The sequence below is a fragment of the Urocampus carinirostris genome, chromosome 10 (assembly GCF_059441175.1).
Source record: "Urocampus carinirostris isolate Australia breed hairy pipefish chromosome 10, RoL_Ucar_1.0, whole genome shotgun sequence".
Taxonomy (NCBI): Eukaryota; Metazoa; Chordata; class Actinopteri; order Syngnathiformes; family Syngnathidae; genus Urocampus; species Urocampus carinirostris.
Window position 1 is genome coordinate 38,549,854 of NC_142358.1, and position 66,269 is coordinate 38,616,122.

Consider the following 66,269-nt stretch of genomic DNA (forward strand, 5'->3'; position numbering starts at 1 on the left):
CATAAACGGGGAGACCTTTCAGTGAGCGGTGAAGGAGTATTCAAATTCAACTCTGCGTTGCAATTAGAGGGCGTTTTTTATGGACAAACATCGGACTTTTTTTAATTTATTTTTTATTTCGTGCCCCAAAAATAATGCATGTCCTTTAATTATTTATCAATGACGTAACTATGTCAATCATTTTTTTAATTATATTTTTTTTCAATTCAAATTATAGTAAAATATTATCAGATTCAAAAGGGACAGCTTTTTAAATTTGCGTTAGAGATAAAGTAAGTAAGTATCAGAAAATGAAGATAAAGTTTTGTTTTGAAAATTTGGATTTACCACAAAGAGCCTTTAAAATAATCATTATTTTCCCTCTGGCCCATTTTTTTCAAATTTTAAGATACAATTTTGTCATTTTTGTGTAATTAAAATATCTCATCTCATCTCATTAACTGCACCGCTTATCCTCAGTAGGGTTGCGGGGGTGCTGGAGCCCATCCCAGCAATCATCGGGCAGTGGGCAGGGGACACCCTGAACTGGTTGCCAGCCAATCGGAGGGCACACGGGGACAGACAACTCACTCGCTCCTTCGCACCTAGGGACAATTTGGACCGGCCAATTCACCTGAAATGCATGTTTTTGGAACGTGGGAGGAAACCCACACAAGCACGGGGAGAACATACAAACTCCGCACAGGAAGTCTGGAGCTGGATTTGAACCCACGCAGGAGGTTCCCATGACTTGAACTGTGCCGCACATGCGCTAACCACTGCGCCGCCGTGCTGCCCTAATTAAAATATATTTTCTAAAAAAAAAAAAGAAAACTGCAACCAGATCCTATGAGGAAGTTGATATATATTTTTGTTAATTTGAAAGTTTTGTTTGACATTTTTTTATTAGAAATAATTCTTAAAATGCATCCAAAAATAAAAGAGAACATTTGAAATGACAAAAATCATATTCTGTCAGGACCAAAATGGAAACAGGACCCAATTGCGTGACGTTTCTCACAAGTTTATTGAGATAGAGAGAGGAAGGGCTGCGCCCACGATCCGGTGTTCACCGTAGGCGGGGAGCAAGTCGCTCTCGTACTCGGATTGTAAGTGGATCTTCCATAGCGAGCGATGGCGGTGTCAGGGACGGATAAAGCGGTAGCCCCGACAAGAGAGCAAAAACGTGGTCGAGGGTCGGAAGCGAATCGTAAGCCGGGACGGAAGAGCAGACGTGGTCGGGATCAAAAACGGGTCGTAAGTCGGGACGGGAGAGCAGACCTGGTCGGGATCAAAACGGGTCGTAGCCGGAGACAGACGGGAGCTAAAAACGGGACCGGTGGGAGTCAGGGTCGAAAAAGGCTTGCCTAGTTTACACTGAGGCTTCGCAGACAGACTGACAAAAGGGGTTCGAATCGTGACAGGGAGCCAATCGGAACCCGTGGCGTTTGGCGCCAAATGAGCGGGCACAGGTGCTTCACATCACTAATCATGACAATTTTCCCAATTTTGAGTATACAAATTCTTATTTTTTCCATGTGCAACTTGTGTTTCCAGTAAAATAAAACAAATATATGAAAATCATAAAATAGATTGATGTAAAAGATCAGATGTTGCAATTGGAGGATAATCTTTTAATTTCAACGGGTTATTTTGTTCCTATTATGGCAAGAAATAATTTTAAAAATAAATAAATAAAATCATATTGAAATTGACAAAAACTATCGAAATAATCCCCTCTAAAATATCCGTTTTCTAATAGTTTTTCTTTATTTTCTAAATAGACATTTTGCAGTCTGAGAGCTTCAAAAATGTATAATTATTGTTGAGAAGCAAAAAGGCCTTAAATTTGGACAATTTAACATAAAAAATGCATCAAAATTGAAAATAGTTCGAGATTAATCATTGCACCTCCACATTTGAAAGCACTGTTTTTTGTAAATTTGATGATTTTATTATATACGTTAAACGAAATATGACTCACCAGAGCCAAACATTTAGATTTTGTGATTGTTACGTAAAAAGTGACTATGGGGTGGACAAAATAATCCTACACTAAATCACGTTTATCTACCCCCCACCAATGTTCCCTCTAAACTGCGCGCGTGCTTCATCGTGCATTTCCCACACATTCTCAGCGCACAAGAAAATCTATCCAGCGCAATGTTCCCTCTAAACTGCGTGTGTGCGCATTTGCGCACTACCCAGAGCTTTTCCGCGCACAAGAAAATCTAGCCAGCTCACAAAAATCAGGGCTCGAAATTGCTCATTAAGAAGCAAATTAAGTCAAAGTTACAGGGCATGAAGGTAAAAATACACGGGTTCCCCTGACGTTGTGTCCTAAATGCGGTATTTGAAAATCAAGGACGAAGTAGAACGAAGTTGAGTAAAGTCAGTAAAGTTTTTCGAGAACCGGCTTCTTTGGCTCGGCTCACTAAAAGGAACCGGCTCTTTCAGGTTGTTTTTGCTTCTTTCATCCCTATATGACCAAATATTATGTAAAATTATGCACAAAATGACTTAAAGGGAGGGGTAATAGAACAAAAAAGAACAAAATAACAAAATGAAAAAGTAGTGAAAAGCTGAGAAAATAAAGAAACAAAAGGAAGAGAAAAAAGAAGGAACGATTCAGAAAAAAGCCAGAAAAAAAGAAAAGAAAGAAACAAAGGAAAAAAAAGTTAATAGAGAAAAAAAGAAAAAAAGTAACAGTTTGGAAAAAAATAAACACAATGAGATTTTTTTTTAAAGGAATTTAAAAAATAGAAAAAAAAACGGGAAAAAGAAGAAAAAGTTTGTGTTGCATTCAAATAATTTCCAATTATACCAAGTCAATCTTGTTGCCAACATTGTACTTCCACTAAAAATGTAATTAAATACAGTTGTGTATCGTACTACTAATGACCAGGGTTGGGTAGGGTTACTTTAACTGGATTACTTTCAATTACTTTTGGATTACTCCAATACCAAATATGCTAATAAAAGACAAAAGAAACGAAATATGAATAAAATGACTCAATTTTGTGCAGGCTTGGGGAGTAACGGAACACATGGAACGGCAAAAATGATGTTGGCAAGCCGTTTGAATTTATTTTCATTTTGTTTCTGTCGCATTTGATGTTAGTTTTGCCGGAGATCAAAGCCAGGAGAGAAAGCTTGCCATGTGTTGTGAGTCATTAATTTATTCATATTTAGTTTCTTTTGTCTTTTATTAGCATATTTGGTATTGGAGTAATCCAAAAGTAATTAAAAGTAATCCAGTTAAAGTAACCCTACCCAACCCTACTACTGACTTAGTTGCCACACTTGGGATTGCTGTTGCTCACTGTTGTTTCAAGCGTTGCTTACCGACTTTGTGTGAACGCTCAGACCCGTGGAAAATTACAGGGAACATTGCCCCCCACTCTAATGATTGTTCAGTACTTTTACTTATTCACCAATAGAGGGCGACACATCTGTCAAGGGTGTTGAAATTCGGAAAGGGGTGAGCGAAAGGACAGGAATGATGAAAAGGAAGAGCAAGAAAGAGGGTGGAGGGAGGAAAAGGGGATGGAAGAGAGGAGGAGGAGGGTTTTATAATATGGTGGAGGAATCAGGGGAGTTCCCATGCCCTGTGTGCAGGAAGTGGCTTTAAAAGCATGCATGTGTTTGAGAGGGCAATGAGATGAGCAGATCTCTCTCTGGCACACTGCAGCATTTCCTTGCCAACGACCTTCCTCACAAATTTTTTCCTCCCCGTCCATTCTCATTACGAATGGGTTAAGAGCAGGGGTGTCAAACTCATTTTAACTCGGGGGCCACACGATACAACAAACATTTTTTCGGGGCCGGACGAGTAGATTAGAGAGAAAGAAAAAAAGAGAGAAAGAAATAAGAGAAAGAGAGGGAGAGAAAATTAGAAAGGGTGGGTAAAAAGAGAGAAAGGTAGAAAGAGAGAGAATATAGAGAAAGAGAGAGAGTGTGGGGAACAAGAGATAAAAAGAGAAATAGTGAGAAAAAGGGAAAGAAAGAGAGAGAAAGATCGAAACGAGGCACAGGAGGAAGAGAGAGAGAGAGAGAGAGAGAAAAGAAAGAGCGAGAGAGAGCAAAAAGCGAGAGCAAGACTGAAAAGCGAGAGAGAGAAAGAGAGAGAGAAAGAGAGAAGGAAAAGCGAGAGAGAGCGAAAAGCGAGAGAGAGCGAAAAGCGAGAGCGAGAGTAAAGCGAGAGCGGAAAAGAGAGAGAAAAGCAAGAACGAGAGCGAGAGATGAAGCAAGAGCAAAAGAGAGAGAGAAAGCGAAAAGCAAGCGAGAGAGAGAGAGATAAAGCGAGAGAAAGAGAGAGAGAGAAAGCGAAATGCAAGCGAGAGAGAAAGAGAAAGCAATAAAAAAGAAGCAAGGGAAAAGAGAGGCAGAAAAGCAAGCAAGAGAGAGAGAGAGAGAGACAGATGGGGTCGATACCGGACAGGTCTGTCTCTCTCACTTTTTGATCTCTCTCTACCTCTCTCGCTTTTTGCTCTCTCTTGCTCTCTCCTCTTGTTTTCCCTTCTCTCTCTCCGTCTCTCTCTCTCTTTCTGTGGCTGTCTGCTCTCTCTCTATCTCTCTCACTTTTTACTCTCTTTTGCTTTCCCTTCTCTCTTTCTCTCTCTCTCTGTTTTTCTCTCTATTTCTCTCTCTCTGTTTCTCTCTCTATCTCTCTCGCTTTTTACTCTCTCTCACTTTCTCCTCTTGCTTACCTCTATCTCACTTTCTCTCTCTCTCTCTCTCTCTCTCTCTCTCTTTCTCTCTCTCTCTTGCTTTTCTCTCTCTCTCTTCTCTCTCTCTCTCGCTTTTCGCTGTCTATGTCACTATTTTCGCTCTCTCTTGCTTTTTGTTCTCTCTCTCTCTTGCTTTTTTCTCTCCCTCTATCTCTCACTTTTCGCTCTCTCTTGCTTTCTTCTCGTTTTTCCCTCTGTCTCTCTCTCTCTCTCTCTCTCTCCCTGTCCCTTGCTGTCCCCTTCTCTCTTTCTTTCTCTCTCTCTCTCTCTCTCTCTCTCTCGCTTTTCGCTGTCTATGTCACTATTTTCGCTCTCTCTTGCTTTTTGTTCTCTCTCTTTCTTGCTTTTTTCTCTCCCTCTATCTCTCACTTTTCGCTCTCTCTTGCTTTCTTCTCGTTTTTCCCTCTGTCTCTCTCTCTCTCTCTCTCTCTCCCTGTCCCTTGCTGTCCCCTTCTCTCTTTCTCTCTCTCTCTCTCTCTCTCTCTCTCTCTCTCTCTCTCTCTCTCTCTCTCTCTCTATCTATCTCGCTTTCCCCTTCTCTCCATCTCTCTAATCTTTCAGTCCGGCCCCCGAGAGAATGTTTGTTCTATCGTGTGGCCCCCAAGTTAAAATGAGTTTGACACCCCTGGTTTAAAATAACACTCTAATCCCGCAAAGTAATTCTTACTTCAAACCGATACACCTGTCATTCGGTTACTGTCACGGCACGCAATTTCTTGTTCACGGTCTGATAACTACGCAACGCCGTTCCATGTATTCTGTTTCTCCCCGAGCCTGCGAGCGACACACACGAAGCCGCAAGCCTGCTGGTTTTAAGTGGCTGTTTGCGGAGCCCGAGCGCTCGTCCGGGCCGACCCGAAGCCGATCGGAGCGGGTGTCGCACCGCTAATAGCAGGGGCGGACCCGGTCGGCCCCCATTTGACTCGGCCCCGCGCTGAGCGATTTTGACAAGTAAAGTGCATTCTCATTTGTAGGGAAGGCTTGATGTATATCTGTGGCTTGGACCACGGGAATTTTGTGAGGAAAGTCATGGAGAATAGAAATATGAAGCAGAGGCTTCATTTTTCTCAGAGTGTGCAGAAAAACAACCTGGAACTGTCTAGAACCGGAACTGGATCAGGACCCAAATGCGTGATGTTCTCAAACATGTTTTGTTTTACGGGAAATGGGGAGTCATGCGCAGCACGGCGGGGCGGTGGTAAGCACTTGTGCGGCACAGTTCTGAGGTCATGGGTTGAAATCCAGCTACCAACCTTCCTGTGCGGAGTTTGCATGTTCTCCCCGTGCTTGCGTGTGTTTAGCTAATTAACACATAGCTTGTGCAAATAAATTATCCAGCTTATGACCAACACGCATTAATGACACACGGCACGGAAGTTCAAGGTTCAAGTCCTCTGCCTTCCCGTGTGGAGTTTGCATGTTCTCCCCATGCTTGCGTGTGTTTCCTCCGGGCACTCCGGTTTCCTTCCACATTCCAAAAACATGCATGTCAGGTTAATTGGCCGGTCCAAATTGTCCCTAGGTGTGAATGAGCGAGCGAATTGTCCGTCCCTGTGTGCCCTGCGACTGGCTGGCAAGCAGTTCAGGGTGTCCCCTGCTCACTGCCCGAAGATGGCTGGAATGGGCTCCAGCACCCCAGCGAGCCTACTGAGGATAAGCAGTGCAGATAATGGATGGATGGGGAGTCATGCACGTTAGGCAGCGGTCTACGGTAGAAAGACAGGAAGCCAGAGACCGACGAGATCTACACCAATTGCCTGAGCAGATATCGGACGGATGGGGTCGATACCGGACAGGACGGGACAGGCAGGATTGATATAGAAACAGGATACCGAAATTAAACGGGAAAAACTAGACGGGGAAAACTATAGATAATAATGAACAGGGCAAAAATAAACGGGAAAAAAACTGGAAACCAATATTAAACTGGACAAAATAAACGGGAACAATACCGGACAGGAAATACCAACAGGAAACAGGACCGAGTCAGAACCCACGTCTTGTTTCGTTGACGGACTGACCAAGGTTAAGTGAAAGCACTGAGCTTAAATAGACGGGAAGCCAATCTGTCAATGATCCGCAGCAGGCACCAATTGGGCGCCATGGCAACCGTGACAGGAACAGAAGCAGCTGGTGTCTGTACTGCTCTCCTTGTGCATATGTGTTGGACAGGAAAGGCACCCAATTTTGCTGTACACAGAATTTAGAACGATGAAATCAATGAAAATAAAAACAAACTACAGTTCAAATGAAGGGTGGTGGTGCATTTAAAGCAGTTTATGAAATATATATATACTGTCACGGTTGCCATGGCGCCCAATTGGCCCCGCCCGTGTGGCGCCAGCTGCGGCTGGTAGACGGATTGGCTTCCCTGCTATTTAAACCCATTCCTGTCACTCTCCTTTCGTCAGCCGGTCTACAAACTTCTGCCCCGCGAGACGTGGGTTTCGATTCGGTCCTTTTCCTGTTAGTATTTCCTGTCCGGTATTGTTCCAGTTTATTTTGTCCTGTTTAATTTCGTTTTTTTGTTTCTGTCTATTTTGTCCTGTTTATTATTTTCTCCAGTTTTCATTCCCGTCTAGTTTGTCCTGTTTATTTTCGATATCCTGATTCATTATCTATCCTGTCTGTCCCGTCCTGTCCGGTATCGACCCCATCCGTTCGATATCAACTCGGGCAATCGGAATCGATCTGGTCGGTCTCTGGCTTCCTGTCTTTCCACACCAGACCGCTGCCTAACGTGCATGACTCCCCATTTCCCGTAAAATAAAAGGCTTGTATGAGAACGTCACGCGTTTGGGTCCTGATCCTGCTCTGGTTCTTGACGTATACAAGTCTAAAAAGGTGGGTTTTGAATTTGGATCGGACGATAGACGTTGTTTATATTCTGGCCAAATTTTAAACCCGAAAAATGTAAACTCAAAAAGCTAGCCCTGTTTTCCAGGGATTTTTTTTATGATATAGGGTAAAATTACTATGTCATTTTTGCAAAAATATTCAACAAAACCATAAGTTCTTTCCTATTACTCACAACTTTGAAAGCATCTTTCGGCATTGAAGAAAACAAATTAAGCTGTGTTGTTAATGTTGAGCTCGTTAATGTTTTATAACATAGTGGAGAAAAAAAAACTTCCTTTGAGCTCACAAAAAAAAAATGTACATTCCAGATTTTCTGCTGGTGTGTCACAGTGACTGTGGGCAGCTGCAAGGGAGCACTTTTCAGTATGAATGACTTCCTGCTCTGAGGGTCTGGATTTTGGCACCAGCAGAAAAAAAAAAAAAGCTTCCTTGCAGAGTTGCAGTCCCCTGAAGTCAAAACTGGATTTTCTTTAAAGTTTTATCATGCATTTTCTAAATAAAGCATGCCAAGCAGGGTTGGGTAGGGTTACTTTAACTTGATTACTTTCAATGACTTTTGGACTACTCCAATACCAAATATGCTAATAAAAGACAAAAGAAACTCTCATTAGCTGCACCGCTTATCCTCAGTAGGGTCGCGGGGGTGCTGGAGCCCATCCCAGCAATCATCGGGCAGTGGGCAGGGGACACCCTGAACTGGTTGTCAGCCAATCACAGGGCACACAGGGACAGACTACTCGCTCGCTTATTCACACCTAGGGACAATTTGGACCGGCCAATCCACCTGAAATGCATGTCTTTGGAATGTGGGAGGAAACTGGAATGCCCTGAGGAAACCCACGCAATCACGGGGAGAACATACAAACTCCGCACAGGAAGTCCGGTAGCTGGATTTGAACCCAAGACCTTAGAACTGTGCCGCACACGCGCTAACCACTGCCCCGCCGTGCTGCCCTACACAAGAGGTGAGACAAAAGAAACTAAATATGAATAAAATTAGAAAATTTTGTGCAGGCTTGGGGAGTAACGGAATACATGGAACGGCAAAAATGATGTTGGCAAGCTGTTTGGATTTATTTTAATTTTGTTTCTGTCGCATTTGATGTTAATTTTGCCGGAGATCAAAGAGATCAAAGCCAGGAGAGAAACCTTACCACGTGTTGTGAGTCATCATTTTCTTCATATTTAGTTTATTTTGTCTTTTATTAGCATATTTGGTATTGGAGTAATCCAAAAGTCATTGAAAGTAATCCAGTTAAAGTAACCCTACCCAACCCTGATGCCAAGTGCCCGCCCACTTTCATTTCTCCATCCTTGCGTACTCCCTTGGCACTGCCACGCACACAATAGTTTCCAGTAACCCCCCATAACCTGAAAATAAAACAAAATTCAACAAATATTGCCTTCTTTGCAGGGTTTGACTCAGGTTGCATCCCCCACGGTAGCAATCACCGCCAAGGAATGAAAAAACTAACGTTGCGCGTTGGCAGGCCGGCGGAAAGCGGAGAGGAGATCTGCTGGAAATGTCATCAGCGGCTTGGATGGCAACGAGTGTGCTTTGAGCCCCCCCCTGCTGCGTTTGTCTTTCTGACACATTTTTAATAGTTTCTCAGAGCAAATGTTGCAGGGAGAAAATGAAGTTTATTTGCGTGTTAACGGAAGTGATCACGTTCTTGGCAACGCGTTTAAATGGCGATGAAAACATTGTGTCACATCTGGGAATGTAACATTTCGATCTAACTAAATTAACACAAGTTCTTTGACACACACAAAAAAAACATATTTTTAATTGTACGTTAAATGTGTGATTCCGTGCACCCGCAGTACGAATACAATTTAAAAATGTAATTATTTTATTGTGAAAAGAAACAAAAGTTGGCGTTCTACCTACTTCCTGTTTGGAGTATCGGCAACGTCAAGCGAAATTTGACAGCGGCATTGTGTCTTAAATAAAGCACAACATACACTATTTCTGCGTTAAACGAAGGTAAATATGAATTTGTGATATTGTTATTTTTAATATTGTACAAGGAATGTGTAAACTTATGTTTTTGTTTGCATTTAGCTCTTGGTTAGCATGTTAGCTAACGACGCAATTAAAGCTTTAGCATGCTAACGAAGCGAATCCTGTTAAAGGTACAGACTTCGTTTTAATTAATGTCACATTCGTTTTTACAACATATTTTTTCATCAAGCAAAAGTGACGACATGTTTTTTTGACAATGTTATTTGTGTTAATTGAATCAGATGGTCATTTGAAATGTTTACCTATCATAGCCTCTAGCTAGCATTTAGTGCATACGCTATTAGCACGTTATGCTAGCTTAGCGATAATTGTTTGACAGCAATTGTGTTCCTAGTTATGTATCACAAATTATTTTGTGAATCAATTGCAACATTACTCATTAGAGCTTAAAAAACAAAAGTATAAAATTGTAAACAACAGGGATGTGATTTTTCCGCTAATTCGCGGAATTCCGCTTTTTTTATCTCCAAAAATAAAATTTTAAAATTTCCGGTGTTTTAATTGGTAAAAAAAAACGATTTCGTCTCGACAGCATGCCATTTGAGTGTTTCCGTAACTGAAATGAAACGTACTTGCGATTGGTTGAAGTCTCGTGTTGACCAATAAACGCGCTTGTTATAGGAGTGTGCCATTGTTCATTTCTCACACGTTTTTGCCGGGTGTTTAAAGAAAGATGTCCGTGATCGAACGCAAAGATGCTCCGCGAGCTAAAGAAATTGATAAGATTGTAAAAAACAAGTTTCGATGGGACTGGTTGGAGAAGGAATTATCTACGAATGTTGGAAAGAAGACTGTGACGAATTTGTTCAATGACTTTATTCGTAAGATCGATCGTGCCGGGAAAGCACTTTGCATTTGGTGTCATGATACCATCGACTATGGTGGGAGAGGTTTCAAAGCTCTTGAAAGTCACGCAAAGAGCAAAAAACACGTGAAAGAACTCCAGTCAAGAACGACAAATTATTCCATCGCTGGAAGTTTCGGTGCCCAAACGAAAACTCCAAAACTTTACGGCCTCCATCCCTTATTGACATCACAATCGGAAGCGGTAATAAAGAGACGTGATCCACCCCAACAACCTGTACCAGTTGCTGATAGAGTCGTGAATTTTGAGGTAGGTGGTAAACTTTTCAAATTTATTTGACAGTTTTCCCATTTTTTTCGAAAATATTATAACGTAATAAAAATGGCCATAAATATTTAACAATTACAATAATAGATTTTCATGTGTACATTACACCAACACTTTACTGTAGGGCCTATACTTATTGTACTTTTTACTGCCCTGGTCCTACCTGGTCTCCCCCCCCCCCCCCCCCAGCTAGCAATCACCCCCCCCCCCCGCTAATTTTCAGATAATTTCACTTTGGTCAAATCACATCCCTGAAACAATTTTTCTACAATAGCATGTTGTGTAAGGGTTGAAAAGCTCTTGATTTCTGGGTGAAGTGCTTGTAAATGCTTGAAATTGTTGCCGTAGGTAACAACAAGTCTGCTTGATATTGACGCCAACATTGCTTTTTTTTTTCCTTTGTGATTAATGGACTTGACTTAACTTGACTTAATGGCAGCTGGCATTATTTTGTATGGCATTGTCCTATCTGGCATGTCCCAAGGGGACATGTGCCTGCTACTCCTAAACAGGGCTGGTGGTAATACGAGGGAGAAGGACGATTTGAGACCGGTCAGCAGACCAACATCTGGACTATTGTTACCTATTGTTTTCTTTTAGTGATGTTCACCATGTTTTGTGTACTGTTAGCCAATGCTAAATCTATTGCACCCTGGCCATCCTAGAAGGGGGATTACCACTTTTGAGGCCCCTTCCCGAGGTTTTTTATTTTCCTCGTGCTTGAGGTTTTTCTTTGCCGGCATGTTGGTTTAAGATCAGGGGATGTTGTCATTGTAACCTGTGCAGTCCTTCGAGACATCTAGTGATTAAGGGCAATACAAATAAATGTGACTTAACCCGACACTATGAAATGTGTTTTAGTATAAGGATTGCATATCAATTATGGACATCTATTGTGGGCAGGGTTGGGTAGGGTTACTTTAACTTGATTACTTTCAATTACTTTTGGATTACTCCAATGCCAAATATGCTAATAAAATACCAAATATGCTAATCAAAGACAAAATTAACTAAATATGAATAAAATGATGACTCACAACACGTGGTAAGCTTTCTCTCCTGGCTTTGATCTCTTTGAGCTCCGTCAAAAGTAACATAAAATGCGACAGAAACAAAATGAAAATAAATCCAAACAGCTTGCCAACATCATTTTTGCCGTTCCATGTATTCCGTTACTCCCCAAGCCTGCACAAAATGTAGTCATTTTATTCATATTTAGTTTCTTTTGTCTTTTATTAGCATATTTGGTATTGGAGTAATCCAAAAGTAATTGAAAGTAATCAAGTTAAAGTAACCCTACCCATCCATGATTACAAGTATATATTCTTCATCCTGTGTGAAGAAAACCTTGAATTAATTTTATCATTAACTTGTTTAACTCGTGATCAGAGTCTCATTGTGAATAGAATAAAATATACCTTTATTATCATTGTTACAAAATGGGTGGAACATATTGTGACAACGAAATTGGATGTGGCACCCCAGTTTCACATTCAACTGTAAGGATAAAAAAACAATTAAAAAAAAAAGACAAAAAAAAAGATAATTTATGCAATATTTACACAAGAAAGTGGGGGCATGTAGAGGCAGAAGATATTTACATTGGGTGTTTTTTTACAGGGGATCGTATAAGTGCAGTATTTCTGTGTATTATTTTTATTCTTGGAATGTTGGTATTTCACTGCAATCATTGTATCAAATAAAACATTAGAATGTGACATTTTACCAATTATCTGACATGATTTTATAAATGTGTTTGGTTTTGTTAACAATAAGTTCTTCGCCCATTTTAAATGTTGATGGGGACTGGTAATCTAAAACTTTTTCAAATACTTATTTACAGTTGCACTGACCTAGAAACAACATTGTGATATCAGATAACGGAGATTTTCGAAAAATGTGTCAAGACCATCGACAAGAGTGTTACAAAGCCACTATCAAAGTTTCACAATCAGCCTGTGTGAAAACGAGTTGTCTTCACCACTGCCACAATTTTGTCACCCAACTAAAAGACAACTTGTACTCTCTTTATTACAGAGAGGAATCGTCGAAGGGTTGAGATGCCGAACTTTAAAGCCCACAATTACGAAAACGGGACACTTCCGTCCTCGTGGGACTGCTAAAGTGTTTTTGACCGCACTGAGAGGAGAAAACAAGAAAAACGGCGTCAGGGGAGGCAGTCGAGAAACGTCTGTGGGTAGGAACACACACACGTGCATGTGTGCACATACACGACGACAGTCAGTCGGTAAGCAACCCGCAGGTTTCACTTCTGCCTGGTGTGGCAGCGCTCTCGAAATACCGCAGGCACACTGGGGTTAAGGTTCATGTGCAGGTCAGGGCTAGTGCTGCAATTAACGACTATTTTAATAGTCAACTAATAACTGGTTATTGAAACTATTAGTCCAATAAGCGAAGAATTGTAAAACAAATCGTAAATTTAGCTTGAAGCTGATTTAATTATGTGGAAAATGATAATTAAGCACAATAAATTATACACCTTTTATTGAACATTCTCTGGCTACGTACTAAAATTTAATAAAAAATGCACTCAAACCAATTACTGTACTTTCCAGACTATAATTCGCTCTGGAGTATAAGCGGCACCAGCCAAAAATTTCATAATTAGAAAGGAAAAAACAAGGGAGTCTGATTTTGGGGGGGAAATTTATTTGAAAAAATCCAACACTAAAAACACGTGTCATCTTGAAAGGCAATTTGTATAAAAACACTAAACAGGCTGTATGAGTGTACGGCATACAAAGGTTCCATGATTGACATGTGCCTGTGAATTTAATTTACGAACATAATGAATTATTCAGATAATTCTAGCATATCATCTTCACTCCAAATCACTACATCCAATGAAATCTTTGTGCTCTGTGTCCCTTTTAACGGTAAACAATTACCCCAACTAGGAAGGAAGACGAAAGGCCGCTTCCTCTTTGTTTCTATATCTCTGTTCAAATTATCAACACAGGCCCAGAGTGGCCTCTTGCGGTGTATTTTAAAGATAACATATGAACTGATATGCCGGTAATACAAATTTTGAACTTAATTATATAATAATGGGCGACATGGTGGCTGCGTGGGTTTCCTTCGGGAACTCCGGTTTCCACATTCCAAAATCCCGCATGTCATGTCAATTGGCCGATCCAAATTGTCCCTAGGTGTGAATGAGCGAGGGAGTGGTCTGTGTGCCCTGCGTCTGGCTGGCAACCAGTTCAGGGTGTCCTCTGCCCACTGCCAGAAGTTGGCTGGGATGGGCTCCAGCTCCCATGTGACCCTGTGGTATATAAAATTGATGGATATAATAATCTGTAAATTCACATATAAGTCTAAGTGGAGTATAAGTTGTACCACTGGCCAAACTGTGAAAAAACTGCGACTTATAGTCCAGAAAAAGTAGGCACTGAGCTTGGTCGTTAGAGCAGTGTTTTTCAACCTTTTTTGAGCCAGGGCATGATTTTTACATTGGAAATTTTTTGCGCCACACCACTAACCAAAAGTATTATAAAATTACACTGAACAGTATGTTTAATTACAATCTAATTCATAATACCGCCAGTTTTTACAGCACAGACACTTGACAATGACATATCATTTGCAGAAAATGATTCATAAATGTTTTATAAAATTTTAAATTTTAAAATGTGAAATTGGATAATTTCTCATGGCACACTAGTGTGTCGCGGCACAGTGGTTAAAAATCACTGCGTTAGAGAAACAAATTCATAAACTTCTGTCCATTTTTTTAGAGAAAGAAAAACTAATAATAAATTAAGATCAAGTAAACATTATTGTAGGTACCAAAGTGTGTAGAGTGCACCAAAAGTACTTTGAAATTCTCAACAGTTTAAAATCAAACAGTTTTAACAACTGACGCTTGTTGTTTGGACTGCATGCATTTAATTTCAAATATGCTTTTCAGGCATAGTATGTCTTAACTCTCAAGATCTCTTTTTGGCAAAATATATGTAAAATGTCAAATGCATGTCATCAAAACTGTATTTGCTTGAACGTTTATAGAATCTTACAAAACGAGTCAGAATCCATTTTGTTCAACTGTCTGATGTGCTTTTTAAATGCTTGTGCATCTCCGATCTACCGCCATCATACGCTTTGCAAACTTTGCATGGAGTCTTTTTATTGTTTGTGTCCAGACTAAAATGCTTCAAAACTTAATAAGTTTTGGTGTTGACGCCGCCATTTCCTATTTTTTAGGTCATCGCTCAAAAGTTCAGACTATAGGCTGTTGCACATGTGTGACTCTCAGCAGATATTATATTCATGTAGTGATGTTTCCCTCTGTTTGAAAAATGTGTACGGCGACTATAGTCGACAATGAATTCCATTGTCTACTACTTTTATTATCAAATTATGTCAACAACAGCAACTCATCGTTGCAGTGCTATAAGCAAGACGAGGGTTTCACTTCTGCCTGGTGTGGCAGCGCTCTCGAAACACCTCCGGCACACTGGGGTTAAGGTTCATGTGCAGGTCAGGGCACACGCTAACACAATTTCACACACTCTCACATACACACTCTCTCCATTGGTGGTAAGATGTTCCCGAAAAAGAAAGCCAGAGGGCCACGAAAAGCGTGGTAGGAATGTGCTAGCCTGGTGCCAGCGTGTTTAAGTCGCCTGCGGGAGGCTGAGCTGGTGAGGAGAGCTCAATCTTGCCTGTAAAAACACTCGTGCTTCTGGGGGGTATGCATGTGTGTCATTTTCAAAAACACACCGCAAGTGCAATGAGGAACTTGACCCTGGGAACTAAGTGAGCTAGTTGCGATCACACCAGTGAACATGCACGTGCAAAACGGAAGACCTGCAGCAGGAGAATGTGAATCTCTTGTTTTAATTAATTTGTCTGACTGAGCCCGCGGCCAAGTTGGTTGGATCCAGCAAAAGACCACATCTTCAATGCCATGCAGTTATCTTGGTCCAGAACAGGCCTGCCCCTCTACCACTGAGGACATCAGAACCGCACGCCCACCATTATGTCATCAACCAAGACCAAAGTTAATCTCATGGTGTCAGGTATAAATTGGTGTGACTTTAGTAAGAATTTTATTAATTTACAATCGTGCCTAGTTGCTTTAATCTTCAAAAACAGGTCAACGTTTTTTTTCTATCCAATTGGTGCCAAGCAAGATCCCAACTTCTATCTTTCTTTATTTTATTTTTTCATCCTTGTTTTGTGTTCTCGTCAAGTTTCTTGTGTAGATTATTAGTAAAGAAAATTCCATAAATCCAAGAGTGTGTGTCTTGATTATGGTATGTGGAACTATCAAACATGGTAAAAATAATTCACTTTTCATCTGTTTTCTTGATAGAATGATCTAAAACCATGTGGTGAGACAAGTTTTCAAAGAATAAACTTAGCTCCTTAATTTAATTGATCAATCGATTATTTGTTAAAACGATTTATTGGCCTCCCAAATTTTGCTACATATGTCTCCACTATATAACGATCACGGATGCTAAACTCTGTCAAGCTCTGGGGCCGAATACGGACTTTCTGTTCTCAAGCAGACCCGATCAGTCAACGTATATTTTTTAGCTTAATGTACTTTTTCATTATTATGCTTAATTTTTTAACCTACTTAAGTAGCCTACCCTACATATCATAATCATGGATGACAAGGAATCTTTTCTAAGCATAATGTAATAATACATAACAACCTAATACAATAAAACACACAACATAATTTATTCACAGATAATCGGAAAAAAATATTTACATGTTTGGCATTGAATGCTTTAACTGGCTTATTCCAGTGGATGCAGTTTGATACCTGAACCAACTCATCACACTAAGCTAAGTAGTAGTAAAAAAATACATAATATTTGCCATAATTTTCATACTGTTTGAAATGAATGAAAAGAAATACAAAATAAAAATTTGAGCAGTGCATGGACAATAAGATTGGACTGCATATAAAACTACTAGGCTGGGCCTACTATAGCTGAGAGTATATCCTTAACTGCCCTCTAGTGGCCTGAGGGTAGCATTTTGATTATTTTAAAAATCTTTTTGATATAAATTACCTGAGACTTTAAAAAAAATACTGTACAAAATAACAATTATAGTTTAAAGAATAGTAACACACAACAAATGATTGGAGTTAAATGAATTGTTATATTGTCATTATACAATGGTAAAAACAATAGGAGGGCAATCTTTCAGTGTAAGAAAGCAATTTAGAGCGCGACCGGCTAGCTGCGCCTTATTGTCTTATCTCCCGGGTTTATCAAATATGACTGCCCCAAAGGTAGCGATTTTCCAAAAATTATAGCACTAGGTCATCCGTTTTATGGCTAATGGACCTGGCGTTGGCAAAATGGCTTAGGAGAGTTGTTAGCATAGCAGTACCAGTAGGCCAAAACTGCAATCTCGCTATTGCTTTTTCTCCCAACGTCGCTGTTGGTGATCAGTACTACTTTGCGTTCTTCTGATTTGTTTCGGAGTTCGATTTAATTGATGAATTTCTATTCAATGTAAAAGCTAACTGAAGCAGTACGCCGAGTTGTTTTGATTCGGACACGTAGACTGAGCTTGTCCACCCGGCTGTTTGATTGACGGCACACACGAGCCTATCAGACAATCCATCAGCCTATCATGGCCCCATACACAGTCACACCCACCCAAAACGCTCCGAGGACGCGCTCTAAAATGGACGATATAATAAAATTAATGACAGCACAGACTAAATCTAAATCTAATAAAGTCTGGAAGAGTGAACCAGCAATAATCAAAGCGCCAAGTAGCGAGGGGTCTCTGTATTGTAAATATTCAGTTTCCAATCTGACTGTAGCCTGCTTGTAAAAGGTACCCATTTACTTTTTTAATTATATCTCCGGATAGTATCTTGCCTTTTAGTTCTTTGCCCGCACACAGTAATTATCCAAATTCATTCATAGATTACACTTAAGTCCATGTGCAATCTTAGGCGTGCACACACATCCTGCACTCACTCTGTAAGCATTTAGTTGTTACAAATACACACACGGTTGTGGACGTTCGTGCATGAAGTACGATAGTTAATAGCGTGTCTCAGCAAATCAACACGATGGAGTGTAATTTACACACTCAGAGGGTGTTAACGTGTCATTGGGCCATGCAGTTGACGAGCTCAGCTTGTCAAAGGGAGAGCCTGTCCCCTAGTGTCCAATGCTTGGAACTGCGTGCATTATGTGGTGCAGGCACATTCTGTATTGTGTGTTTTAAAAGTCTCAGTGTGTTTCCCACTTGCAAGATTTATTTAGGCACAGTAGCCTATGAACCCAGGAAGGGAGTGTGTTTTTATTTTATTTTATTTATTTTATTTCTTTAATAAATATTTTACTCAGTTCTTTTAGAGATCAACAATACAGATCCAAGTTCATTAAGTAGAATATAGAATAGAATTATATATATATAATATCCCTTTAAGTAGTGTATTATAAGACTATTTTTGTGTTTAATTGGGCTATTAGTTAAAAAATATAGCAAAATAATACTTCTTCCGGTTTGCCTGTTCAATACATATCGTTGAAAGATTATCAGGGAAATGCCGTAAATTATTAAAAGGGTCGATGTTAAAGCAACTATATTCCATATTAGTTCGGAGAGATGTAAAGTTTATGCACTTTTATTTCACGTTCATTTTGCAACATGCACTCAATGCACTGTATTGTATTGTTGCTGTTTTGACAATCCCGATAAGGAAATAAAGCCTCTGTGGTCACGGTCCTTTGATGGTTTAACTTGGTGTCGTATCGATAACACTACAGTCTGTATTAACAATTTTTTAATGGTATTCCCCCCTTTTTAAAATTGTTTATATTTAATTATCCCTTAATAACATCTTATTCTGCTATTTTTAAGAAAAGAAACATAAATTCTTTCATTTCAGTGAAGGAAATTATAATTTCCATCTAAAATGACTCCAATGCATATTAGCTTGCGTGATACAAAACAAAACAAACTAAAACATCTGGCTAGCAGAGGATTTCATTTACCAGCCCCATTCTGATGCTTGTGTGTTAAAAGTGACACTTCAGAAACAGTTCTGTTATGATATTTCAGCTTGTATTGCTAATTGCATGCGAACTGTCGTGCAAGATGGCTGCATGACACTAGAGTTTAGCAAACAATGGCTGAACATTAAAGGAGCTGTACGGGATTTTTAACTTTGTTACTCTATGCTTCCCTCTTCTGTCTTAAAGTCATTATTGCAGCCTTACTTGTCCATGAAGCGAGTGCTTTTCCTAGACACGCTCAAATAAACTCTTCTTTTTTCCATCTTTCTTGGGGTTCGGTGGGCATTTGGATTTCACTAGAAGCACGCCTTTTCTTACTTTCATCATTTTCATGCGACACTGACAAAAAGAAATAAAAAAGTGGTAGGCACGAGCATATAGAACTTTTAAGCACAACCTCCAGCCCTCATTCATTGTGTTCCGCCACAAACAGCTCTGCTAAAAGTGGAAAAAAAAACAGATAGGCGCGGTGGAAAATAAAGGGCTCTTTGAACTTGGTGGGTATTGTTAACGCTTACCTAATCGAGAAAATATTTAACTTTCAAACAATACACCTCACTTTAAAAGTCAAACTAAGCTGTTTGAATGCTTATATGGATTTGTTTGTGTCTAACAGTCAAGAAGATAACAAAATTTAACTTCATTGTATTAAACTGTTAGGTGAAAAAACAGTATCATTGTTTTTGGATCGGTTTTAGTATTTAAATGATTTCCTAAAGCGAGTTGTTAACTGTTATTTACACACTGATGCGGCAATTAAAAAGGAGAATAGCCGTAAATCAAGCGCTTCAACACATCAACAACTGCGGAGAGAATTAAAAGTTTATACGGTAGCCGATAGTCGCACAAATCACCTGTAGTGTCAACACAGTTGAGAGTGTTTCTGTAGATTATATACACTCACTAGAAGGTGTGTATACAGTGGACAGGCTTTGCCACTTTGGCCGGCGCTCGGCTCATTTATCTAAACGAGATAAAACCAGTGGAGAACCTTCCGTTCAAATAAAGACCGTATAGGGGGGTCGGGAGGCATGCTCCCCAAAAGAAAATGTACATTTTAAATTCAAACACATCGATCTGGTGCATTTTCAGAACAGAATCAAGAAGATAGATCAATAATGAATGTGTGTCTTTTTAAACTATTTAAGAAAGGCAATGACACAGAGAACAAATCACACACATAAAAGATGGTAAATGAGACAGGAGTTTTATGCAAACTAAATCAGCTCGTCGTCTAAACTTTCGTATCGGCAGGTAAACCGACCAAATTACCGATATGAGTTTTAAATTGAATGAAATCTAATACTCATATTTAGTCAATTACAGTATTACATATCAGTACCATTGTTTTGAGATTGTTGCTATGACAGGAGCCTGGTTCTTCTTTGGTGGTTTCCACGAGGTTATTGTAAAGTGCAATGTTAGGGGCGGCAGTGGCTCAGGAGGTAGAGCGCTCATCTTGGGATAAAGAGATCGCAGTTCGAATCCCGGCTCCTCCGTGTTACATGTCGAAGTGTCCTTGGGTAAGACACTGAACCCCTATTACCCCCAATAAGCAGGTTAGCGCCTTACATGGCTGCACGGCCGCTATTGGGAAATGTGAAGCACAATGTAAAGTCATTGACTTGAAAAGCGCTATATAAATGCAGATCATTTCATTTCATAACTTATGAGCTAAAGTTTGTGCCCTCGTCCCCGAAAGCAGTTTTTACACTGCATTTAAAACAGCAGTGCAACAAGGCGCTGGGACAGTTCTCTGCATGGAACCTTTTTTTTCCTGGTCACAGAGAGTTGAAAAATGGTTAACCCGACATCCTATTGTCAAAAGCACATTTCACCCAGCCATCTAATCACAGTGTAGGCGGGGCGGGACAAAAACAGCAACAATCCAATGTCATATTTGCATCTTTTGTCAGAGATACTTAGCAGAAATACTCACCATTGTGTTTGCGATCTTTTATATAAAGAGAAAGTATAACGTTATTTTAATTAAATTGCATTTATAGATATGTACATATATAAATGTTATTATCATTTTTAATAAAATAAGTTTATGAGTGTCTGCTGTCATGCGGACCCTGTACCGGTCTGTCGTGGTGAAGAGGGCTAAGACAAAAAAGCAAAGCCTTGATTTCCCGGTTGATCTACGTTTCTACACTCACCTATGGTCACGAATTGTGGGTCGTTACTGAAAGAACACTATCTCATAATTTTCCTCCGCAGGGTGGCTGGGCTCTACCTGAGAGATAAGGCGAGTAGCTCAATTAACCAGGAGGGACTCTGTGTAGAGCCACTGCTCCTCCGTGTTGAGAGGAGTCAGTTGAGGTGGCTCGGGCATCTGATAAGGATGCCTCCTGGATGCCTCAATCGGGAGGTGTTTCGGGAATGTCCCAACTGCGGGAGGCCCCGGGGACGACCCAGGACACACTAGAGAGACTACGTCTCTGGGCTGGCCTGGGAACATCTCGGGATCCCGCCGCATGAGCTGGATGAAGTGGCTGTGGGGGATAGGGAGGTCTGGGCTTCCCTGCTGAGGTTGCTGCCCCTGTGACCAGAACCCGGATAAGCGGAAGATAATGAATTAATGGACAAGTTTATGAGACGGGACCAATCAAACCCTGGCGGGTCAGGGAAACACTGTTATATTTCTTTATACTCTTAGTAACAATCAGTGATATTAGAAATGAAATGTCACTATGCTAACAGTGTAACTCCACCCAGACAAAAATGTAGATTAATTAGAACTAGTAAGAGAGATCATTATTTAGGTCAGACATTTATCAGTCTGATGTGACACCTCAATCACTTTGGCAATCGGGGATGTTTCTTCCTCTTAGCGCCATGAGGTTCAAATTTGCGGCTTCAGTACAGATGATCGTAGAATCGATGGGTGACGTTTGGTAAACGTCCAACGAGGACATTTTATGACTTATGTCACAGCTGAACTTTTTACTCCGGTGCTTCGTCAAACTTGGAATTGAACTTTAAACTTGAACGAGAGGATAGTTTACAGTGCATTGGGCTAAAAGAAAACTTAATTTGTAATGTTTAGCTAGCATATTATTAAATAATTTGTGTTAGTGGTCAGTGAAACAGAGTTAACTGTAAATATAACCAAACGTTATATGTTAGAATAAGAAACTGTCAAGACCAGAACGGAGACAGGACCCACCTGCGTTGTGTTTCTCAAAAGTTTTATTAGAAGAAAGAGAAAGGGTTGCGCCCACGATACGATGATTGCTGGACGGCGGAAGCAGGTTGCTCTAAACGTGCAAGGGGATCTTCCATGGCGAGCGATGGCGGTGTCGGGAACGGAAAAACGGGTCAGTAGCTGGGACAGGAGAGCAAAACGTGGTTGGGGTTGGAAGTGAGTTGTAAACCAGGAAAGGAGAGTAGACGTGGTCAGGGACAAAAAGGGGTCGAAAGCCGGGACGGGAGAGTAGACGTGGTCAGGATCAAAAGAGGGACGAAGCCAGGGGGACAGACAGGAGCAAAAAACGGGACGAGGCCGGAGTCGGGGTTGAAAAATGCTTGCCTAGTGTTAACTGAGGTTCGCAGACGGACTGACAAAAGTGGACAGACTGGAGTGGGTACAAGTACTGATCGGGAGCCAATCAGAATCCGAGGCAGTTGGCGCCAAAGGAGTGGGCACAGGTTAATCACATCGGTAATTATGACAGAAACAAAATTTGCAATCCATTTTTTAAACTACCCTTGGTTACTAGCTCATATATAACGCACATTTTTTTCTTTTTTCCTAAAAAGAACTTCAAGTTTTGTTTGCAAGGTTTTACACAATGATTGATCTGCCGAAAAATATGGCTGACCACAAGTACAATGTATTGGATGCAACAGTAATTGAAACCAAGTCGCAGGGTATTAACCACTATACCACCAGTGACTTCTAATGCTTACTTTCAGCTGAGAAAAAGTAAAACTGAATTTTATATTGATTTTTAATCTAAAATTAGGAGTACGGTTATACACAAGTGCACGTATTGCACAAATAAATTCGGTATTTTTAAATGCATGCATACTTTATTCGTTAGCTTTTAGCCTTTTCCTTTTTTTAACACTCAGGACACTACATATGCATTTACCATACAACTTTAGATAAGTCTTTTTATATACTTCAAAGCTACATGTCAACCTGACTACTATTATGACACAATGATTATTTGTTTAAACATCCCTCGTAGGCATTTTAGCATGCTAATTCGCAATTTGTTTATGGCATGGATAAAAAATATGAATAACTGGTCATTTATTACAGTTAGTTGTAAATATGTCCTTTGAGGACTTGGTCATGTATTATGTTATTGTATTCTATCGCTGTTTTTTGGACAAATAATTTCATGTTTCCTCTTGTAATGAGTGGTTGATTTTTTTTTTTAGTGCTCTGCCTACATATGAAGTTACGAAGCGTTAGTAATATGCAATATGTAGTTCAGAATTACGTTTTTATCAAGCTATGCTAATTCACACTGTCTTCAAGTCCAATTAAACTATTTTTCTCTAGCACTTGAATAGAAAAAAAGAAAAAAAACCTCTTCCAACCAAATTATTACTAGGCAAATCTTTTTGAACCTATAAGAATTCAGAAAGTATTTAGGACAGGGGTTGACAACCCACAATTTTGAAAAAGCCATATTGGACTGAAAAACAAACAAACATACCCTTGGAGCCACAAACAATAAAAGCTTCAGGTAAGCATTTAAAGGAAATATATGTAAACATATGTCGCAGTGGTTAGCGCGTGTGTGGTACAGTCATGAAATCGAAACTTCCCGTGTGGAGTTTGCATGTTCTCCCCCGTGGCAGACGGACGGACAACTAGATAGAAAGAGAAAGAAAGAGAGTAGTTAGTGCGTCCACAGCATAGAGGTTATAGGTTCAAACCCAGCTACCAACATGCAAACTTCCTGAGTTTGCATGTTCTCCCCGTGCTTGCGTGGGTTTCCTCTGAGCACTCCGGTTTCCTCCCACATTCCAAAAAACATGCATGTCAGGTTAATTGAGCGGTCCACATTTTCCCCAAGTCTGAATGAGCGAGTAAGTTTTCTGTCTCTGTGTACTCTACAACTGGCTGGCAACCAGTGTCCCCTGCCCACTGCCCAGGGTTAGCTGGGATAGGCTCTAGCACCCCCGCGACCCTATTGAGGATAAGCGGAGTAAACAATGAATGAATGGATGGATGTATATATATATATATATATATATATATATATATTTACTATATTGAAAAACGCTAAGAAATTTTGTACCATATTTGTCCTACCACAGAAACCATATCATTTTCCATCAGCAATTTTCTTTTTAAATGCGCCAGGGAGCCACAAGGGGGCCTCAACAGCCACTTGTTGGTGATCCCCGATTTCAATTTTTGAAACACAATTTGGGTTCTAGTTACCTATCGTTTGAAAAAACTGTGAATATATTATCTATTTATTGGGTAAACAAGTGGGTTATTCACTAAATTCTCTCTATTGTCCTTCTACATAAATCAGAACAGTCTGAAATTAAATTCTCATAAGAAATAAAGGCAAACAAGAATTCACAGGGGGGGAAATTACACAAGGCCCTTTAAAACATTCGTAATGCACAAAGAGCAGAGTGACGCACAATTGAAGACGCTACAAGAAGTGCGCGTTGACGTTAATAAGAAGAGTTCTCTAGTGTACTTAGACGTGACCTTGTTTGCGTAAGAAAACTTTGCCGGCGTAGTGATGGAGAGTGCGGTAACCATAGCAACAGCAATTCTCAACCCACCGGTAACCCGTGCAGGTTACGGCGCTACTGTAGTGAGTCATGATAAAGAAAAGTGATTACCCATAGTCCCCCGAGAGGAAGCAGCGTGAATTTAAAAAAGGTAAACAGCATTGCTCAATGTTTTTTTTTTTTTTTTCATCTTTAGTGTAACGCTCCATAAATGTTGAGGAGGGGGTGCCAGGATGCTACCTAGCTACATACATACATATTCTGTTTTACGCACCCAGGTGGTGTATATTTGTATAGCCTTCACAATCATAAAAATTGTCTCAAAGGGCTGCACAAACCATTTTTACAATGTTTGACAGCACGGAATTTGTTACCGGCAAGTTTAAGGGTTGAACCCGTTCAGTATATAAGGTGCACTGGACTTTTAAAGCACATAGACTTAAAACTACTGTCAGTTTAATGGATTGTGATAAAATACATCCATCCATCCATTATCTGCACCGCTTATCCTCAGTAGGGTCACGGGGGTGCTGGAGCCCATCCCAGCCATCTCCGGGCAGTGGACCGGGGACACCCTGAACTGGTTGCCAGCCAATCGCTGGGCCCACAGGGACAGACAATTTGCTCGCTCTTTTACACCTAGGGACAATTTGGACCGGCCAATTAACCTGATATGCATGTTTTTGGAATGTGGGAGGAAACCGGAGTGCCCGGAGAAAACCCACGCAAGCACAGGGAGAACATGCAAACTCTGCACAGGAAGGTTGGTAGCTGGATTTGAACCCATGACCTCAGAACTGTGCCGCACACGCGCTAACCACCGCACCGCTGTGCTGCCCACATAAATAAAATAATTGAATTTTTTCTTTCACTGAACAATATGACATTAGGTTTCAGCACTTAATTTAAATTTAGCAACAATTGACATGATTGCCACAGAAAGACAACTCTAGATGTTTCTTAAATAGTTAGCATATACAGTATAATTTATCAACAATTTGTCACGGTTGCCATGGCGCCCAAGTGGCCCCGCCCGTGTGGCGCCAGCTGCGGCTCATTGACAGATTGGCTTTCCGTCTATTTAAGCTCAGTGCTCTCATTCTTTCTTTGTCAGTCCGTCGACGAACCTCTGCCCCGCAAGACGTGGGTTCTGACTCGGTCCTGTTTTCCTGTTGGTATTTGTTGTCCGTTATCGTTCCCGTTTATTTTTGTCCTGTTTATTAGTCTCTCCAGTTTTCGTTCCCGTCTAGTTTGTCCTGTTTAATTTCGATATCCTGTTTCATTATCAATCCTGTCTGTCCCGTCCTGTCCAGTATTGACCCCATCTATCCGATATCTGCTCGGGGAATTGGTATCGATCTCGTCGGCCTCTGGCTTCCTGTCATTCCATGCCAGACTGCTGCCGAACATGCATGACTCCCCATTTCCCGTAAAATAGAAGGCTTGTGTGAGATACGTCATGCGATTGGGTCCTGATTCTCTTCTGGTTCATGACACAATTTGAACAAACCTTGAGACCGTATTTATGCATGAAGTGGGGGCCTTTATCGTCACTATACAATTATAACGTAATCGGAGGGCTTCTCCTTTCAATGCAAGTAAAACAAATTAAAAAGTGTGCTAAAGGATAAAAAGTACTTGCATTCTCCTCCGATGTTGCCTCTCTTTTTTTTACTTTATAAAAAATAAATATACATATAAATGTGTATAAATGTAAATAATCTCGCATTTATATAGCGCTTTTCAAGTCAATGAAGACCTCCTAAAGTGCTTTACAATGTGCTTTACACTTACCTATTTAAACAGACTCTGATACCGATAGCAGCGTCAGGTAAGCAAGGCAATTACCTGCTTATCGGGGGCATTAGGGATTCAGTTTCTTGCCCAAGGAGACTTCGACATATTGTCATGAACCGGAACAGGAGGAGGACCTAAATGCGTGACGTTTCTCACACCAGCCTTTTATTTTACGGGAAATGGGGAGTCATGCACGTTTGGCAGCTGTCTGGCGTGGAATGATAGGAAGCCAGAGGGCGACGAGATCGATACCAATTGCCCAACAGAAAGATGCAGTCAATACGGTACAGGACGGGACAGACGGGATTGATATCAAAACGGGATATTGAAATAAACAAAACAAATTAGACGGGAACAAAAACTGGAGATAATAATAAACAGGACAAACATAGATGCTGGACAGGAAACGCAGGCAGGAAACCGGACTGTCAACGAGCCGCAGCTGGCGCCACACGAACGGGGCCAATTCGTGGCAACCGTGACACATAACCAGGAGCCGGGACTCGAACCTGTGACCTTTTGAGCCCAAGATGAGCACTATGCCTCCCTATTTCTTGTTTTAGGCCTTTCACATTATTTTTTTTGCTTGATATTGTATGAAATTTTGCGTTTTTGTGCATTATTTTTCTATCCGTCCAAAACTGCAATATTTGAATAAAGAAGAGGAAATTAAAAATGTGTATCTTATAAGTAGTGTTTATCCGGAAAAAAAAATATTGACAGATTCATCGATTATTAAAATAATCGTTAGCAGTCCCAAATATACACTACAAAATACCAAAAAATATCATTATAAAATAACATTTATGGACAGACACTTAGGTTAATGCACATCCATCATTCAAAGGTAATAATTAAGGACTGTTTATGCATTGCCTGCTGTTCCTTGCACTTGATCTCAGACCCTGTCTATCGTCCTGGAGTTTAAAAAGGCCCTCGGGACGTATTTGTAATTGTGATCCGCAAGTGCATGAAATCGATTCGACAACGGAAAGCCTCAGCGGTCTCCAACTCGTAGCTCAAACTCGCTCGTACACGCGGCAGAATTCGCTCGGCCGTCCTTAACGCCACATGGAAGCAATATCCCGACACCCAGCTTGAATCCATTTTGCCGAGAATCTCTCATGTGATCCCGACGCTTACCTTCTTGTGCACAGCTGTGTGAGCGTACAGGTATCGTCCAGCTAGCCCAACTCACGGACCTACGACGTGCCTAGCAAGATAAGCCCCGTTTGAAATGGCGTCGCTCAACCTGGGCTTCGGTCAAAGTCGAACACAGCTGTGTGGTTGATCTGGAACCAGAATCTGACTGAACGTCCAATTAGCCTCTGGAGGAATAGCATTAATGTAAAAATTCAAAGGCAGGAACAGGTGTGTCACAAAACCCGATACCAAAATGAACCAAAAAGTCCTTATCCTAGACACCTAGCTCCAACTGCAACCTAACCATAGCTCGAATTCCAATCGAAAGCCTAACTTTATGTTTGAGGATCAAACCCATTGCCATGCGTGTAAGTCAAGGATCTTACCAGTCAAGGATCTTTCCAGTTGACCTCCGACGTTCCAGGCGAGATAAACCCTGAACCTGCGCCGCTTGCCCCAGGCTTCGGTCAAGGCCGAAAACAGTTGCTTGTGTGTTTGACTTGGATCCTGTCGCGGTTGTCATGGCGCCCAATTGGCCAGCCTGCTGACAGATTGGCTCCCTGTCAGTATTTAAACTCTGTCCTGTCAGTCCCCTTTGGTTGGTTCGTCGGCAAACCTCTGTTTTTACATGGCAAGCCCTTTTTCGCCTGTCCCGCTTTTTTGCTCCTGTTTGTCTCAAGCTACGACCTGTTTTGATCTCGACCACGTCTGCTCTCCCGTCCCGAATTCCGACCTGTTTTGATCTTGACCACGTCTGTTCTCCCGTCCCGAATTCCGACCTGTTTTGATCTCGACCACGTCTGCTCTCCCGTCCCGAATTCCGACCTGTTTTGATCTCAACCACGTCTGTTCTCCCCTCCCCAAATAATGAATCCGTTTTTTATCTCGACCACGTCCACTCTCCTCTCCTGGCTTTTGACTTGTTTCCGATCCCGACCTTGTTTTTTGCTCTCCTGTCGCAGCTACTGACAGTCTTTTTAAGCTCACTGCTCTCACTATTCCTTTGTCAGTCTGTCAACAAACCTCTGCCACGCAAGACGTGGGTTTTGACTCGGTCCTGTTTCCTGTTGGTATTTCCTTTCCGGTATTGCTCCCGTTTTGTCCTGTTTAATATCTGTTTCCAGTTTCGTTCCCATTTATTTTCGTCCTGTTTATTATTCTCTCAAGTTTTCGTTCCCGTCTAGTTTGTCCTGTTTAATTTCGATAATTTCAATCCTGTCTGTCCGGTATCGACCGTACCTGTCCGATATCTTCTCGGGCAATTGGTATCGATCTCGTCGGCCTCTGGCTTTCTATCATTTCACACCAGACTGCTGCCTAACGCGCATGACTCCCCATTTCCCGTAAAATAAAAGGCTTGTGTGAGAAACGTCACGTGTTTGGGTCCTGATCCTGTTCCGGTTCATAACACAAAAGCGTGACCTCAGACCCTTAATACTGGCATGTTTGGTCATCGAATCTATGGTCGGATAAAAATTATAAGGGCTTTTTGAAAATAGTTGGGCACTTTTAACACATACTTAATTGAGAAAATATTCTATTAACTTTCTCGAATGAAGCACGATGCTAACTTTGAGTTTACATATTGATTAAAAACCTTTTTTGAGTACTTGGGAACCAAACCAGATCCCACAGGAAACCTAGCTATTTATGAATGAATTCATTTGACTTACTTTCATGTAAATGATGAAAGAAGGAGGAAGAAGTTAAAAAAAAAGCCAGTCAACCCAAAAGAAAATATAAAAGTGTAATAATTTTCATACAATGTACTAAAAGTATCACAGGTAGTAAAAAGAAAAATTTAGATGGACAATCTACATATTAACAAATTCCCCTGATACTGCACAGAAAAGAAAAATATGAATTAAAAGTAAGAAGTAAGACCTTGCAATTAGGACTAATCAATATAATCAGGCAAATGCCAGCTCTTTTTTCAAGTAATTGTAAAAGGTATTGGTTATTAATATCAGTATCTTTTACAGAGACAGGATTTTTACGTTTATCGGTAAGAAAAAAATACTTATCTCGCATCCCCCCAAAAAAGAAAAATCATCATCTGTTTTTAATTATATTTTTGTTTATTGTGAAAGAAAATATGGATTGAACTTAGTACTATCACTCGTTATTATTATTGTTATTATTATTATTATTTTCATCAATAAATATTTGCAATGCTCTCAAGTTTAGGACTCTTATTGGTATCAGTAGGAAACAAGTTATTATAATCTTGAATTTCAAAAAAAATAAAATAAAATATATTTAACACATTAAACACAGATTCAACGGGCTGTTTCTGAGGTCACACTAATGAAAACTGCATTGCCTATTTAAGAAAATCGATGCAGTTGAAAATCTAACAGTGTCGAAAGAACGTTTCATGTATTTATAAAATTATGGTTTATAAAAGGTTTTACCCCTGAAATAAATGATGTCTAGATAGTTGGGTTGAAAAGTTAAGGCAAGACACTGAATCCCTAATGCCCCAGATGAGCAGGTAGTTGCCTGCTATCGGTTAGTTAGTGTGTGTTAAGCGGAAAGTGTGAAGCACGTTGTAAAGCGTTTTGAGAGGTCTTCATTGACTTGAAAAGAACTATATAAAAGGAGAACATTGACACTTTAAACGCCAGTTTAGGGCTGAAACCCCAAATCCCTAGCTGAAAACTCTAGGGAGGCTTCAAACCCCTTCTTTGGGGCTTAAAACGTAGTTGGAAACCCTACAAAAGGTTTTAAACTTTATTTTGGGGCCAAGCACCGGCTTTTAAAATTAAGCTTGAAACCCTAGAAGCGCTTGAAACCCTACTTGTGAACCCTCGCTCAAAACACTAAAAACACTTTGAAACCAAAGATTGAGGCAGAAAGCCGAGTTTGAATCCCCAACTGGAAACCCTTAAAGCACTTTGATACCCTCGATTGAGGTTGAACCCCTAGTTCCAAATCCTGGCCAGAAACCTTAGAAATTATTTAAAACCCTAGATAAGGGCTTAAACCCTAGTTCCAAACTCTAGCCAGAAACCCAGGAACAGTTTAAAACCCTAGTTAGGGACTTAAACCCTTGTTCCAAACTCTAGCCAGAAACCCTAAGAACGGTTTAAAACCCTAGTTAGGGGCTTAAACCCTAGTTCCAAACTCTAGCCAGAAACCCTAAGAACGGTTTAAAACCCTAGTTAGGGGCTTAAACCCTAGTTCCAAACTATAGCCAGAAACCCTAGGAACAGTTTAAAACCCTAGTTAGGGGCTTAAACCCTAGTTCCAGACTCTAGCCAAAAACCCTAGGAACGATTTAAAACCCTAGTTAGGGGCTTAAACCCTAGTTCCAAACTCTAACCAGAAACCCTAGGAACGGTTTAAAACCCTAGTTAGGGGCTTAAACCCTAGTTCCAAACCCGAGCGAGAAACCCTAGGAAAGGTTTAAAACCCTAGTTAGGGGCTTAAAACCTGGTTCCAAAATCTAGCCAGAAACCCTAGGAACGATTTAAAACCCTAGTTAGGGACTTAAACCCTAGTTCCAAACTCTAGCCAGAAACCCTAGGAACGGTTTAAAACCCTAGTTAGGGGCTTAAACCCTAGTTTCAAACTCTAGCCAGAAACCCTAGGAACGGTTTAAAACCCTAGTTAGGGGCTCAAACCCTAATTCCAGACTCTAGCCAGAAACTCTAGGAAAGGTTTAAAACCCTAGTTAGGGGCTTAAACCCTATTTCCAGACTCTAGCCAGAAACCCTAGGAATGGTTTAAAACCCTAGTTAGGGGCTTAAACCCTAGTTCCAGACTCTAGCCAGAAACCCTAGGAATGGTTTAAACCCTAGTTAGGGGCTTAAACCCTAGTTCCAAACCCTCGCCAGAAACCCTAGGAATGGTTTAAAACCCTACTTAGGGGCTTAAACCCTAGTTCCAAACTCTAGCCAGAAACCCTAGGAACGGTTTAAAACCCTAGTCAAGGGCTTTAACCCATGTTCCAAACTCTAGCCAGAAACCCTAGGAACGGTTTAAAACCCTAATTAGGGGCTTAAACCCTAGTTCCAAACTCTAGCCAGAAACCCTAGGAACGGTTTGAAACCCTAGTTAGGGGCTTAAACCCTAGTTCCAAACTCTAGCCAGAAACCCTAGGAACGGTTTGAAACCAACCCTAGTTCCAAACTCTAGCCAGAAACCCTAGTTACCGTTTAAAACCCTAGTTAGGGGCTTAAACCCTAGTTCCAAACCCTAGCCAGAAACCCCAAGATCAATTTAAAACCCTCCTTTGAAGGCCTAAACCCAAGCTGAAAACCCACAATACTGCCACATCTACTGGTCAAATATGAAACAGTGTCCCTTTAAAACAAGATGTAATTTAATTTAACATATACATAAAATATGTTTTAATTTAATTTATTATTCGTGTAATAAAAACAGCGCGTGCACACAACAGGGTCTGCGGCATTAGCACGTCCAATGATCTTTGTGAAGTCTCGATTTAGCTTCTTCACTTCCTCCAAAATGAAGCGCTGTCAGTGATAAGTTACACTTGTGGCGATGCTGCTGGATGGAATGCCAGCAGGCGTAAATCTTCTCGCGGCCGCTCATTTACTTTTGCTTTTAATTTGCTAGCTAAGTGGCGTGTGTGCGCGTGGGGGGCCGCAAAGTGCACCCACGGGGCAAATTCACTTTGCAACAGAACCGCAATAGCACTAAAAAGTCACTTCTGGAACACAAGGTTAACAATGTAAACTTTGTATTTGATTCAATCGCCTTTTTTCGGTCTTTCCTTTTGTAAAGTTCGCCTGAACCTCAGCCCGGTTGTTTAATATTAAAGGTAAAGGTGTGTAATAATGACCACTATATTTGCACGGTGTTGTGCAACTGTAAATGGGTTCTAAAAAGAACAAGAAAAAAAATATGTAGTGACCAAAACACAGTATTCCAGTATTTCTTCTAACTTTTTTGCCTAGCTTTTTGAAAAAAAAATAAGAAAAAGAAAAACAGGAAAAAAAGGATAAAACAGAAAATTCTGAAAAAAAAATTAAAGAAAAAAGAGGGAAAAGGTAAAAAAAATGAAAAGGGTAAAAAGAGAAAAAAAAATGGAAGGTAAAACAAAAAAACTGAATAAGTGGGGAAAAAAGAAAAAGTGAGAAAAAAATAAAAGAAAGAAAATAAGTGCAAATGAATCAGAAAAGATCCATCCATCCATCCATCCATCCATTATCTGCTCCACTTATCCCCAGTAGGGTCGCGGGGTGCTGGAGCCCATCCAGTTATCTTTAGGGACACCCTGAACTGGTTCCCAGCCAGTCGCAGGGCACACAGAGACATACAACTCATTCGCTCATTCACACTGAGGGACAATTTGGTCTGGCTAATCGAACTGACATGCATGTTTTTGGGAATGTGGGAGGTAACCGGAAGAATGCTCAAGAGTGCCCAGAGAAAACCCACGCAGACACGGGGAAGAACATGCAAACTCCACACGGGAAGGCAGAGGACTTGAACCTCGAACTCCCGTGCCGTGTGTCATTAATGCGTGTTGGTCATAAGCTGGATAATTTATTTGCACAAGCTATGTGTTAATTAGCTATAAAACCGATTTAAAATTTGTTATTTTTCTTATAACATTTTGCACAAATATTTTTGTTAGTTAGGGTTATTTGTTTAATAGTTATTTGAGAAAAAAAATGTCTGAACCAGGGGTTACCGAGGTGGTGCCCATGGGTATCACCCAAAGATGTTTTTGGAATGTGGGAGGAAACCGGAGCGCCCGGAGGAAACCCATGCAAGCACGCGGAGAACATACAAACTCCACACAGCCAGTTCGATCTCATGACCTCAGAACTACAAACGCGCTAACCACTGCGCCGCCGTGCTTTTTGTCAATCAGTATAAAGCCTCTGGCAATGATATCACTATCATAAATCACCACTAGAGGGCAGAAATGACCTTGTTTAGATCTTGGTCCCATTTACCTAGTTATTCAGCGTAGGAGTCGGCCCATATGACGAGTACGAGCAGTGAAGCAGTCTAAGTGAGAAAAGCTATAAATACTTGCCCTGAAGACACAAGGGATCTGTGAACCATGAACATATTGTTAACACTTCAGTGGTTAAATCTTTCTAAAAAAGATGACATAGTCGGCGGTTCAGTGAGGGATGACGTTTTGTGCACGTCCACGGTCGCCATGGGGACTAAAAACCATGTGATCACTTGACCAGAAACATCAGACGCTGAAACGTTCTTGCAAAGTTCATGCAAAGATCGTGCATCATAAGATTAGTGTTCTTGCAATAAAATGTTATTTTGAAAGCAAAGCGCCGCTGTGTTTACGGAAACATTGTTTGAATATTGGAGGGATCACAAATGCAAACAAAGTTCTCTCCATCTCCTGTCCTGGCTACCCTACTGCTTCCGATTCCGACCACGCTCCGTCTCCCGTCACGGCGGCCCGACTCGCTTCCGATCTCCGACCACGCTGCGTTCGCGAGGGCTTCCTGCTCCTCCTGTCCAGCAAGTTCGCTATTGTTTTTCTTCCACTCGTCTGACATCCTCGATTCCCAAATAAAGCATTGCGTGAAACGTTACGCATTTGGGTCCACTGCCGGTTCAGGTCTTGACACACAATATATACACACGAATGTTTTCTTTTGTTCCACCCCTATTGCTGTAAATTGGCACCAGCACTTCCTATTTGAGAGAAACGTCTGGCACTAAATGAGTCGAAAGAAAAAGGGAGGCATAATGGGAAGTTTTTTCAAACAAACAGTCCCTTTAACTTCTACGATCGTTTTTATCCAACACTAGTTTCTAATTGTGTGTGTTTTACATGCATGCCATTGCAGCTTTACGATCTTGCTTTAACTCAAAAAAGCAGATATAAAGCCACATGAGCAGGATGCCACAAGACAAATTTCCCCCCGAAGTGAAACTTTGCAAAAGACGCCTCACCGCAAGAACCGACAGCCATAAGGTCTCGACCTCGGGTCACACGGCTGTGAAATGACGAAGCAATGGACGCAAAGTGTCCCTTCTAGAGAAGCGCCTACCAAACCGGGCCCCCTGTGGCTTCTCCTTCGCTCGCCACTTCCCCGTCTGTAGAGGAAGTGGGCCAGTGCCAAGGTCAAGTGTTTTATGGCCCAGCTCGCCTCATTCCCACAAGCTCTGCGAGGGACGACGTGACTCTCGACATGGCGGACGAGTTCAAGTGTCAGGAAGGCGTGGTGGGCGGATAGGGTTTTGAAATGGATTCGTCAATGAAGACCCAGCCAAAGAGCTTTACAATGTGCTTCACACTTACTTATTCAAACAGACTCTGAAGGCAACTACCTGCTAACCGGGGGCATTAGAGTTTCAGCGTCTTGCCAAAGGACAATTCGACATATAACACGGAGGATCCGGGAATCAAACCTGCAACCTCTTGTCCCAAAATTTGGGTTGTGCGTAAAATAAAACCACATTTATTTGTAAACCCCTTTTAAGCAATAAATTACGACTTAAAGTGCTATAATAGTTCTTTCAGATTCAGATCAGATTCAGATCTACTTTATTGTCATTCTAGTACACGTGTATACAGAACGAAATGTCGATACATCTGACCCGCCCAGTTTCCTTGAATGTACAGATATAAATAAAATGTTGTTTTGAATTGGAGTATTGAGTACTAATAAAATACTAAATAATTATGGCTATGTATAGTATTTTACAGTAGCGCAAATAGTGCAAGAGGAGCAGCTAACCAGATGTGCAAAAAGGGCAGTCAGGTAAACAAGTCAGGTAAACAGTAACAATAACACTGTAACAATAACGCTGTAAGTACAATAGTGCAGAGAAACAGATGTGCAAGGAGTGGCTAGCTATAAAGAACTGCCAGTAGTGCAAAAAGTCAAACAAAACCAACAGATGTACAGATTAGCAGCAGTTAGATTTACTATGTGTTTGATTGACCATTTAACAGTCTAATGGCCAGGGGGACAAGACTATTGTGGAACCTGGTGGTCCTGCACCGCACACTGCAGTACCTCTTCCCAGAGGCTAGCAGAGTGAACAGTCCATGATGGGGGTGAGAGGGGTCCCTGATAATGTTCTTAGCTTGGGATAGGCAGCGCTTCTGGCCAATGTCCTGAATGGAGGGGAGAGAAGACCTGATGATTTTCTCTGCTGTCCTCGTCACCCTCCTCACACTACCCCAGTCGGAAGCGCTGCATTACTAGCATTTCTTGACCGAAATGCTAGTTATTGTTCCATCTAAATGCCGTGACTTTTTCTCAAAAACGTCTCTGAACATGGACAAATGTAATATCACCCAGAGTGACTCAGTCAAAAATGTAGGTGTCATATTTGACCGATCTGTCCTTTCGAACACATGTGAAGAATATTACTAGAACAGCTTTTTTCCATCTTCGCAGCATTGCTAAAATTCGTCCTATGCTGTCTCAGTCGGAGGCGGAGATTAGAATTCACGCGTTTGTTACTTTCCGTCTCGATTACTGTCATGCACTACTCTCCGGTCTCCCAAAGTCCAAAATCAAGAGCCTTTAACTGGTACAAAACGCTGCAGCGAGGCTTTTAACTAAGACAAGAAAGTTTGATCACATGACCCTGATTTTAGCTAACCTGCATTGGCTCCCTGTTAGCTTGAGATGCTATTTTAAGGTTCTGTTGGTGGTATACAAAATCATGCATGGACTTGCTCCCTAATATCTTTCAGATTTAATTTCCCCCTATGTACTGGTCCGGAGCCTTCGCTCTGAAAACGCTGGTCTACTAGTGATCCCAAGAGCCAAGAAGAAATCTGCAGGCTCAAGAGCGTTTTCTATTCGGGGCCCCAGTGCTGTGGAATGCTCTTCCCCCTGAGATTCGATCTGCAACCCCAGTGGAAATGTTTAAATCTAAGCTTAAAACACACTTCTATTCTATAGCATATGAATAACCTATATTTTATGTTGACAATATCTGTGTATTATTTGCCCTCTTGTAGGTTTTAGATCAGGGGATGGTATCATAATAGTTTGCAATAGTCTTTGATTTGTGCAGCCCTTTGAGACTCTGTGATTAAGGACTAGACAAATAAACATGACTTGACTTGACTTGAATCTGGCTCTAAACCTGGAGTGCCCACACTTTTCATTTTGCCAGCACTGTTGAAATTTCCATTGCTTTTCAGACTTTTTGTTCTGAGTCTTCTTGGTTCAATTGGCATTTTTATTTATTTATTGTAAAAAAATAAATAAATCGAGGAGCATTTTAAGTTTTTTATGGACCTTTTATATGGTGCTAAACCTAATTTTATTTCCTGTACTGTTTTGACTTAAGAGAAAAATTAGTCATGCTAGTTGTGTAGAAATTCTAAATTATTTACCTTCAAAGGTTTCAGAGAGCTCTTAAAGTTTTATTTGGCGGTTGGGTGGTTAGTGCGCAGCCCCATGGCGCGGAGGTTCAGGGTTCAAGTCCAGCTTCTACAGCCTCCCCCGTGTGGAGTTTGCATGTTCTTATCCGGGCACTCCGGTTTCCTCCCACATTCCAAAAACATGCATGTCAGGGTTATTGGCCGGTCCAAATTGTCCCTAGGTGTGAACAAGCGAGTGAGTTGTCTGTCTGGCTGGCAACCAGTTCAGGGTGTCCCCTGCCCACTGCCCGAAGATAGTTGGTGTGGGCTCCAGCACCCCCGCGACCCTACTGAGGACAAGCGGTGCAGATAATGGATGGATGGATATATAAATATATGTATATACATATATATATATACAGAGGGCAGCACGGCGGCTGAGTGTTTAGCGCGTCCGCGGCACAGTTCTGAGGCTATCCAGCTACCGGCCCTCCTGCGCGGAGTTTGCATGTTCTTCCCGTGCTTGTCTGGGTTTCCTCCGGGTTCTCCGGTTTCCTCCCAAATTCCAAAAACATGCATGGCAGGTTAATTAGACGGTCTAAATTGCCCCGCAACCAGTTCAGGGTGTCCCCTGCACACTGCCCGAAGATAGCTGTGATGGGCTCCTGCTAGAACTAAGATTTATGGCCCGAGCCCGAACCCGAACCCGAGGCAATTTCGGGCCGGGTCGGGCCTGAAATGTCAGTCATACGGTCGGGTCGGGTCGGGTTCGGTCCTGCTTTTTTTTTTTTTTTTTTTTTTTTTTTTTTAAATTAATTAATAATTATAAATATATGTTCATTAAAAATATATACTTAAACTATGTATGGATACTAGACCAAGGAATACTTGTTATAAAATAAATAATTTGGATAAAACGGAGAAGGAGCTGTAATTGCTTTTAACGGAGCCAGAGCATGCTCTGCTCTGTGCACGTGACGTGACGTGAATGCTGTCCTCTTAATAATCTTCCCCTCCGCAAATTCGCGTGATTTTGGCCTGGTATCCCCGATATGGAGTCGGACCAACAAGAAGTTAAGGATAAACTCAAGAGAGGAGAACTGACGAGGAAAACGCACTCTGGTAAGAGTGAAGTGTGGAGCAATTTCAAATTGATAGTAGAAAATGATACAGAGACTTGCGTTGGCTTCGCTGAGTGTCAATGTGGCAATTTGCTCGCATACGATAGCAAAAAGACTGGGACCTCGACGCTGATCAGACATTTAAAAAGCTGTCCTGGCAAAAGTAATGAACGTCAGACATCTATATTATCATTCGTCCCAAAGACAGTCCCTCTTCGCGCTAAGCAAGCCATCACAGACAAGTGTTTTAATAAGCGTTTTATATAGAATACGATCGCTTTTGTCGGAAGCGTACATTGACGTTGGTGACATTTTCATCCGCGTTAAAAAACGCAATTTGCAGAATAAAATCACGCTTTATTGTTTAAATAAACGCGTTATATAGACTAGGATCTCCCAATTATTATAATTAGCTCGCTTTATTGTTTTAATAAGCGTTTTATATAGAATACGATCAGGGGGCGGGGAATTTGCATAGGAGTCGGAAAAGGGCACAACACGTCAACACCCCCTCAATGAAAGTGCTGCGCTAAAATCTTAAGGACGTACTACTACTGCTGCTGTGGATTATGGCCCAATGATCAAGTCGTCAAAATGACGGACGCCCTTAAATGTTTTCGCTACCTCAAAAAAAAAAACCGTCAATGACAGATTGTCGCTTAATGTAACATCTGCAGTGCAGACACAGAAATATAAAAGATGTAAATGTTTATACAGTTTTATTTAACTTAGGCCTAGATGTTGTAACAAAAGGCAGAGTTTAATTTGTTATCATAAATCACCCCTCCTTATAAATAAAATATGTAATTTCGGGCCCCTTTCGGGCCGGGCCAGCAAATCCAGTTAATTAGTCGGGCTCGGTCCGGGTCGGGTTTAATACCCCTCGGGCCTGCGTCGGGCTCGGGTGCTTTTTTTTGGCCCGATCTTACCTCTAGCTCCTGCGCCCCTGTCACCCTACTGAGGATAAGCGGTGCAGATAATGGCTGGATAATGGATGGATGAATTTATGTAAATTATCCATGTTTTTCATTTTGCACCATGAAACATTTTTAATGCAAAGTTTAAAGTTTTTACAGCAATTAAATATCGGCTCAAAAAACAGTTATAGACCTCCTCTTAATACAGACGCTCCCCTACTCACGACCTTTCGACTTACGAAAAATGGTAAATACATCCTTTTTTTTCGGGATGTCGAAAAATATCTGGTCATTGCTGTAAGTTAGATTTTGTATTGTGCACCTTTTTCCGAGTACTGTAGTGCTTATTTCGGCCACTTCCGGCATGTGGCGCTGTGAGAGCTCACCCAGCATCCACCCCGAAGAAGAAATCCGCTTTTTCTTCCTAGTTCGTGTGTAAACATTCTATACTGTATCTCCAGCACGCTAAGATTTTAAACATTTTTATTGTTTATTATCTCCTGCATCCATTCAATATGGTTGGTGTAAAGTGTAAAGAAGAGGCGAGCCTAGTCTTTTGAAATTAAGTCATTTATTTATTTGACTGAAAGTGGAATAAGAAAGCTTGATGTGGTTGAGAAAATGGCAGGAACTTTTTTTCAGCCACTTTTTACTACAAAGGAGGAAGAAGCTTAACTCTTGAAGCTCATCTTCCAAAAGTAAGTTCAACTTTATTTATATTTATAGAGCATATTATTTATGAAATGTTTATTTTTTAGGACAAAGCAATACAGGCTACTTCTACAAGCCTTAAACATACTTATACAAACCTTAAACATGCAAAATGTATTACTGAATCATGAACAAATTCAATTTACGAACGATTGTCTCGTTAATAAGTAGAGCAGCGTCTGTACTAATAATCAGTATTGGTATAGGCCCTGGAAAAACAATTATCGGTCAATCCCTTCACCGTAAACAGGTTAAAATGCACCCAAAAGTTTGAAGTTTTTGCATATGTGTTTGATGTTTGTTTCTTTTTTTATCTGGGTACATTAACGCAGCAAGGTTTATTTTTCCCGTTAAAAGCAATTTCATTTTGTTATTCCCAACTCATAATAGATAGTCATATCCCGACAATCTGCTTTATATGAATTGCTATACATTGTATGAAAGTTAGAAATACAATGTAAGGAAAGAAATGCAGGCTCCTACTGTATATATTGAAGGAAACTACAGCAAACTCACATCCAATTGTGAATGACTCAGAGGTGGCATCTGATTCAGTTCCTGTTTTTATATATAATTGCACATAATTATCTTGTTTTTTTTATGGCGGCATCACGTCCAAATGTTACATGGAACTTTGGCTTTTTAAGACTCCAGCGTGCAAGGCTGGCATTTATTGCAAAGTATTACATTTATCAATTTTCCACTTCAGACATAGATGTTTTAGGGATTTGAGCACCATGCTCAAATTAGGGGAAAGACAATTAACGAGTGGTAAAAATGCATACTCTCACATAAGTATATGTTGGTGAGTACGTGAATAGAATCTATAATTTTTTTTTATTTCAGTTGTGTTAGTATTTTTTAGTTATACATTTTTGTTATCAAGACACTGTCATGATTTGCCCAGTTTCGCTCCAACTGCTGCTCCTTTCCTGATTGGTTCCCCTCTCATTTAAGCTCATTACTCTCATTCACTCCTTGTCGGTCCGTCAGCGAACCTCCGCACTTACATGGGAAGCACTTTTTGACTCTGGCTCCCGTCTGTCCCGACCTGGCCTGTATCCTGTCCTGTGTCCTGTATCCTGTATCGTTCCCCTGTCCCTGGCTTCCCGGTTGTCTCCGATAACCTTACAATGTCTGGCCACGCTGCAATCTCCTGTCCCGGGCGCCCGCCTTGTCTCCGACCACGCTCCGATCTCGTGGGCCTCCTGCTTCTCCTGCCCGGCGATCGCCGAATTGCTGGCGTTTGTTTTCAGGTGCCGGACTTCTCTGTTTTTGCAATAAAGCTTGGTGTGAAACGTTACGCGTTTGGGTCTACCATTTGTTCTGGTTCTGACAGGCTCAATGCAGCTTGTACTGGGTGCAGTTCCATTAACACCACTAGATAGGTGCAAACTTATTCTGTTTTCAAATGTGTACTGTACTACCTTATAAACAGATCATGTCATGGGTCGGTGCTTGCAGTCCCTATTTTCCCCAAAAGATGGCAGCTTTATGCCATTTTCCAGTCTTCTTTCTTTTCTAACACCTCATGAAAGTTAAATAGTATATAAGAAGAAAAAAAGCATGCTAGCACCAGGGTTGGGTAGGGTTACTTTAACTTGATTACTTTCAATGACTTTTGGATTACTCCAATACCAAATATGCTAATAAAAGACAAAAGAAAATAAATATGAATAACATTATGACTCACAACCCGTGGTAAGCTTTCTCTTCTGGCTTTGATCTCCAGCAAAACTAACATAAAATGCGACAGAAACAAAATGAAAGTAAATCCAAACAGCTTGCCAACATCATTTTTGCCGTTCCATGTATTCCGTTACTCCTCAAGCCTGCACAAAATTGAGTCATTTTATTCATATTTAGTTTCTTTTGTCTTTTATTAGCATATTTGGTATTGGAGTCATCCAAAAGTAATTGAAAGTAATCCAGTTAAAGTAACCCTACCCAACCACTAATGACAATAAAGACAAATTCCATTCAATGACAGGCGGCACTTATTGGCAGTTCACGGTTCGCAAATCCTTTATCCTCCAGGGCACCAATGAGGACACAATTCTGGACAGTTTTCTCAACTGTTGACGTTGCTGGCCTTTTTGAGTTTGTGGCAAATTTGGCATCAGTCCATTCCTCAATGTTTTTGGTCCAGTTCTCTTCTGGTATCGGTATGTGAGTATGTGTAAATGTTAAGTGTGAAGCACATTGTAAAGCGCTTTGGGAGGTCTTTGACTTGAAAAGCGCTATATAAATGCAGACTGTTTACATTTAAATGCAGACCATATTTATCCTGACTGCCATTTGTTTTATTTTTTCTCTTCAAAGTCTTTATTAGGTGTTTACCCTGGATTGCCATTATCTAATCTTGTCACTTACAATATTTCCGAGAAAGCCAATTCAATTCTATGTTGTCCCCAAAAATACAAACCCATGTCAAGCGTGCACAGAGGTCCGTGAAATCCAAACCAAGATCTAATTGACTGTGACTATTTTCTATCTATACGAGCATCCCTATAAAACTCCCGCAGAGCACTCCACAAACACGGCATCCGTGCTGCAGCCCCAACGCTATATTTTGCCACAAAAAGTGCAATATTTGACCACAGTCGCCCCGTCGCTCGCCATATTTTCTACGCAATTATGGTTTCGCGGTCGGGCCCAGTCAAATGATTTCCATAACAAAGCGTCTTCCCTCCGGCTTAAAAATACGTCTGTTTTCGACTAACCAATCACCTTTCGCCGGATTCCCACTAAACTGTCCTAATGACAGGCTGCGCGTAGGGCGAGTGCCACCGGCCTGAAGGATTTCAACCCGCTCCAAAAAGCTCAGGCCGCAAATCCCCCTAAAAGCCCGCGAACGTCTCCTTGTGGAACAGGCCGCCCTCAATTGAAAAGGACGTTTTGGAGTGTGTGTTGGCACCTAGAGGGAGAGCTTTGGCCAGAAAAAGATTACATAGGCGGCGTGTGCGGCGCGCCAGTTGACGTGCCGCCTCTAAATCATGCACAAGGCCCTATTTTTTGGTAGGTTTTAAACTAGGGTTGGGGCAAAGTATTTGGTCCTGGGACACATTGGTTTATGAAAATTTGTGCAGGTAAAAAAAAGAAAAACTGATTGAGGTATTTTTTTGTTTTTCTTTGAACCAGGGGTGTCAAACAGGCGGCCTGTGGGCCGGATCAGGCCCAATAAGGGATTGAATCCAGCCTGCGGGACAACACCGAGGGAAGCGCAAGAGAAAAACAAGCTGCTGGTTATGTCCACTTGATGTTGCCAAACCCAGGTGCCTCTCACAAAGACGCTGTAGTTGTTTTTCTTTCTTTCTCTCTCTCTCTTCCTCCTTTTTTCTTTCACTCTGTATCTCCCTCTCTTTCACTCTGTCTCTCTTTCTGTGTTCCTCTATGTCTCTTAGGGCGGCATTAGCTCAGGAGGTAGTGCACTCGTCCTGGTATCAAGAGGTCGCAGGTTCGATTCCCAGCTTCTCCGTGTTATATGTTGAAGTGTCCTTGGCCAAGACACTGAAACCCAAATGCCCCAATAAGCAAGGGTCCCTTGCATGGCTGACTCCTTATTGGTGTGTGAGTGTGTGTGAATGGGTAAGTGTGAAGCACATTGTAAAGCGCTTTGGGAGGTCTTTATTGACTTGAAAAGCACGATATAAATGCAGCATTTTACCATTTTTTGTCTCTTTCTCTCTGTGTCTTTTTACCTTTTGATTTCTGTTCATTTTTCCTTTTCTCTCTCACTTTCTCTATTTCTCTCTTGCTTTCCCCTTTACTCTTTTTCCCCTTCACTCTTTCTCTCCTTCTCTTTTCTCTCCTCTCTTTCTTTTTTTCTATTTCTGTTTGGATTTCTTTCTTTCTCTCTCTTTCTTTCTCCCGCTCCCATTATTTCTCTATTTATCTCTTTTATTGCTCACGTTCTCTCTCTCTGTCATGATTACTGATGCGAGGCTCCTGAGCCTGTTCCTTTGGCGCCAAGTTCTTCGGACGCTGATTGGCTAACTTTTTATACCCCCGTCTTCCTGTCACCGGTTGTCAGTCCGTCTGCGAACCTCAGCTTACGCTTGGCAACCCTGACTCTCTCCGGTTCTGATTCCCATCTGTTTCCCGGCTCCGACCCCGTTTCTGATCTCGACCACAATTTTTGCTCTCCTGTCCCGGCTACTGATCTGTTTTTTCCGCTCTCGACACCGCCATCGCTCAACACGGAAATACCACTTCCGCATCTGAGCAACCTGCTCCCCGCAACCAGCGATCTACGGATTGTGTGTACTATCCTTTCCCTTCTTCCCAATAAAACTAAGAGAAACGCACCTAAGTGGGTCCTGTCTCCGTTCTGGTCCTGACACTCTCTTTTCTCTATCTCTCACCCTTTCTCCCATTCTCTCTTTCCTCATCCCACACCCTTTCCTTTTCTCCCCCTCTTTCTTTCTCCTATTTCTTTCTCCTTTTTCTTTCTCTCCAATCCACTAGTCCGGCCCCCGAGAAAATGTTTTTTCTATCGTGTGGCCCCCAAGTTAAAATGGGTTTGACACCCCTGGATTATACCAATAGAGCCACACCATATTTTTTAAGACAAAGTTCAACCAAATCGCCAAACCCGCTCGCCAGGCCAAAGCTAATCACTCAGCACATTTTGTTTCACTGTTTGACGATTTGAAAAAATCTATTAAATAATAATAATGCCACAGCCTGTGTCCCATCAATATAAATATAGCCCTTCAAATTTGTCTCCACCTAGCAGATACTTGAGAGTTTTGAGGCTCATTTTGACTCATTTTTGTCCCAAATAATAATTTCAAAGCAAGGTGCGAGCAAAATCATCTTATAAAAATGTAACAAAATACAACAAACGAGGATACCAATGTTTTTAATTTTAGTGTAGGCGGCAATTGGCAAAAGGAAGAAGCAGTGTGTATAGCTCCGCCCATTCCCATCGCTCACCCAACCAAATGGCTCTAAGTGCTTTGCTAGAGCTTCTGGGGTTTTAACGCTTGTCTGTGGCTTTTAATCATAAATTGTTTTAACAAAGAACATAGATTGTGTGATGAAAAATTCATAAAAAGGATTATTTAGTGATTGGCAGCCTAAATGTGGTTTGATGGTGTGATACCATAGGTTTCCGACACCTACAAAAGAGTTTTAAATCTGATACCCCTGCAAAACATGAGAAAAACGATAAAATAGTACAATCTTTCTTGTTCACATTTACCTGCACAAGGTGTATTTTGCTCTCTGTTTATAAAGTACCGTATTTTCCGCACTATAGGGCGCACCGGGTTATAGGGCGCACCCCCAAAAAATAGTTTTTGGTCCTATATCTTCCATAGATAAGGCGCACCGGATTATAAGGCACTACAATGGGAACGTCGACAAAACAGTCAGATGATTCAGTCAAACTGATTACTCCCTTAATATTCCCAAAGCTTGCAAAGAAGCAAATACGTGTCGTAGACACGTGCGGATGCGGTGTCCGTACGATGTCACTCAAATGCATCATTTCAAATATCATTCGGAAGGTTAAAGTCTTGGGATTCAAGAAATGCCAACCATTCCTTAGTTTCTATTTTCTTTTTCGCTCGCAACTTTACTGTGCATATGACAATAAACACTTGGAATTGAGTTGAATTCACTCAACTCATCACAGCAACATCAAGATCGTTCTAAAACAAGATACCGGGAAAATATAAAGCCGCATAGCTCACCTAAGTTCTCACGTTCAATAATTATACGCAATCATGGTCTTCTTACAACCGTGAGTGTAGTAAATCCAGGAGAGTAAAATGTTTACAAATACAGACTAATGAAACATGTTTCTTTATGGCGTAGTTTTTCGGCCAATTGCAGGGTTTGTTTTGGCCCTCTAGCCAATCCGAGGCTCCGAATAACTTCAGCCAATAGCGATCGATTTAACGGATGATTGACACATCTTTTTCAGCCAATTGCAGGGTTTGTTTTGGCCCTCTAGCCAATCCGAGGCTCCGAACAACTTTAGCCAATAGCGATCGATTCAAATGATGATTGACACTTTGGTTAGCCAATGAAACGCCGGTATATAAATCCCAGCATACACCGCGGACTACTCCACGTTCGGGGGGAAATCGAGTCGGCGGCTGTAAGTTGCGAGACCTTGCGATTTAATATTAAGCCATATATAAGGCGCACTGTAAGGCGCATGGTCAGCTTTTGAAAAAAATTAAGACTTTTAGGTGCGCCTTATAGTGCGGAAAATACGGTAACCATTTGTTTTGAAACACTCAAAATATACAAATAAATATAGAATATACTTGACTTTATTGTCATTGATTTTAACGTTGTGAAACAATCTATGCAGATTGGAAAAAGCACTCCAGGGTCAACGTGTAATAAAGACGTTCAAGAGAAAAAATATATATAAAAGATTCAGAATAAAAAAGCAGAAAAAATGTTTTAGTTGCAGTTCAGCACAAATTGTCCATAACAGCAGTGCCATCTGTTGGCGACAATGTCAAAGTGCATGCTCAACAACATGACTTCAAAAAAAATAAATGATAAAACCATTGTGCTTCTTCTCCTTTTCTAATGCCGTTTCAATAAAGCTACAAGCATTAAAACACAATATCATACTCACTTTATAATTAATGAATTTAAAAGTTAAATGTTTTTTTTTCATAAATAAAGTAAATGTACTTCATCTGCCTTACTATCTAATTTAGTTTATACAGTTTTTATGAGATAACTTTAAACACAACACAATATATTTAAATTAACCCATTCAATGCCAGACGTTTCTCTCAAATGGAAAGTGCGGGTGCCAGTCTGTTTTTGCCATTTTAACATAATTTTGAAGGCCGGCAGACAATTCCGTAGCTATACATACAAGACATATCACAAGAAAGCTTGAATCCTCATCTCTTTATCTAACCGTTGTTTAGTGAACAACAATTCCTATATATAATATGTATATCCAGTAGATATATATATATATATATATATATATATATATATATATATATATATAATAACAACAACAATAATATAATTGTATTTTTTGGGTTGTCTATTTAACTATACTTTCAATGTTTAACCTGGTAATAACATAGAAAAAAATATATACCGGAGTCATATCCCCTTAGTGTGAGGTGGCTAGGGTCAAGAACACATTCACATTGACCAAACCCTCCAATTCCAAACAAGAAGGGAGGCAATGCGTACCAACGTTTTAAGTCTGAAGTACGACCCGACCGAGGCTCGGACCAGCAACCTCCCAGTCTCGGGGGCAGGCTCCCTACCCCTAAGGCCACCGAGCTGGTAATAACATAGTGAAAACATAGTAATAACATGATCATTTGTTATTTCAGATATGCATATCAAACTGGGTGCCCATTGCGCTTCAAACGGGTTGAAAACCCCTGATCTATCTATCTAACTATCTATCTTGAGAGGGGTGACCGACAGCAAGATAAACACATAAACAAAAACACAGAAAATAAAAAGGGAAAAGTAGCAAAAACATGAAAAAATTGACCATGGCCAGCCCATATTCCCAAACACCCAAACAAGTTAAGCACCTCCGCACCTAAGTTGATCATGCTTTCGTCCCTCCAGATGAAACGGGACACAGGAAGGCGGCCATGTCACTTGAGTCAGGGTGACACAACACACTCTTCTGTTCAACAGCAGGGCCCAACAGCTTTCACTGGTTTACCCCTGCCCCATCATACAGGTGCCCAGCCCATCCCTTAGAACACTTATCTCCACTCATTCCTATCACAAACAAGAGCTCTAGCTTCCATTACATTTAGACCTTTTTCCTCCAGCGCACTCATAACACCATCCATCCACGTCAATCACGGCCTTCCTCTTGGTTTTCCTTCCATTTACTTCTGCTCTGTAGATCTTCTTCAACATTCGCTCCTCATCCATTCTCTCCATGTGTCCAAACCAACCGAGTACTATCCACAATCTTGCTCAGTTCCACTACTACTCCAGTTATGTCTCACAATTTCATTTATGAATTTATCCCCTGAAAACCCTTGATCTAAACAATAATAATAAATATTTTTAATAGTAGGGCAGCATGGTGGCGCAGTGGTTAGCACATGTGCAGCACACTTCTGAGATCATGATATCGAACCTTCCTGTTTGGATATTGCATGTTCTCCCGGTGCTTGCGTGGGTTTTCCTCCGGGCACTTCGGTTTCCTCTTACATTCCAAAAACGTGCATGTCAGGTTGATTGGCCGGTACAAATTGTCCCTAGGTGTAGGCGAATTGTCTGTCCCTGTGTGTCCTGCGATTGGCTGACAACCAGTTCAGGGTGTCCCTTGCCCACTACCCGAAGATAGCTGGGATGGGCTCCAGCACCCCCGCGACCCTACTGAGGATAAGCGGTGCTGATAATGGATGGATGGATGTTTATGAGACTCTGGCAGCACGAATTAAACATTGTTTTTACATCACTGTAGTAGTTTTTTGACCTCAGTAGTATACTCTCCCCAATACTGTATATCAAAGTCCAATTATGATCTATTTAGCAAAATTCCTCCAAACGCTAAGAGAAGTTCAAGATACAGTGTAGGTGGCGTGAAGCAGATCCTTGACTACACCTTTTTTCCTTTTTTTTTCCTGCGTGCAAACACCTTTGCGTTCTTCTGTCAAGGTTATCCTGGGGAGAGGATACAAAGATGTGCGCGTGGGGAAGGGGAAGGGGGGGCGTCTAGGTGACTCATCTGGATGAGTCATGTGCATTGTGTGTGGACAGCTCAGGGATAGATGGATGGATTGATGTGGGGGTGGACAGCTACACTTTCCCCACCCCCCTGCACCTGTTTACTCGCATACAGTTAAGCACACGGGTTACATTTGCGGCCATGCTTCAGCCAATGCATTTTTAATGCGAGTACACTTCCAAGAGGGTTTTATTCCCACTGCTTTCGTTCTAGCAAGGAGAGGGAGGGGGGGTTGTGGGGCTCATCCATATTAAAGGGATACTTTCACAGGGGGGCTGCCTGCAGTGGTGGAGTGAAGCGTGTACGACGCACCTGTGAAAAACTTATCGATATTTGACGGAAGGCATATGCAAATGACATGTATTTACTCGTTAAAGTGCAAAAATTATACTTATTATTTTTACCATCATTCTCTACGAAAACATAAAAACCTGCAATCCATCCTCCCATTATCTGCTCCGCTTATCCTCAGTAGGGTCGCGGGGGTGCTGGAGCCCATCCCAGCCATCTCCGGGCAGTGGGCAGGGGACACCCTGAACTGGTTGCCAGCCAGTCGCAGGGCACATAGGGACAGACAATTCGCTCGCTCATTCACACATAAGGACAATTTGGACCGGCCAATTAACCTGACATGCATGTTTTTGGAATGTGGGAGGAAACCAGAGTGCCCGGAGGAAACCCACGTAAGCTCGGGGAGAACATGCAAACTCTGCACAGGAAGGTTGGTAACTGGATTTGAACCCATGACCTCAGAACTGTGCCGCACACGCGCTATCCACCGCGCTGCCAACCATGTTGGGTTAAAGTAGAAGTAGGGGCGGCAGTGGCTCAGGAGGTAGAGAGCTCGTCTTGGGATCAAGAGATCGCAGGTTCGATTCCAGGCTCCTCCGTGTTACATGTCGAAGTGTCCTTGGGTAAGACACTGAACCTCTAATGCCCCCAATAAGCAGGTTAGCGCCTTACATGGCTGTCCGGCCGCTATTGGGAAAATTTGAAGCACACTGTAAAGCGTTATGGGAAGTCTTAACTTGAAAAGCGCTATATAAATGCAGATCATTTAATTTCATTGAGAAACATCCTGCTATTTAAAACTGTTTTACAATGAACTATTACTGCGCTAGAAAAAAATAATACGCTCCTGTGATATAAGGTATGTTGGTCGTGACCATTCTCGGAAGGAAATAGAAAGACCTGTTCACGTATACCACAACTCTCCCAAGATAGGCACCCAGTAGCATTCTGCACTGGACACACGGTGCATTCAAAGATCAGTCGGAAGTTTTCAAAGAGAATGCCCTGTTGTCTACATTTTTTTCATTTTTGATCCAGATGTTTGTGTCACGGTTGCCATGGCGCCCAATTGGCCCCGCCTGTGTGGCGTTGACTGAATGGCTTCCCTTCTATTTAAGCTGATTGCTCTCACTCTCCCTTGGTCAGTCCATCAACGAACCTCTGCCTCGCAAGACGTGGGTTTTGACCCCGTCCGGTTTCCTGCCTGTACTTCCTGTCTGGTATCGTTCCCATCTATTTTTGTCCTGTCTATTATTGATCTCCAGTTTTGTTCCCGTCTAGTTTGTCCTGTTTATTTTCAATATCCTGTTTTGATATCATTCCTGTCTGTCCTGTCCTGTCCGGTATCGACCCCATCTGTCCGATATCGTCGGCCTCTGGCTTCCTGTCATTCCACGCCAGACTGCTGCCTAACGTGCATGACTCCCCATTTCCCGTAAAATAATAGGCTTGTGTGATAAACGTCACGCATTTGGGTCCTCCTCCTTTTCCGACAGTTTGAGATTTAGGTCCAACTTGAAAACGTTTTTATAGTATTTCAAATGAGATTCACACAGCTTGGCTGAGAAAACAAACTCACAGAGAAATGTCCCTACAAGTGTACAAACAACATTATGTTGGAATTCTCAAAAATGATCATTGGACCACAAAAACCACATTGAATGTATTTTTAGTGCGGAATTGACATTTTAAAACAGTTTAAATCTCCAGGAAATGTCTCTTTTAAAAGCACACATAAAAGGATGATCTGTTTTGTGTATAAAGTTCTTCCACCTTTAGCACTTTTTGTTTGTTCCTTGAAAATTTGGACAGCAGGGGTTTATTCTGATGAAAGCCTTTATTTTTTCGAAAGCTGACCATGCGCCTTATTATACAGTGCGCCTTATGTATGGATCAATATTGAGTCGCAAGGTCCCGCAACTAAGGCAAGCAGCCGCCGGCTAGATTTTCCCCCGTAGGCGATGTAGTCCGCGGTGTATGCTGGGATATATCTACCGGCGTTTTATTTCCTATCCAATGTGTCAATCATCATTTGAATCCGTCACTATTGGCTAAAATTATTTGGAAGTAAAGGAGGCGGGTCCTTTTTAGCATTTACATGCTCGCATAGGCTAAAGTGGTGCAAAACGAAGCCTGCAATCGGCCCAAAAAGATGTGAATCACAAGTTTGATTGCTCTACGGCATGGAGGAAACTAGTCTATTTGTAAACAGGAATTATGGGGCTAAACAGACAGTTACCGACAAGCAACGTCCATCTATGCATTTGCCTCTCGTTTTATTTTTTGTTTTATTTGTCGGCATTATTGCGTGTTTTGGAGTCTGTAAATATTTTACACGGTTGGATTTACGATACTCACGGATGTAAGAGGACCATGGTTGCGTATTATTATTGAATGTGATGGCTGCAAGATGACTTTGGTGAGCTGCCCCGGCTTTATATTTTCCTAGTATCTTGATGTCTCTGTGATGAGTCTATTTTTCAATTAAATTCAATTCAATTCAAAGTGTTCATTGTCATATGCACAGTAAAGAACTAGGTTTCCCTGCACGATTAAATTCTTACTTTGCTGTCCACACAGTTGCTAGCGAAAAAGAAAAAGGAAACTAAGAAATGGTTGGCGTTTCTTGAATCCGAAGAGTTTAACCTTCCTAATGAAATGTGGAATGATGCGTTTGAGTGATTGGCGACATCGTACAGACACCGTCAGAGACACGTATTTGCTTCTTTGCAAGCTGTCGGAATGTAAAGGGGTTAATAAGTTTGACTGAACTATCCGACTGTTTTGTCGACGTTCCCACTGTAGAGCCTTATAGTACGGTGCGCCTTATGTATGGAAAAAATATAGGACAAAAAACTATTATTCGGGGTGTGCCTTATAACCCGGTGCGCCTTATAGTGCAGAAAATTCGGTATTTTTTTAAGCTTATTTTGGACATCCCTTTACTGGTGAGATTTACTAGAAGGAAAATTAGAAACCAAATCTAAAATTGTTCAATCACACTGCAGCACAATAAACCACGGCAAGTATATTTGATAAATATTAAATGAATAAACAAATGAATGATCTATAATCTATACTCTAACCTCTAAATACTTGTATCTTCTTTTATGATGCGTGTGCAAGTACGTACATATGACAGATTTGCGCCCAATCAAAAACAAAACCAAACTGGAACCTTGGAACAGGGATACAAGAGCACAGAAATGACGCCTTACAAAGAATTTGCATCATAATAAATGCATAATACTTGAGACCCTGACTCCCAACTGTTTTTTGCTCCTGTCCGTCCCCCGGCTTCAACCCGTTTTTGATCCTGACCACGTCTACTCTCCGGTCCCGGCTTTCGACTTCTTTTTGTCCCCGACCACGTCTTCTCTCCTTTCCTGGCTTACGACCCCGACAACGTTTTTGCTCTCCTGTCCCGGCTAATGACGTTTTATCCGCTCCCGACACCGCCATCGCTCGCCACAGAAGATCCGCTTCCACGTTCAGAGCGACCTGCTTCCCGCGCCTAGGGAACACCGGATAGTGGGCGCAGCCCTTTCTCTTTCCTTTAATAAAACTTATAAGAAACATAACGCAATTGGGTCCTGTTTCCGTTCTGGTCCTAACATGGATTGCCCAACCAAACGTGCATTGATCTGGTTACGGGATCAGGATAGTTGGAATTAAGCACAGGCATTTAATGAGTATCTCCCGAAAAAATGAGGTGCGGTCACCATAAGTAATAATGGATGTGAAGCTGCGGTTCTGGGATGTTTTTTGTAGCAATTACTGTCACTGTCACACATCTGGGGCAACTGTATTTTTTCTCTCAAAACGATTGTTTTTCTACTGCACAACTGTACACAATTGTCATTGTTACTTTGATAGCTACCAGCTTGGTGTTCTACGTTTTGCAATTTTCTTGTGCGTAATGTTTCTAAAACGCCTAACCTTTCTAGCAACTGAAGAGCAAATGATGAATCATCCACTATACAGGAACAAAAAGAAACAAATAACGCAGGTACAATCGTCACTCTCTACCCCCCACTGCGTTTCCCGTCCCCCCTACCTTAATGTGTTAAGAACCGAACATATTTGCGAAAAGTATGGTATTTATTAGTGTATTAGGTGCACTTGTGTATCAAGTGCACCCCTGGCGAGCGATGGCAGTGTCGGAAACGGGAAAACGGGTCAGTAGCCGGGACAGGAGAGCAAAAACGTGTTTTATTTGGATGGAAAATGGGTTTAAAATTGTCTTTCTCAAATCAAATCAAGCATTGTGGGTAACAAATGATCACAAGGCAATTCTGAACCTGGTTAGCATATATGAAAATCGTATATTGCACAATGGGATTCCAGATGACAGCGCTGGAAGCACCAAATCTTAACCACTAGACCAGGGGTGTCAAAGAGGCGGCAGGCGGGCCGGATCAGGACCGCTAAGGGATTGAATCCGGCCTGCGAGATAACGCTGAGGGAAGCGCAAGAGAAAAACGAGCTGCAGGTTGAAATATGTCCACTTGATGTTGCCAAAGCTCGGTGCCTCCCACAAAGACGCTGTTGTCGTATTTCTTTCTTTCTCTCTCTCCATTTTCTCTCACTCTCTATCTCTCTCTCCCTTTCACTCTGTCTTCGTCCCTTCTCTCACTCTCTGTCTCTCTCTATTTAACTTTCTCTGTCTCTTTTTCTATTTCTATGTTCCTCTTTGTCTCTTTCTCTGTGTCTTTTTACCTTCTTTTGCGCTTCCTTTTTCCTTCTCTCTGTATTATTTTCTCGCTCTCTTGCTTTCCTCTTCTCTTTCTCTTCTCTTTCTCATTCTCTTTGGATTTCTTTCTTTCCCTCTATCTTTCTCCTGCTCTCACTGTTTTTCTATTTATCTCTCATACCTCCCTCTCTCTCTCTCTCTCTTTCTCACTGTCTTTCTCCCTTTCTCTTATTCTTTGTCACACCCTCTCTCTTTTTCTATTCCTCTCTTTCTCTTATTTCTTTCTATTTTTCTGTCTCTCAAATCTACTAGTCCAGCCCCCCAAGAGAATGTTTTTCTATCGTGTGGCCCCCGAGTTAAAATGAGTTTTACACCTCTGCACTAGACTAAATGTAAATAAATATAAATGGTCTGCATTTATTCAGCGCTTTTAAAATCACTGACAAGCTCCCAAAGCACTTTACAATGTGCTTCACACTTATCCATTCACACTCACTCACACACACACCAATAACAGTGTCAGCAATGTAGGGAACTACCTGCTTATTGGGGGCATTAGCGGTTCAGTGTCTTGCCCAAGATAACACGGAGGAATCAAACCTGCGACCATTTGATCCCAAGGCTAGCGCTTTACCTCCTGAGCTACTGCCGACTAATAAGGTTATAGATGATACAGGAAAAGGCATTAAAACTAGAATCATTGCTCTATATGATGTCGTAATACTGTAGTTTGAGGTGTCCTTAAAAAGTTAAAAGTTAAATATTCTCTTTTAATTATTTGTTACAATGCCCAACTGAGTTCAAAGAGCCCTTATGTTTTATTTTCCATTGCACCTAGCTGCTTATATTTTACTTCTAGCAGGCCTGTTCGGGGTGGAACAAGGCCCCCCCCCAATTTTTTTTTTTTAAAGTTTATTTGAGCATTTCTAAGAAATAAACACTAAATATTTGTTACTCTGCTGCCATCTCCTGGCTCAAAGTCATTAATGTTGGCTTAAGTTTTCAAATGATGCATCTCACCTTGAAGGCCAAATGATGTAAAGGTAGAAAAAGCACTACAGTTCTGCTACAAGTGCGTTTTTATAGTGAACTATATCCCCCATCAAGACTGTTATGCTTTGTGGGGTTGGACCCAAGTGAAGGGAAGCAGGAACTGAGCCAAGCATGCTCAAAACAAGGATGGCCTTTCATAACAAAACCAGGAACAAAGTAACAGACAAACAAAGCGTTACAAAACAAATAACATGTTGAAACAAAATCAGACCTGACATGATCCAAACCAGATACAAAGACCAAACCGGAAATGGAAATGCAAGGAACAAAGTAACAAACAAGGGTTCACAAAATAAATAACATGTTCGGTCAAAATCTAAGCTGACAATGTTGAAACCATAAACAAAGATCGAAATGGAAATGCAAGGAACAAAGTAACAAACAAGGGGTAGCAAAACAATGAAATGTTCACACAAAACCAAACCCAACTTGATCCTAACCAGAAACAAAGACCAAACCAGAAATGGAGATGCAATGACCCAACGTAAGTTGCTGTCTGAGCGGGCAATATAAAATCTCGGAATAAGTAGGGCTCAGGTGTGCCTTCCTCCTGAAGGATTTTATACATATGACTATATAGGATTTTATACGATTCACTCATAATGCAATGGAGATTTTCACTGAGTAGGCTATAGTTCAATGAGAGGTCAGGCTGTTCCAAATGCAAAATATTTTGTCTAGTTTTGTTGATAACAGGACTCTGACGGAGTTCGCCAGGCGTTGTTTTGAGAAACGCTCTCCGTTGTTTTGAGGAACCACAGACATCGGGACGCTCGTCTCTGAGATTGTGAAGCCCACGTTGGGCTTCCTTGGCACGCCCATGGGAGGAGTTGGCACGCCATTGTGCGGGGAGAAGATGGTCAATAGGAGGGAGCTAAAGGTCTTCAGAAGAGGGCTTCCCAGAGACTCCAACGACACTAATTTGGCCGTTTTCGATGGAGTACACTTAGTTAAATTGTTAATTAAATTAAATCTGCCCCCGTGTGAAAATGTCGGCTTTCTTGTACATCTTTTTCCTCAAGAAACGAGCGCGCATAAATTGTTGGATGAATTTAGGTTGTGTTTGGTTAATGGAGTCAGATAACTAACTCGAACAATTTGGTAATAATAATTCTTAACACTCCTCACTTGGTTTTCGCCCCCTGAAAAAAGGTGGCATGCCAGATTCTGACACAGATGTACTCTTAAAAAAAGCCATACCTACCGCAGGAGCGACAGACTCCTGACCCCCGTTCTAACGTGAACGTTTTACGGAAACGTGGCTCATGTCTAGCATCCCGGACGCTAACGTGGAGCGACACGGAGCTACCCGGAGCTATCTGGAACTACCCGGCTTCAGCGCTGTTAGGGCAGACAGAGACACAAAAGCCTGTGGGAAGCGGAGAGGAGGCGGAATTGCTATCTACATGAACACTAGGTGGTGTAACCCTAGGCACAAAGATTTCCATCTACTGCTGAAGGGACGCCGAACTTGTGGACTAGCGTGGGACGTCATCCACTCCGCTGTTGCTAACTACAACACAGCACCCTGAGGGCATCCTGTTAATCTGTGACTGCTGGAAGTGTGAATTTCCCTACTTGGATGAATAAAGTATCTATCTATCTATCTATCTATCTAACCTGTCAGCCACCATGCCGCCCCGTTGGACATTTGAATTGTTTTCAAGTAGACTATCATAAAGACCATTGTTAACAATCCTCGAAAGTCAATTTCATATTCACAGAAGTTCCACCATCTTGTTTGTCTTTAATTACGAGACGGCGTCGTGATGCGGCGTAATAGCACATCATCGGCATTCACCGGATCACTCTCTCCTGGCAAAACACGCTTCCTCCTCTCCGACAATTCCCTCCTTTCAACACGTGGCCACGCAGCCTCGTCCCTCACTTTGCATCCGACGTGCCCGGATACTTTTTCGTTCTGGTGGTGACAACATTGTCTAAATTGCTGCCATTTGGCTTCTTCCTCGTGAGTCAGACGGGAACGGGATCGAGCGTTCTACCTCGGTCCCACCTGTGACGAACACACCGTCTCCATGCCAGCCGCGTTTCTGAAACTCAAGCGGGGGAACCAAAACATCAAATGTGAAAGCTTTTACGGCATCAAAGGGTTGCTGGTTGGCTCCTAAGGGCCCCATGGGGAGCTTCTTATACTTAGTTGTACTGCGCAATACTGTATTTTACAGTACAGTAATACAGTAGTAGAAGGAAAAATGGATGGTGCTGCAATAGACACTGTATCAGAAATGAAGTTTTTAGGGGTCATAATAGACAATAGATTAAGCTGGAAAACACACATCAGACACATACAAACTAAAGTATCTAAAAGCATTTCAATAATTCATTTTAAACTATAATGCATTGTATTTATTATATTGTACTCTAGTTCTGCCATACTTGACATATTGTGCAGAAGTCTGGGGCAATAACTACAAAAGTTCACTAAAGCCCCTTTTTATCCTCCAAAAACGTGCAATAAGAACCATACACATGGTAGGATATCGGGATCATACTAATACTTTGTTCCTGCAGTACAGATTATTAAAATTGGATGATTTAGTAAAAATTTTCACTTCACAACTGCTATTTAAGGTAAACAAAAACATAGTGCCAGAAAACATCCAAAAATGATTCATTCGGAAAGAAATCCCAAAGGTGAGAACAACCAGGAAAAGTATGTGTGTGTCTGTGTGTGGAGTCAAACTTTGGAACAATTTACAAGATGAGATCAAACAATGTCCAACTATTCATGTGTTCAAATTCCAATTCAAAAAAACATTACTGGCGAAATACAGGGATGAAGAAAATGGGATATGAGTGAGATTGGAAATACTGCATTTCAAACTATGGTTAACTTTGTTTAACTTAAGCTTAACTTTGCTATTGTTGTATCATAACTGTTATTATTATTTCTATTGTTTTTATTATCATTGGTGTCGCAGTGATGTTTAGTGACTAGTGGCATTATGACGTTGAGGGATGGGTACTACGATGATTAGTGTATAAAATATGTGACTTGTTATTATTAGAATTATTGATTTCTGACCTATGTAATGTGTGTATCCTTGAGATTGTGTTGTATTTAGACATTTTATTTTAATGTTCGAAATAAAGTTTTCATTCATTCATTCACATTAGAACATCAGGAAACCGCAACCCAACTTTATAACATTTTCAGTTTACAGTGTGGTTAAATAAAAATTACAAATATTACTTCACTATAGCAGCTCACGGATCCCTTAACCGCCAGAGTTATCACTTACTGTGGTGTGTCTTGGGTAGAGGACTGAACTGCCAACACAACGAAATATTTTCAAAAGACCTTTCCCTTTTAAAGTACAGACCAAGTGAAGTGACCAAACTCTCCAGCTGTATAATTAAGTTTTGAACCCCCAGAGTGTCCATTTTAGTAAAAATATTAATGATTTGCATATATGTCACATGTTTCAGGCAAGAGTTTTATTTCCTTGGGTATCCGAATGAAATTTCGCCAATTAGTATCAACTAATTCAGGGGTGTCAAACTCATTTTAACTCGGGGGCCACACGATAGAACAAACATTCTCTCGGGGGCTGGACTAGTAGATTCAAGAGAAATAAAAAGAGAGATAAAGAAATAAGAGAAAGAGGTAGGGAAAAGGAGAGAGGGCGGGACAAAGAAAGAAAAAAAGATAGAGGGAGACAGCGTGAGAAACAAATGAGATTAAAAGTCTTGAGAGAGGGGGAAAAGAAAGGGGCGAGGGGTAAAGAAATCCAAAGAGAAATAGAAAGACAGAAGGAGAGGAAAGATAAAAGAAAGCGCGAAAGGTAGGAAGAAAGAAAAGAGAAAAGGAAAAAAGGAAGTTAGAGCAGAAGAGGTTAAAAAGGCACAGAGAGGGAAAGAGACAAAGGAAGAGAAAAAGAGAGACACAGAGTGAAAGAGACAGAGAGTTGGAGAAAAGGGGTGGAAAAGAGAGAGAGAGAGAAAAAGAAATACAAGGACAGTGTCTTTGTTTGAGGCACCTGGCTTTGGCAACATCAAGTTGACATATTTCAACCTGCAGCTCATTTTTCTCATGCGCTTCTTTGAGTGTTGTCTCGCGGGCCGGATTCAATCCCTTAGCGGGCGTGATCTGGCCCGCGTGCCGCCTGTTTGACACATGCGGACTAATTACAGAACTTTATTTTGAAAGGCATTAACAGGAACTCCCACAGGTCACAGGAAATGTCTCCAGTGACAGATGGCATCAGCAAACACAGAGTCCAAAGGGTGGCCTTGCTGGCCTTTGGGACCATGGGGACAAAAAAGTCAAGATCCACAGCTTTGCCTCCTTAGCACAACCAAGGCATGTAGGTTTGACCATGTTGCTCTTTTTCCTCTCTCGGTCAGCTGAAAATAGGCACGAAAGAGTCAAGAAAGAGAAAGAAAGCCTTTTCTGAGGGGGACGCCATGCTGAAAACACACACACTTTTCCCGACTACGTGATATCCCATCCGACCCAAAGGTAACACAACAAACGTTTTTGGTGCTGGGTAAAAATATCAATCCAACACGCTATGGAATAATTCCTGATCATTTAATCAAATGGGTTAATGGACGAGTACTGTTATTCCTGCTAGAAGAAATTGCCTCTCCCCTTTTCCCACTCAGTTTCTTTAATGAAGTAGAAATACGAGTTTCTCTCCTCAACAATGTCCTTTTTCCTTTCTTTGGATTGAATTTTCCTTGCAATGTAAACACAACGTGGTGTGTTAGAATCAAACCACATTGCATCATTTAATTGTGTATCCATATATTTTTCTTTTGGACTGATCAATCAATATCATTATCAATGAACTGCAAAATCAATCATTTAAAGCTTAAATTACAATACAGCGATACCTCTACTTACAAATTTGATTGAAAAATGGCTGCGTCCTCTATCCCGCCATCTTGCCGCAACCCTCGCCTCTGAACTTTAAACTGTGATGGTGACACGAAAAGCAGGATGGGAAAATGCATGTGCACTGGTTGCCAGGCAGATTTGAAGCAATGGGCAGATTGTTTAGGTTGGGGAAACTCTGGGAGCGGCAAATAGCAACGCATCTAGAGGCAATATTTGTAACCTGAGACCTTTGTATGTAGCAACATTCGTAAGTAGAGGTACCACTGAAGATTGCTTTTTTCTTGATACTGGACACAAAAAAGAGGCTATTTTGGAAATTGTGACCTTACCCTGCTGGTCGAATTAGTAACTACCGAATACCAACTCTTGGGTAAGTACAACCTGGTGCTACCCATCCTTCTCCTGGACGTTTTTTTGGGTAGGGGTTTGCTCCCCCACTTGAAACAAATAGTACTGGTTTCTGGGGTTCCCTGATCCGACTCAGATACAGCACCTTCATCATCTGACCGCTGTTGGTTTTTTTTTCAGTGTAAAGAAACATCCCACTCTTCAACGGCATTAAAAAGAAGAAGCACCTGTCAATATTGGTAATAGATCCTACTATACAACAACAAATTATTTTGTGTGCCCAAAAATGAATGGGGTTCAGCCGGGAGAACGAAAACATGTGATGTGAAAGCTTCAAAGGGTTGCTGGTTGGCTCCCAAGGGCCCCCCGCTGATCTTGTTTTTTTCAAGTACCCACTTGGGGTGGCGCAGAAGCACTGTGCAGAAACACGGATTAGTGCAGCAATGGATCTCCTCATGCGGACAGGGTTCGGTACACAGGCAATCGGATAGCGGGGCAACAGTATCAAGATCAACAGGGACAGCAGTCATGGTCCAAGGGGCAGGAGAGGGCAGTTTTCCCTCTAAGCAGCACGTGTGCGCAATTGCGCACTGCTCGCACATTCTCAGCGCACAAGAAAATCTAGCCAGCGCACAAAAATCAGGGCTCAAAATTGCTAATTAAGAAGCGACTTAAGTCAAAGTTACAGTGCATGATGGTCAAAATACATGGGTTCCCCTGACGTGTCCTAAATGCGGTATTTTGAAGTCGAGTCGAAGTAGAACGAAGTTGAGTAAAGTTAGTAGAGTTTGTCGAGAACCGGCTTCTTCAGCTCGGCTCACTAAAAGGAACCGGCTCTTTCGGGTCCTAAACGGCTCTCCGGGTTGTTTTTGCTTCTTTAATCCCAACATGACCAAATATTATGTAAAATTATGCACAAAATGACTTAAATGAAGGGGGGAATAGAACAAAAAAGAAAAAAATACCAAAATGAAAAAGCAGTGAAAAGCTGAGAAAAAAAGAAACAAAGGGAAGAGAAAATAAGAAAGAAAAAATGAGAAAAAAGCCAGAAAAAAAGAAAAGAAAAAAATGTAGGCAAAAAGTAAATAAAGTAACTGCACGGAAAAAATTAACACAATGAGATTTTTTTAAAGGAATTTAAAAAAAAGTAGAAAAAAACACGGAAAAAAAAAGAAAAAGTTTGTGTTGCATTCAAATAATTTCCAATTATTTCAAGTGAATCTTGTTGCCAACATTGTACTTCCACTAAAAAATGTGATTAAGTACAGTTCTGTATCTTACAACCGACTAAATATCCCCCCAATAATGTTAATATTATGCGACAAAATATATCAGGAAATAAAAAGAAACGGATGTCCCCAAACATTTCTGTACCACTGATCGAATTATGGATTGCAGCCTGGCCCAATAACAACATTAGTAATAGAGGTTAGATCGGGCCTTAAAAAATCCAATCCATTCCGAACCCGACCAATTAGGCAACTTGATTTTATGGACCGGGCCTGAAATATTACGACAGACACATTATGAAAATATCCCAACATAAATATAATTGAAAAACATTACTCCCTGAAGGATTTTATACATTTGACTATAAAGGATTTCATACGATTGAATACATTTATCGAGTTTAATGCAAGATTTAGTTCAATGACAGGACAGGCTGTTCGAAATGCATAATATTTTGTCGAGGGAATTTTGATAACAGGACTCCGATGGCTGACGCAGGCGTTGTTTTGAGGAAGCCAGACAACAAGACGCTCATCTATGAAATTGTGAACCCCAAGTTGGGCTTCCTTGGCACGCCCATGGGAGGAGCCGGCACACCATTATGCAGGGAGAAGATGGCCAATAGGAGAAAGCTAAAGGACTTCAGAAAAAGGTTTCCCAGAGACTCCAACCTCGCTTCTTCGGCCGTCTTCGATGGGGTACACTTAGTTAAATTGTTAATGAAAATAAATCTGCCCCCGTGTGAAAATGTTGGCTGTCCTGTTCATTTTACTCCCAAAATACCACTGTTATTGTCACGACCGGTACAAGCAGGGGACCCAACTGCGTACGTTTCACACAATTCTTTATTAAGGGATCAGGGAAGTCAGGGCAAGAGGTAAAAAGACAGCGATTTGGTGCTCGCTGGGCAGAAGTGGGAAGCCCACGCGAACGAAGCGTGGTCGAAGATCGGAACAAGTCGGGCACCTGGTATGAGCGGGAAGCCCGGGATCGGGGATTGATACAGGAAACTGAATCAGGCAGGATACGGGTAGCTGGGACAGGAGAACGGAGCTTGGATTGGGGCTCCATAAAGGAAATAGAACCAGGCAGAAGGCGGGTAGCCGGGACAGGAGAACAGAGCTTGGATCAGGGATTGATACAGGAAACAGAATCAGGATACGGGTAGCTGGGACAGGAGAACAGAGCTTGGATCGGGGATCGATACAGGAAACAGAATCAGGATACGGGTAGCCGGGACAGGAGAACAGAGCTTGGATCGGGGATCGATACAGGAAACAGAATCAGGATACAGGTAGCCGGGACAGGAGAATGGAGTTTGGATCGGGGATCGATAGAGGAAACAGAATCAGGATACGGGTAGCCGGGACAGGAGAACAGGGCTTGGATCGGGGATCGATACAAGAAACTAGAATCAGGATTTGGGTAGCCAGGACAGGAGAACAGAGCTTTGATTGGGGATCGATACAAGAAACAGAATGAGAATACGGGTAGCCGTGACAGGAGATCGGAGCTTGGATCAGGGATCGATACAGGAAACAGAATCAGGATACGGGTAGCTGGGGCAGGAGAATGGAGCTTGGATCGGGGATCGATACAGGAAACAGGTTGGGATCAAAATGGGAGCTAGAGTCAAAAATGCTTGCCTTGCGCTGAGGTTCGCAGACGGACTGACCAGGAGTGAACGAGAATGAGGTGCTTAAATAGGGGGAGGGCAGTTGACAAATCGTGACAGTAATACATACTCCCATTTGAAATTTACAAAAATCCTACTTTTCCTCTTTTAGCTTCTTGTAAGCAATTCTATGCAGAAGATAAAGAATATATGACTGAGCGTTCACACAAAGTCGGTGAGCAACGCTTGAAACAACAGTGAGCAACAGCAATCCCAAGTGTGGCAACTAAATCATTATCAAACATGTCCAAAACTTGACATCAAGTTACATTTTGCTGAGTTTCCGGCAATGCAATTTTTTTTGCATTATTATTGTATTATTGCAAAGGTTGTACGGCCCACAAACGTCATTTGTTTTTAAAATTCTTTCACAAGATTTCTATTTCTTTTATTCCTGGTATCTTTTGTCGCATAATACTAACATTTTTGGGGGCTTATTTAGTTGGTTGCACGATACACAACTGTATTAAATCACATTTTTAGTGGAAGTACAATGTTGATAACAAGATTGACTTGGTATATTTGGAAATTATTTGAATGCAACACAAACTTCTTCTTTTTTCCTTCTTCTTCTTTTAAAAAAATTAACTCCTTCAAAAAAAATCTCATTGTGTTTATTTTTTCCTAGCTATTACTTTTTTCTTTTTGATCTCTATTTACTTTTTTTCTGGCTTTTTTTCTGAATCTTTCCTTCTTTTTTCTCTTCCTTTTGTTTCTTTGTTTCTCAGCTTTTCACTACTTTTTCATTTTGGTATTTTTTCTTTTTTATTCTATTTCCCCCTTCCTTTAAGTCATCTCATCTCATCAGCTGCACCGCTTATCCTCAGTAGGGTCGCGGGCGTGCTGGAGCCCATCCCAGCAATCATCGGGCAGTGGGCAGGGGACACCCTGAACTGGTTGCCAGCCAATCGCAGGGCACACGGGGACAGACAACTCACTCGCTCATTCACACATAGGGACAATTTGGACCGGCCAATTCGCCCGAAATGCATGTCTTTGGAATGTGGGAGGAAACCGGAGTGCCCGGAGGAAACCCACGCAAGCACGGGGAGAACATACAAACTCCGCACAGGAAGTCTGGAGCTGGATTTGAAACCACGCAGGAGGTTCCCATGACATGAACTGTGCCGCACATGCGCTAACCACTGCGCCGCCGTGCTGCCCTCCTTTAAGTCATTTTGTGCACAATTTTACACAGCATTTGGTCGTGTAGGGATGAAAGAGGCAAAAACAACCCGAAGAGTCGTTTGGGACCCGAAAGAGCCGGTTCTTTTTAGTGAGCCGAGCCAAAGAACCCAGTTCTCGAAAAACTCTACTGACTTTACTCAACTTCGTTCTACTTCGACATTGACTTCAAAATACCGCATTTAGAACTCAGCGGCAGGGGAACCCGTGTATTTTTACCTTCATGCAGTGTAACTTTGACTTAATTCGCTTCTCAATTAGCAACTTCGAGCCCGGATTTTTGTGAGTTGGCTAGATTTTCTTGTGCGCGGAAAAGCTCTGGGTCGTGCGCAATTGCGCACACACGCAGATTAGAGGGAACATTGGTTCCCAGTACGAGATACGACTCCATAAAAGCCGAACCAGAAATCTATCCGAGGAGACTGCAGTTTCGTCGATGCGCAAGGAGTCAAGGATTCGTTCGATGTCGGGAAAATAACGCCCGAGGGCAAAAAAGTGACGTACGCCATCATTTATTCATGTAATCTTGCGGTTAGCGCTCCGTTGCGGCGCTAGCTTTGATTCGCCACGCGGGTTCCACTTACTCATGCGGCCCTCGTTAGCTTGTGTGAGCCCCCTTCCTTTTATTTGATTTCTTTTCGACGTGTGTGTAGGGAAAGCTCCGAGAGGAGAGTAGCAGCGCCCGAGCTTTTAAATCGGGAGTGGAACCTTGTCAATGTTTGACAGCGTTGTTGTGGCGCCGCCATCCCGAAAGTGAGCGGCCAGAGGCTCTCGTTTAAATATTGATTAAGTCTCGATCAAATTGGACTTACTCGGAATATGAGATTGTAAAAAAGGTGTCGGAAGGACGTAGGGCTGCGGCCATTAGTGTCTACGTTGTCAAGTCATGTTGATTTGTGACACCCTTAATCCCAAGAAGTCTCAAAGGGCTGCACAGACCACAGATTAGTGCAAACCACAGACTATTTTGACACCATCCCCTGATCTAAAACCTACATGAAGGTAAGGAAAAACTCAAAAACGTCAACATGAGGAAAATGAAGAACCTTGAGAAGTCAAGTCATGTTTATTTGTGACACCCTTAATCACAAGAGGTCTCAAGGGGCTGCACAGACCACAGATTAGTGCAAACTACAGACTATTATTACACCATCCCCTTATCTAAAACTACCATGAGGGCAAGGAAAAACTCAAAAACCTCAACATGAGGAAAATGACAACTAACCACTATATATATATATATATATATATATATATATATAATATAAAACATAGTGTGTGTGTGTGTGTGTATATATATATATTCATGTATATATATATATGTGTGTGGGCGTGTATGTGTGTGTGTGTGTATAGATGTGTGCGTGTGTGTATTTGTGTGTATATATATATGTGTGTGTGTATGTGTGTTGTGTGTTTATATATATATATATATATGTATGTATATATGCATACGTATGTATATGTATGTATATATATATGTATATATGTATATATATATATATATATATATATATATAATATGTATATATATGTATATATATATATATATATATATATATATATATATATATATATATATATATGCATACATACCAGCTCAGTAGCCTAGATGGTAGTGTGCCCGCTTTGAGACTGGGAGGTCGCTGGTTCGCGCCTCGGCCGAGTCATACCTAATTGGTAAAATGGCGGCGCCCTCTGTTGGCTGCGGCTGCATCGGCTCGCTACAACGGGTCAGGTGTATCGACATTTCGTTCTGTGTACATTGTTACAAAGAATGACAATACAAAGGAAATTATTATTATTATTATTATTATATGTATATATATGTATATGTATGTATATATATGTATATATATATATATATATATATATATATATATATATATATATATATATATATATAAAAAAAATTCTACTTGGAAAAAAGGAAAATAATTGAATGTCCGAGCCAGTATTTCATTTCGGCCACTCACCTTTGTCAGAAGCGAGCGTCCCCGTCGGCTCCGACTCCTCCACACTGCGCCTCTTCTCGGCGCTGGCCAGGTGAATCATCGTTGACGCGCTGCCTCATTAATCTTTTCATCAGCCTGCCGTTTGCTCCCTTGCTCAGCGACGCGGTCATCCAAAGTCCCACAACCCACGAGGACACCGAACGCCTCACAAGTAAGAAAGCTATTTGTTAGCAAATATGTGTGTGGATGTGATTGCTTGTGTTATTCAATTTTAGGTATTTATTTGGAGTCGATTCTATATTCCGACGGCCTCACGATTCCTAAAGTCCTGTCTTGTTTCTCGGAATTATAGAGCCGTGCAGAAAATGTATGTATTTCTTCATTTTCCATCATTATTTGTATTCCTTTAAAAAAAAAAAAAAAAAAAAAAATTCTAAATGTCAGGAATACAATTGAAAAAAGACTGACCCAAACCTAAAACTACACTGAAAAATAAATTGAGGATTGTTTTAAATACATTTGCAAGATTATCTCCACTCAAAGAATCCCCCCCCCCCTTGTTTTTTTTTTTCTGGAAGCAGGAGTTAAAAAATAACTAAATAAGTGTAAATAGAATTTTTCTCATTTTAATAGGGAACAAATAGTTTAGATTTTTTTCATGCCTTAAAAAAACAACATTTTTGATGGAATCTTTGCAAATCTTTTTTAAACCATTTTTATTTTTTTTATCTATTCATAAACAACAGTTCAAATATGTTTTTATTATCATTGAGTAGTATATTCTTCTTAATTTTCTAGAAGCATACATTTAAAAATAAGAATTTG

At 41.3% G+C, this 66,269-nt stretch overlaps 1 long non-coding RNA gene across 2 annotated transcripts; it reads left to right on the plus strand.

Annotated features, from left to right (window-relative positions):
* The first annotated feature begins 9,441 nt into the window (after positions 1–9,441).
* Positions 9,442–57,246, plus strand: LOC148358884 (uncharacterized). 2 transcript variants are annotated; one of them, XR_015851584.1, is made up of 5 exons: positions 9,442–9,555; positions 12,764–12,923; positions 42,588–42,721; positions 42,851–43,034; positions 54,884–57,246. It is a non-coding gene; the product is annotated as an uncharacterized LOC148358884 (long non-coding RNA). The 2 variants fall into 2 exon arrangements; XR_015851585.1 differs by lacking the exon at positions 42,851–43,034.
* Positions 57,247–66,269: the final 9,023 nt, after the last annotated feature.